The 64,819-nt window shown below is 33.1% G+C and overlaps 3 protein-coding genes and 1 long non-coding RNA gene across 5 annotated transcripts; 1 reads left to right on the forward strand and 3 right to left on the reverse strand.

Moving 5' to 3' along the window:
- Positions 1–12,314: 12,314 nt before the first annotated feature.
- On the reverse strand, positions 12,315–14,300 carry LOC145954696 (uncharacterized). Its single transcript, XM_083069381.1, has one exon. It carries the CDS (start codon positions 14,298–14,300, stop codon positions 12,315–12,317), a length of 1,986 nt encoding a protein of 661 aa, XP_082925507.1.
- A 14,344-nt stretch (positions 14,301–28,644) lies between these two features.
- Positions 28,645–36,965, reverse strand: LOC109815427 (anthocyanin 5-aromatic acyltransferase). The gene is made up of 3 exons (XM_083069382.1): positions 36,566–36,965; positions 36,086–36,128; positions 28,645–29,516 (listed from the first exon to the last, which is right to left on the reverse strand). Exons 1-3 carry the CDS (start codon positions 36,841–36,843, stop codon positions 28,917–28,919), a joined length of 921 nt encoding a protein of 306 aa, XP_082925508.1. The 5' UTR covers positions 36,844–36,965; the 3' UTR covers positions 28,645–28,916.
- On the reverse strand, positions 31,539–35,229 carry LOC145954146 (uncharacterized). 2 transcript variants are annotated; one of them, XR_014431306.1, is made up of 4 exons: positions 35,152–35,229; positions 34,914–34,995; positions 34,041–34,112; positions 31,539–31,778 (listed from the first exon to the last, which is right to left on the reverse strand). It is a non-coding gene; the product is annotated as an uncharacterized LOC145954146 (long non-coding RNA). The 2 variants fall into 2 exon arrangements; XR_014431305.1 differs by lacking the exon at positions 35,152–35,229 and having other exon boundaries at positions 34,914–35,145.
- Positions 36,966–48,488: 11,523 nt separating the features above from the next.
- LOC109815422 (uncharacterized) lies at positions 48,489–50,699 on the forward strand. Its single transcript, XM_020380147.3, has 7 exons — positions 48,489–48,639; positions 48,714–48,835; positions 48,931–48,983; positions 49,274–49,337; positions 49,495–49,537; positions 49,634–49,681; positions 50,145–50,699. Exons 1-7 carry the CDS (start codon positions 48,553–48,555, stop codon positions 50,460–50,462), a joined length of 735 nt encoding a protein of 244 aa, XP_020235736.2. The 5' UTR covers positions 48,489–48,552; the 3' UTR covers positions 50,463–50,699.
- Positions 50,700–64,819: the final 14,120 nt, after the last annotated feature.

Here is a 64,819-nt window from a genome sequence, read left to right on the forward strand (position 1 = left end):
TCATTGGATGAACCTAACTAAACCAAATCAAACATTTTTGAAATTAATTCAAGGAGCCAAAATAGACCAAATCCGCCCACCTTGCCTAGTCTCCTTTCTTTGACCGAATTGCTTCTCTAACCTTCAAGGAGATGAGAAGCTTGTGCTACAAGCTTCTCCTTAGCTTGCTTCCCAAGCAAGCTAAGTGAGAAGCTTTCTCCACAAGTTTCTAAACTTATCTAGAAGGTCAACTAACCTTACCATGGTTCCTAGTGAACCATGGTTAAGGTTAGCTTGCTCCTTAAGCTACCTATCTCTATATATTTGTAATTTCTACTCTTGTAATCACTTTTGACATTTATGAGACTTAGAATTCAGAAATTCTCTCTCATTTCAAGAGTCCAATTTCGTGGAGTCCTTCTCCTAGAAGCTTCACAAAGGAACTTCTCCTTTGTGCTTGGTTCCTCAAGTTTCTCTCCTTCAAGAGAAACCGAACCACCTTGGGAAGCATCTTCAAGCTTTTGAAGCTTGAACTCATCCAAATCTTCCATTGAAGTGAAGAACCTCAAGAGAAGAAGGGACTTAGCATGGTTCAACTTGAAGAACATCAATCTTCTCCAAGTAGTTCCATCAGGTACATAAAAAATATCACCAGAAGCAAGATAGCTAATAAGGTAGATTTAATAGGGATGCAAAATTTATAACTGCATTTAACATAGTGGATACAAAATTTAATTAAAATGAAGTATACATCTATCCACCCTCCCTACGATGTAATAGAAATATGCGGTCACTTTACAGTTTACTCTGAAATCTTGCCGACTTTGATGGTTTTATTGATGTATTTCCAATCAAAACGTAACCCATTTCCATTAATTCAGCTGTTTGTGGGCCAAATTGAGTGGAACTGTGGAAGGTAGTGACATGCATGAGACGAGAAACAAAATCCAAGGGAAAGCAACGGGCCAACAACGTATATCATTTGAAAATTTGCATTTTTTTGGCCATGCTACAAAATCATACACATTTTCAAACCATTTAAAAAAGTATGACATGTTAACCTGTACTAACAATATTGATGTTTTTTTATCATTCTTTTATTTCTTTTGCACAAAACACTCAAGTCACCATGAAAACCACAAGCTGAGGGTTACACGAGCAGTCTAGCCCATGACAAGCATTGTATTTGCATAAACCTTCCCTAGAAAGTCTATAATGGACACAAGTCTCAGCAGCACAAAGACCTCATGTGCAAACTTATCATACTCCTTTCCCAGAAACAAGTTCACAGCCTTATTAAAACCACTGCTCAAACCATCCTCAAAGGGAAACTCCTTTCCAAACACTTCCCCAATGCTGGATTTCAATACATCACCACCAATACTCTCCAAATTACTCTTCACACGCGCGAAACTACCCTCACCGAGTTCACGCAACGCCGCCGCCAACGACAGTAGCACAGTGCCCACAGCCTCCTCACTCCCAACAACACTCTTAACCCCTGAATTCAGCTCAACACGCATCCTCGAGTGCACGGGTTTAGCATACTCCCTCACACTCCCGTGAACCTTGGGAACCCTCGCAATAGAGGGAATCTTGTTCTTGCCAACCAACTTGGATCCATTGAGGAGAACCCTCAGGTCGGCGGCGACGGAGGGAACCTTGTTCTTGCCAACCAACTTGGAGGCATGTCTGTCGCCGGAATCCATCAAATTGAAAGGCGTCACGTCGGCCTTGAGCGCCTCGCACGAGAACGCGATGGCGACGTCAGCGAAGGCGGAGAGCACGGCGGAGTGGTGGTCGAGAATGGCGGAGACGGCGAGCAGCGTGGAACGCCGGCGAGTTCGTGCTAGATGACGTCTGCATCGTCGAATTGGAATGCGTGAGGGTTTGAATTTAGGGTTTGGGAAATGAGGTGGGGAATGCGGGATGGGGAATTGGAGAGCAGGAGGTTGTTGAGGAGGACGAGGAGGAAGGCGCGAGATTCATGTAGGGTTAGGAAATCGGGGACGGTGATGCGGTGGTTGAAGGAAGTGGTTGGAGTTGTGTTGGACGAGGAGAGTCTATCGAGCACGGTGGAGTCAATACGCACTTGAGCGCGGGACGTGGCGACGGCAAAGACAGAGGAGGAAGAGAGCGAAGAGGCCTTGGCCCCGAGTATGCTTTAACCTAGCGTGTTCGCGGGGCACATATGAGGGGCTCACTTCTACATCAGTCATGAGAAAAACCAATGTAGAATAACTTCCTGATTCCATTTCTACATCGGTCGATCATAAAACTGATGTAGAATTGCTCATATTTACATCGTTTCTCATCCCAACCGATGTAAATATGTTTGCATTTTTTATTGATTTACAAGTTTGTCATCGTGTTTATGATTTACATCGGTTCTACTAAAACCGATGTAAATATAGCGATATTAAACAGTGTTTTTGTAGTAGTGACTTATTGCTGAGGCGATAAATCAACAACTTGGAATCTTAGACAGGTTCCTTAGGAGAACAAATTCTAGTTCTAGACAACTCAAAGAAATAGTAGATATATAGTCTAAGATAGACATAGTACAAATGCTAGGATAGATTCCCTTAATCCTAGACACCTGGATGATTTTCATCTTCTAGAAGCTTTCCTTGTCCTTTTTGACCAAAGGTTCAGGGATAATAATTCTCAAGCAATAATAGGGATAATAGAAGTTGACCTAAACCAACCTATTTCTCTGATATACATTGCTCCTAATTTTATAATGAATTTATTTGATTTTATACAAAACATATAAATTTGGAAATACAAACAAGAGGTTTTTGAGAAAACTTTGATAGGAGCAATATCCATTTAGACATCACCTTTATAGGAAGAATAAGTGATCAGATATCACCCAGATATAGGATTAATACAAATCCATTGGTAACCTCATTAGGATCAAATGGGACACAGTTTCTTCCACCTCAAATATTTGAGTCTAGAAGAAACCAAGGTACTGAATGACAAATACACCTTAATTATGGTTCTTCTAGAATAGTTGTAATAACACCACAGTCATAATGACAAACAGGAGAAACAGTCTTTCAGTTAGGTTCACTGACTATGAAAACATACAAACTCCTTATCTAAGGGAAGAAGAAAAGGAAACAAGAACTCGCTAGAAAATCCTTAATGAACTTATGGCATTGTTCATATTTTGAATCATATATTCCAAATCATGAACAAGAAAAAGAAGAAGACAAAAGTCACTTAGACAAGTGTCAACTTTCACCTAAACTTCTCTTAGTTGTAGAAAAATGGGGAAAACAAAAATAACTTGAAAGACAACAAATTGAAACTGTTTCTCAATGCTATAAAAATGAAAATGAAAACTCTTAAGATGAAGAAGATGATTTCAATTTTAGAGAAAAATTGTTTTCACAAATGAATATCGAAAGAGATGAAGTCTCTAATGATAAAAAACAAGATATAGAATAAATCTTAGAAATAAATTATGCCTTGATAAATTAGAAACACAATCTGAAATTTCATAACCACCATCTGAGTTATCAGAAATACAATTATCCATTCAATCTTACAAAGGTTTTATGGGAGATAGCTATGATAGTATACCTAACCAAATCCAGCACTTTGACTATAGTCCAGAAACATATGATCTAGGATTCATGCCTAAAGATAAAGTTGTTACTCTTGTAGATTTTTCAATAGAAGAAGACATAAAATCCAAAGGGAAAAGACTAACAATTGAACCAAGTTTCAATATGCCTTCTCTTTTGCTAAATATAGGAAGTGTTAATCCTCAACTCATGCCTAATAACATAGAATAGTGGACTTTTGTTGTTATACGTGACTATAGAATGCACCATGAAAACCATGTTTCTAATAGTCAAGAAATGATAGCTAGAGCCGAAACTTATCTTGGAGATATAACTAAAGCCTGTTGAGAGTCATTCAAACAAAATTTTCCTGACCATGTCAAGATAAATTTAGTTGATTCCGAACCAAATATCTACAATTTTTGTAGTATTATACGACAGATCTTTACAACCCAATTTGTAAATGATGGAAATACAATAAGACAAAAGATTTATCTTGATAACTTAGAAAGGCTTTCAATAAGTTACTTTGGTAAAACCAAATAATTTACACAAGATTATCTTATGTATGCTTCCATAACTGGAGGATTTATAAATAGATCTTTAAGAGAAAAATCGTTACTTAAACTTCCTGGTAAGTTAGGAAAAAAATAAGAGATACCTGGAAAGATGACTAGATTGACCTAGTTATGAATAATTTACTTGTCAGGATACAACACATTATGAAAGTGATGGAAAACACCTAAACTAATATAACCATAAACAAACAGATTAAAATGGCTGACACAAATATATGTAAACAAATATACACCCCCACAATAGTATCATAAAGAAGTTCTAAAGAAAAAAAAATCTCAAGATTGTATACCAATAATGTGCAATAAAAAAACCAACTTTAGCTTACATGTTTTGGTAATAATTACTTTTCCCAAAGTCAACAAACAAGAAAAAATCAAAATTATCATTCAATCTTTAGTTGATACTGGAGCCACTTTTACTTACTTATGTGAAAGCTTATTTCCTGAACAAAATCAGTTTAAAAGTGAAAAGGCAACAAAAACCAAAACTATGTCTAGAGACGTTATAATAAACAACACAGAAACCAAAAAATTTACCATACAATTGTCAACAAATTGTAATTTTTTTGGAAAAAAAGATTTTTATGCCTCGAGCAGATATTATTAACCTAGTACCTGCTAGAGAAAAAATGATTTTAGGCTTAGACTTCATAATAGCGAAAGATAAGTCTATTACTATAACAAAAGATTATTTGATAATATCCCACAATGCACAAATGTCACCAATCTTAGACGAATTAGCATCAGAGTTACGAGCTAAGCGTGGTGATACCCCTATAAAATATGTTACTGAATGCCCTTATGAAATCACTGGTAGTTGTAAGATAAAAGAAGCAAAAGTTCAAACTTATAAAAATTCTGAATCTACTATCACAAATATCTATAAAGATGATAAAGATAACCATAATGATGTTGATAGTTATTATGAATTATCTTTAATACAAACAGATATTGATTGTTATAATTGTGTAAAGATTAACAAAGTTATAACATTTAATACTATCCAACAAATCATTGACAGACTTAATAAAACTAGCATTATAGGAGAAGATCCTACAAAATATTGGGAAAAGGATCCTGTTATGTGTAAACTAGATATAATAAATCCATATTTGATTATAAAGATAAAATACATTCCATATGGAAATTTTGAACAAGAGGAATGTAAATCACACATAAAAGCATTCTTAAAATTAAAGGTAATAGAACCTAGCACTAGCCCACATAGGAGTCTAAATTTTATAGTGAACAAACATTCAAAACATAAACGAGGAAAAACTAGAATGGTATACAATTACAAACATTTAAATGACAATACTCATATAGACGGATACACTATACCTTCTAAAAATGTTTTAATAAATAGAATTTAGAGAGCAAAATGATTTTCTAAATTTGACTTAAAATCAGGATTTCATCAAGTAAAGATGCGCCCTGAGTCAATAAAATGGACTATTTTTTCTTGTTCTAAAGGGCTTTTCAAATGGACAGTTATGCCTTTCGGTTTAAAAAATGCTCCATAAATTTTCCAGAGAAAAATGGACAATATTTTTGGAGAATACAAAGATTTTACATGTACATACATCGATGATGTACTAGTATTTTCAAAAACAAAGGAAGAACATTTCTTACATTTAAAATAGGTTCTTTATCTATTTGAAAAATATGGATTTATAATTTTGAAATCAAAAATGAAAATTTGTAAAACTCATATATCCTTTTTAGGAACCAAAATAGGGAATGGAAAAATCAAACTCCAACCCCATATTTCACAAAAAATTCTTTCCTTTCCTGATAAAATGGAAGATATAAAAATCCTAAGAGCTTTCTTAGGACTTTTAAATTATGCAAGAAATTTTATAAAGGACATTGGAAAATATATAGCACCTTTGTATAATAAAACTAGCTTGACCGGACAAAGGAAGTTTAATACGGAGGATATAAAACTGGTCAAACAAATAAAAGAAATGGTCAAAAATTTACCCTATTTATCTTTACCATTAGATACAGACTATCTAGTCATAGAATGTGATGGATGTGATTTAGGATGAGGAGTTATCCTAAAGAAAAAGAAGAATAAATATGATAATATTTCTAAAGAACAAATTTGTAGATATGCTTCAAGAAAATATCATACAAAATTAAACCTCAAGTCTATTCTACATCAACAGATTATGAGTTAAACGCCATTATAAATAGTTTAAAAACTTTTGAATTATTTTTGATAAATAAATGTGAGATTACAATAAGAATCGATTGTGAAGCAATAGTTGCTTATGGTAACTCTTAGATAAATTCCGATAAAAAAAAAATCCCATAAAAGGTGGCTATTATTTCAAGAACATGTTTATCACAATGGGTTAAAAATAAATTTTGAACATATAAAAGGAAATAAAAATATTACTGCTGATATTTTATCTCGTTTTGTAGGAATGATAAACAATGAAGTCATCCAAGTTTCTTACCCAAATGTCAAGCAAGAGATGAAATTCGGTAATCAAGAATTATTGATTTTGACAAATGATGAGTTCCACTATCTTGATATATATATTTACTCAAATCTTATTAAAAATATGACATTAGTATTTAAAAAAGTTAAAAACACATAGTTAAAATTATTTAAATATAGTATTCAACAAAATAAATAAACAAAGGAAAATGTTACATAATTAAGAAGGATAAAAATATATTTTCATTTCATTCACATAAATAAATAAGTGTTAACAAATACCATTAAATTATAAAAACAAAAAATTTTAATAATATTATTAAAATTGACTAGGTTAAGAAATAATGAAATACAAGAAATAGAAAAAGAAATAGAGATATGAGAGGGAGGGAGGGAGAGGGGAAAGAGAAAGGGAAAGGGAGAGGAGAGGGAGAGGGAGAGAGTCATAGAGAGAGGGAGAAAGAGAAATAGAAGGGAGAGAGAGAGGGGCAAAAGGAGAGAGGAAGAGAGGGGGAGCGAAAATGAGAAAGAGAGAGTGATAGAGAGACAGAGAGAGAAAAAAAAAGAAAGAGAAAGAAAAATAAAAGAAAAGAAAATGAGAGAAACTTTATATTTTTTAAAAAAAGAATATTTTGATATTTTAATATGTATAATGAAACTTTACTTTCAATTTAGAAAAGTTGAGTTCTCGGTTTTCCCATAAGAATATTTAATTATTAGCATCAACCTAATTGACTTTATTACGTTAATAAATTTATTTTTCAAAAAATTATATTTAGTGATGATTAAGCCAATACAGACAATTCTCTCTCTCTTTTTATTTTAATATTAGTAGTGTCAAAAAATATGTTAAAGTTGATAAAAAAAAGAATAATAATTTTTGGTAATTGATACAAAATATTTTAGTGACAGTATAGCGTAAAGTGATTGACACTATATCTAGTATTAATTTGTGTTTGATACGAATTTAAGTGCATGTGGTTGATACTAATTCAAAAATTTTCTAGATGGTAAGAATTGTTTTTGTTGAATAATTTGTTGACAATATTGTGAAAACACAGATTTAACTTGGAGAAGAGTGCGACCTACACCATTCAAAGAATGTTTTCTTTAGCATTTCTCTTTTGTTAAATGTCCTTGAAACTAATAGGTTTAGTTATCACTATGGATGGCAATAAAGCAATTCAGCATGCTTATCTAAAACATGTCTCCATTGATGTAGGGAAGCAATATTTTAAGGCAAGACCTTGCTAGTTCTATCCACAACCACCCGTTTTGGAGTTATTGTTTTTTGAAATATTGAGCAACAAACCAAACTTGGTGGGCTTCGTGGTCTAGAGGTGGACCATTTTTCATGTGGTACATCAGAGACATGAAAAAAGAAAATGCTTTCAGAAGGTGCAAATGTGGATGACAGTTATCACCCACTTCTCCATGACCCAATTTTAAAAATCTGGGCAAGTGGTTTGATAAAACATTTTCTCTTGTTTCTTCCCAAAATAGTAATAAAATTAAATTCTTTTAATTTAATGATAGATGACAGCAATAAGTTTTAAACTTAATATAATACCCATATTGGTCTAATTGTTGTAAAATCAACCTATGCCAAGGTAAGAGATAAGTTTTTTTAAATATTATTTACAGATTAAAATCATCTATAATACTACTTTAATGAATTAAATAATATTTATTTTAAAATTTAAAATAATCATAATTATATTAATAATATTTTAAGCATAATATTAAATTTGTTAGAATTTAAAATAAAAATGGGATTTCATTAGAATTTGAAAATAATAATGTACTATAGTATTCGTAATACTGTAGAAAAATACTAGTAATATATGAATCGTTAATAAAATTTATTTTAATTCTAAAAATAATAATTCTTATAATTTAAAATAAAATAATTTCAATTATTATAAATATTATATTATTCATGAAATTATTATCGAGAGATAAAACTGTTGAGTGTCTTTTATGCATGATTTACACTCAACTTTTGGTACTCTTTTTGGTACTTGTAGATATTTATATATGTTATTTTACCCCCTAAATTGGAAAAATCAAAGTATATTAAAAGGATAGAAGAGTAGTAGCAAAATCTTAATGTTTTCCCTCCATTTTTGTAGAAAAATTGAGAAGACAAAGTTCCACAGTCATAGCTGTGGTTCTGGAGCTATAGCTGTGAAAATCTGGGGAAAAATTTTGAAGGCCAGCTATAGCTGTGGTTCTGCAGCTATAGCTGTGGAAATCTGCTCATTTTTTGTTCCAGAGACTTGAAGCTATAACTGTGGATCTGGAGCTCGAGCTGTGGAAATCTGAAATACAATTTGAAGCTCCAGAGAGTTGAAGCTAAAGTTGTGAACTCAAAGCTAAAGTTTTGAATTTGAAAATAATAATGTACTATAGTATTCGTACTACTGTAGAAAAATACTAGTAATATATGAATCGTTAATAAAATTTATTTTAATTCTAAAAAATAATAATTCTTCTAATATAAAATAAAATAATTTAAATTATTATAAATATTATATTATTCATGAAATTATTATCGATAAATAAAATTTCATAGAAAAATTCATAAAAATCACGTTCACGATAAAAAGAAAATCTTTGAACATGCTGCTGCAATCTTAGAGGTGCATTTGTGACCATTCAAGTGCAATCTTAGAGGTGCAATTGTAGCCATTCAAGTGCAAATAGCCAACGAAATATCTTTGGACAAATTTAGGTATGGTTAGGGCTGTTTTTAATTAAGTTCAAAGTTTTATCTTATATTATTATGTATATATATTTGTATTTGATGTAAATTTAATTAATATATATTTACACATAATATTAAAATAAAATTTTAATTTTGATTAAATAATAACATCAACTGTATTTAAAAAGTTGTATGTAAATATATATATATATATATATATATATATATATATATATATAAGATTTCGATGAATAAAATTAACAAAACAAAAATTGATTAACTACTCAAGAAGAAAAAGATTTGATTGGCCAGATTATGAAAAGAGAACAGAATTTATGAAACATATAATTCCAACAAAGAGATGTACAAAAATTGCTGCAAGAGTGTAGGCGTTTGGTAAAAGGTCACATTGTTGTCCATGAAAATCCGACAAATTTATTGTCATGCATCAGTTTCCAAAGCCATAATCATCTTGACTTTCTACCAAATATTGTGAACATACTCCAAGACTTTCTGCTGGATTCATTTGCAGCAAATTTCTCATACTGCATAATTTTTAATCAGTATTTCCCAGTTTTCTGGAGTTTAAGTGGCAAGAAAGTGACATGTTAGATAGAGTTAGACATAGTTGATGAATATCATACAAGTAATAATGATTTATCAACTTGATGTTATAAGTCTTTAAATTAAAGTCTGGTGTTCAGTTTATTTATGTAGTTTAAGTCCATTGATGAAGTATTCTTTAGTGCTTGACTTTCCAACACTCAATAGTATATCAAAAGTATTAGCGAGGCTGGAATAGTATCTTTTGTTTCAACTTTTTTTTTTTTTATTACATAAGAGTCAAAGCAGAAAGAAGTAAAAGCTAGAAAAAATAGAAAGCAAAAACATAATTCTCCTGGCTAGCTATGTCTAGTCAAACTATCTACGAAGCACACATGTTCCTGTAGTATCCTTCCTGAGAAGCTCTTCCATCTCCACAGGAGCTTCTTCCAAGATCACCAAACCTTCAGATGATACCGCACCTTTTTTAGCCAAAAAATCTGCACAGAAATTTCCCTCTCGTAGGATATGTATCACTTGACAGGTCCAATGTCTTGATATTAGCTCTTTAATCTTGTCCAGCAATACAGCATACCTATGGTAATGTGAGCTCTCTTGTTGAAGCAATTGAACCACATATAGGCAATCGGACTGACAACACACATGGGAATATCCCCGTTCCCAACATAGTGTGAGACCTCTCCACATGGCCACAAGTTCCGCATGGATGTTATTACTAATACCAATACTGCCATAGAATCCAACCATGAACAGACCCGTATTATCACGCACTAGGCCTCCCACACCTGTTGCCCCTGGGTTTGTTAAGGCACTCCCATCAACATTTATTGTAACCCAATCTCCTTCCTTTGTTGTCCATCTCACCAGACGGGTACTTCTCTGCTGCCATATACTCCCTGTCGCAGGTTCCCCACCATACGCTCTTATAATAGCTGAGCACCAAGTGCTAACCCACTCCTTTAAATCAGCCACCTTATCCAATTTTCCCTTAAAGATCATATTATTTCTTGATCGCCAGATAACCCAGAGCAACACCGGAATGATGCTACCTTGTTCCTCCACCCAACACTTCAGCCATTCTTTAATCTTTTCTGAATCTGTAGGTAGGTGAGGTTGACACAAACCAAGTGAATTCCAAAGTGCACCAATTCGCGGGCATTCCAACAAACAATGCAAAAGAGTTTCTTGTTGAGCATTACACACTGGACAATTACTATTATCAATGATACCCCGATGGACCAGTGTCTCCCTAGTTGGCAACGCTTCATGGCAAATTTGCCATAAGAAGAATTGAATTGATGCTGGCAAGCAGGTTCGCCAAATCCAAGCCCAATTTGTTTCCTCAAGCTGATCAGATTGCTGTCGACATAGCCATGTATATGCACTCTTTACTGAATATAATCCTGTCAGTTCTGTCTTCCAAGTCCAAACATCCCTGACGTTCTCAGATGACATCCAGTACACCGCCATGACTTCCAAACAAATATCATCTGGTATTTGGGTCGCAAGCCTTCCAAGTTGCCAAACTCCATCCACACACACCTCTGCTACCGTTAGTTCCGCATCGCTAATATGAATCCATGGGACACGCGTCCCTAAGGGCATCTTTGAAAGGCAAAGGTCCGACCAAAAACTGCATTTACCATTTTCGAGTTTCAAACTAAATCCCTCCTGCAACCAAGAGATGGCTTTCCTAATTGCATTCCACACATTCGAACCGGGCTTCGTACTTGCCATAAACAAATTAGTATTGCCAACATATTTCCTTGTAAGCAGTCTTACCCACAGCTTTTGACTACCTTGAAGGAGTTCCCAAATTAACTTGCCTAACATGGCAATATTTTGAAAGCGAGCTATTCGCACCCCGAGACCCCCGTGCTTCCTTTCCTGGGTTACATGATTCCATCCGACCATATGCAAACCCCGATCACCCCCTCCCTTCCAAATAAAACCCCGACTAACTTTATCCAAATAATCACACACATACGACGGTAACCACTGAACTTGCATGTGATAAGTTGGAAGAGAAGTCAAAACAGAATTAACCAGCGTCACCCTTCCTGGTTTATTAAGTAGTCTCCCTTTCCATGATGCTAGTCTTGATGTCACACGGTCAACAATTCCAGCATAGTCCGCCCTTGAACCTCTCCCAGTGGTCAACCTAAAACCCAAGTATTTATCCAACTTGTGCGTGAAGATAATATTCAAGCTTTCTGACAGTGCTGCCACCATGGATCTAGGAACCGCCCTTCCTGCCAAACCTCTAGATTTCTCAATGTTCACCCTTAAACCTGAAAATTTACAGAACTCCTGCAGCACCCTCTTTATTACCCGGGCCTGCGATTGCTTTGCCTTGGCAAAAATAAGTACATCATCAGCAAAAAACAAATGTGAGATATGAGGGCCCTTTTTAGATATACAGATAGGTTCCCAATGACCCTGTTGTACCTCTTCAGAAATCATGCTCCTAATCTCTCCATACACAACACAAACAAATATGGTGATAAAGGATCTCCCTGTCGGAGCCCGCGTTGAGGCTTGAAAGCATCCGTCTTGCTTCCATTCCATAGCACCGAGATGGTTGTTGAAGAAATCCCATGCATAATAAGAGAAATTATCACCTCCGGAAACCCAAAGAGTTGTAGGGTCTCTCTAAGGAAGTCCCAGTTCACCCGATCATACGCCTTCTCCAAGTCTAGTTTAAGTACCATAGACCCTTTCTTTTTCTTTGATTTTGCCATGTAGTGCAACACTTCCTTTAGAACAATCGCATTATCTGCTGTCCCTCGCCCAGGAACAAAACTACTTTGAAGAGGGCTCACCATATCTGCTATATAAGGTCGTAATCTAGCTACTATGACTTTAGAGATCAGCTTGTATACAACATTACATAAGGATATTGGCCGAAATTCAGTAATTCTTACTGGGTGGTCAATCTTTGGTATAAGGACTAATAAAGCTTCTGCTATCCTCTCATCAAAATGACCAGTTCTAAAGGCATCTTCTACTAGCCTCCACACATCCTCTCCAACCACATTCCAGTACATTTTATAAAATATCGCTTGAAAACCATCCGGCCCTGGGGCTTTATATGATTTTATGCTCATCAAAGCCTGAAACACTTCCTCCTTAGAAACTGGTCTTATCATAGCATTGTATCCATCTAATCTTAGCCTAGCAACTTCCAACGGGACATGCCCACCTTGCGACCCTTCGATAGAACAAAACAAGTTCCGATAATACTTAACCGCCTCGGTTTTCAATAATACAGGCTCCGTACACCAATCTCCAGATTGTAGGAATAAGCCATGTACTTGGTTTCTCTTTCTTCTCACAACAGTTTGCATATGGAAAAAAGTAGTATTCCTACTTCCCAATTTGATCCACTTTTCTCTTGACTTCTGATACCAAAGTGTTTCCTCTTCGAACAATATCTCCTCATACTCCTGCAGTAACTGACGTTGCAAATTCAGTAACCTTACAGAATCAATTCTCTCTAGAGACCTCTGAATTCCTCTTAGACGTGCTTGAATTTCTTGTTTCCTTCCAAAAATATTGTCGAAAACCTCCTTATTGAAATGTTCTGATTTCTCTTGCACTAGTTTGAGGGCTTTGAACACATCTCCCCTTTCTTGTTGCCACGCTCCCTGCACCACCTTCTCATAGTCTTTATGCACGCACCATGCCGCCTGGAACCGGAAGGGACGATCCACCTTACTTGTGACACAATGACAGCATCTTAAAATCAACGGATTATGATCTGAGTGCCGCCGAATTAGATGTTCCACTGAAGCCTCTGGAAACGCCCTTCTCCAATCTTCATCACACAATCCTCTATCTAATCGTCGGGACACCATGCGGCCTCCCGTACAACGACGTTGCCAGGTGAAACTTGAACCAAAGAACGATAAATCCAACAATCGACATTTATCTATCCCCTCCAAAAACATATTTGCCTTAGCTTGAGAAAACATACCGCCAGATTGTTCAGAGGGGAATGCAATATCATTGAAGTCCCCCATCAGTGCCCAAGGGACTTGGATACCATATCTCTGGTGGGCCAAGAACTCCCAGAGAGCCTTACGCCTTGCGAACACAGGACTCCCATACACACCAGAAAGCATCCAGCTAACACCTCCCATCTCAATAGATAGCGTAATGCATTGGTACATTGATGCGTGAACCATAATATTCCAAGGATCTTCTATCCTTCTAAGAGCCCAAATACCTTCTGCATGGCCTTGTGCTTCCTCCACTGCCACATACTCATACCCTAAAGTCCCCCAAAACTGCTTAGCACCCTCCGACTGCACATGCAACTCAAACAGGAACACAATCGTTGGTCGATATTGCCTAACAAGCTCACGTACATGAACACGACTTCGCTTGTTACCAAAACCCCGCACATTCCAAGCCAACACCGTTAAATCTTTAAATTGACTCATCATTATCTCAACCAAAAGGGGTCGACCTGATCCAAGTCCTGTCAAGACCCATCAACCTGGTGTCTCAAGCACCATGTCCTCCCCCTCGCTTGCACTATCTTCGTCTTCATTCATATGCTCTCCTTCCGGAATCAAGTTAATCCTCCCTTCCGCAGATGCCTCCGATGAACGAGGTTCTTCCAAAAATCGAAGATGGTTTTCGGTTATCGCTTCCACTAGCATCGCCGACTGCATACCCATTCCAACATCATACAAATTTTTATGATTTTGGAACCCACCTAGTTTCTTCCTACCGGCTATTGTTGGTGTCATTGAGGTTGAAGCATAACCTTGTTTTGCCTCATTACAAAGCCTTCCCTTCTCATTCGATATGCCCACCTCTTTCACTTTTGTACTTACTCCATTCCCTTTTGTCATAAGGTCTTCTGTCAAATCCGCCTCGTGCATGTGCTTTTTCCCATGCAGATAAGCTACTGTCTCTTCATCCTGTACCTCGCCCACCTCCACAACACGTGGTCGTTTGTTCAGTTTAGTCCCTTGAGGACTACTTGCATTCTGGGCCCCCATATGTATTTTATTCCTTTTGAACGTCTTTTGCGAATCTATTTCTGCCTCATTTGGTTGTTGCAAAATTTGAAACTTATTTGATCCATATCCTTTGTCTTGATTCCCCGCTGCCCCTTTACGAGAGTCACCCGAATTTCCACCAAACCATAAAGTCCCTTTAGATCCTCCCCGCTTTCCCCGTTTGACCACCAACCAATCTCCGTAAAGATTGGAACCTTCCTAATTTGAGGGAATTTCGAGATTCTCGTTAACAACCGCATTCCCTAATACTGTATCTCCCGCACCTCCTGACGCCCCCTGTGCAGCCACCGGCGACTCATTCCCCTTTGACGGACATGAAGCTACCGTATGCCCATAAAGGCCACATCCTTTGCAGATCAAATGTAATCCTTCATACTCCACATGAAACCATCGCTCTCGAAACCAGAACTTCCCCACCACAGGTTTGTCAAGTTCAAGTTCCACACAAACCCTCGCGAATTTACCTCGTGAGGCATCCAATGTTGTCAGGTCTACCTTGATTGGTTTTCCCACTGTTGTTGCCAAGGCAAGTAAAACACTCTCATCATAGAACTCCATCCCTAGGCCAGGAAAACGAATCCATGCTAGAGTACGATCCAGTCTTTGCTCTGAGGCAACAAAGTCTGGCGTCCAAGCCCGCACAGTCAAATAATGATCAAAAATCATCCATGGCCCTCCCGCAATAATTTTCTCTCGATCCATCGCTGTGTCAAATTTCACCACGTAGAAACCGTATCCTAAATCCACCATATCAAACCCACCGGTGGGTTTCCACATACCGTGTAGCCGATCTCGCATTACCGGATAGCTCACCGTCTTCCCAAGGAGTTTAATAATTACTGCCTCTTGCCAAGGTTTCCTTAATTCTGCTAACAACGTCTTATCAATGAAACACTTCGGTCGTAACCTATCGCCTTCCTCCAACTGGATAGTCAGCAGTTTTTCCTTCAGTAAATCCTTCCTCTCCCTCCTAACTTTACTCTGAGACTCACCTAGCATTTTATCGCGAAAAGAGACCTTTGGAACTTCCCCTCCCCCTGCATCTGGTGGTTCCGGCACTCGGTGCATTTTGTTTCAACTTTACTATCGCAACATATTAAAAAAAAAATTATGTCACCCTTAAATACAATTAGATGTCAAATATATATATTCTTCATCAACCACAAACACCAACAAATACCGTGTCAAATCAAGTATAACGGACCTTTCGAGACTTCCTGCTTCTTAGACAGTGATTATGTTAAGTTTTTTTATTTTTATTTTTGCATGCAAATCTACAACCGTTTCATTTGGGATAGAACTTCATAAGAGTATGAAAAAATAGGGATATGACAACTAACTTTAATTAGCAAATAAAACCAATTTTTCTTATTTATTATATTTAAAATAGGAAGTTTCTCTTTAGTTAAAAAATTAAATATATTTTACTTATTAATTAATCTTTATATATTAAACACAAATTTTATCTTAGAGTATTTTTAGAAATTTTTTTATTTGACTTTTATTTATCAGTATTATTTATAAATTAAATAATAATATTCTTAAGTAAATTATAAGATTTTTTTGTTACAATAATGATTATTTATCATAAATCTAAAATATTATTCATATATTAAAAATATTTATGTATACTTATTTTAAATATAATTTATATATTCAAGCATAGTTATATATATATATATATATATATATATATATATATATATATAATTTATTATAAATTTTAATCAACTTATATATATTAAATGAGTATCTATCTAGCATAAAAGTATTTTTATGAATTTTTTTTAATGAGAGAATTTTTAAGAATTTTTTTATCTTTTTATTTAATTCAATTTGTATTCATCTTAATTATTTATGAACTAAATTTTAATATTTTTGAAATATATTATCGATAAATAAAATAATATTGAGATATAATATAATTTTTTTAACATAAATTTAAAATATAATTTATATGTTTTAAAATATCTATTTATACAAGTTTTAAATATAATTTATATATTCAAATATAATATTGATTTGTATATTTTATTATTATAAATTTTAGTGTTTATAATAAATATTTAGCATGTATATTGCATAGACTTTAGTTATATTTAAAAAGAATTTGAGTTCAACTAAAAAAAATATTTATTTTATTTATATGTCCTTTTACATTTGCTAACTATAGTTAGTTCACTATTATAATTTTTCTTATTATATGTGACTTTTTCTATGAATTTTTCATAAAAATTCGCAAGAAAAGTTGTTTTTACAAATTTTTCTGCGAAATTTTATCTCTAAGTAATACCTTTGTGGATAATATGATTCTGGGAATTTTAAAATTCACAAGAAATTTTTCTGCGAAAAAAATTCACAGGAAAGTTTTCTGCAAAACAAATTCATAGGAAATTTTCATACGAAAAAAATTCACAGGAAAGTTTCCTATAAAATTCATTGCGAATTTTTTTGCACGAAACAAAATCAAAGAAATTACTATTTGGAGGTAATTTTTGTACAATTTCTATAACGACCTGTCTAGCCGTCACATAGCAAACAACACCAGCACCACGCAAAATAGAACATACATATATCCAAATAAAGTATATACAATATGTCTAGCCTGGGGCTTAAAAAAAATTAAAGTACAAAATACAGCCCAATTGCTACACTAAGTAGCTAAAACAGCAAAATATCAAAATACATCCACTGCATCTGTCAGCTACAAACCTGCCTCAAGACACCAACCTATCCCTGCTCTGCTCCCATGCACAGTATGATCATTGCAGTCCAAACCACATGGAAACAACAAAGGGTAAGCTAGTGAAAAGAATCAGCATACATAAGTATAATTACATAAATTATACACAACTACAGCTTATCAGCATATCATCTAGTTCAACAACATCAGCATACAACTCATCACATATACAACTCACATCATTCAGCAAAAATAGCATTAAACAAACAATGCGTCATCACGCATATCAGCTCGGAGATCTCCTACAACAACTTTACGGCCTACAACAGCTCAGTCTTACGGCCTACAACAGCTCAGCCTTATGGCCTGTACAACAGCTTATATCAGCATACAGCACATCACAACAAAACAAAATTAACAACATACGGCATAACTCAACTTTATACAGTACAACTTAAACATCATAATTCAGCATAAACATCTCACAGCATAACAATATTATTAATCAGCTTAACAACGTTCATTAATAACAGCTCAGCTCAGCAATCAGTAACAATTTTAGCTAAAATCAGCATATATCAGCATATTGAGGAAACACACATCCGCGCCTGGCGCACTCATGGTCGCACTCGGCATGGCCCAACCAGAGAGCACCAAGGCTCAAATGCGCCCGGTGCAATTCCAATTGTGCCCGGCATGTTAGGAGGCAGAGACTCCAAAGAGCCTCACACGCCCGACGTGCCAAGCCTGCACTCGGTGCAGGGAAGGCAGAGACCTCCCCAAGGTCTCATGCCCGGCGCAATACCAATTGCGCCCGATGCCACCCCTGGCAGAGACTCCCAAGGAGTCTCCACGCCCGGCGAGACGTAGTCACGCCCGGCGCAACACCAGCAACCCAAAAGCTAAGTTACCTACTGATATCGCGCCCAACGCGATCAAACCACGCTCGGCGTGGGCCATCCAGAGGCTCCTATTCTCAAGCTCGCCCGGAGCACACAACCTTGCGCCCGGCAGGCTTACCCAATAAAGTCCTCTGATGGTCACGCGCCCGGCACCAAGAACTGCGCCCGGCGTGATACCAAGCAGCAACTCACCAAGTTCAAAAATTTCCTTCAAAACCTGCAAAACCAAGCCATCCATACACATGCAACCCAACCAAAATACTACATTTTCATCACACAGCACGAAAACCAGCTCATTTTCAGCATGCAACCATCAAACAAGAAAAACCCCAAATTTCACCCAAAACCCTGAAAACCCCGAAAACCAAATTTCTTCAATCTCAGCCAAAATCATCCAACATCAGACTACAAATGAGTTTGTAAACTCATTTTCCACACAATCCAGCCAAGACCTACCTTCCCTTACCTTGGTGAAGAATTCTGAGCTTCCGGGAAGAAAAGAAAAGCTTGAACGGAGAAGAAGCTTGAGTAAACGAAGGAGGAGAAGAAGAGAGAAAGCTCTGAACACTCAGCTAGCAATCCAAACACCTACTCAGCACCACCACCTAATGGTTCCTCTTCAAGTGAGAGTAAGGATGAAACAAGACTTCAAGTGTTTAAGGTGGAGTCAATTTATCCTTATGGAGGAGAACTCCTAATGCTTAGGAGAATCCTTAATAGTCAACCTAGTGGTACTTTATCTCAAAGAGAGAACATTTTTCATACTAGATGTAATGTTTTAAATAAAGCATGTTCTCTCATTGTAGATAGTGGTACATGGTGCAACTATTGTAGCACTAGGTTAGTTAATAAGTTGAGTTTAATTACTATGCCACATCCTCAACCTTATCATTTACAATGGATTAATAAGGATGGAGACATAGTAGTTAGCCAACAAGAGAAGGTCAAGTTTTCCATTGGGAAGTATGAAGACCAAGTCTTATGTGATATAGTACCAATGGAAGCTTGTCATATTTTGTTAGGAATACCATGGCAATTTGAGAAGAAAACTATACACAATGGTCTTACTAATGAAATCACCTTCACTCATAAGGCAAATAAATTTGTGCTTTATCCTCTCTCACCTCAACAAGTGGTTGCGGATCAAACACAAATGAAAACCAAAAGAAAAAAAGAAAAAGAAAAAAAGAAATCAATTTGTTTAGGGAAGAGTAAAGAGGAAGTTGTATCCTCTAAGGGAGTTATGATTAAAGAAAATTTCTTTATCACTAGAAATCCTACGAAAAATATTCTCTTTATTCATAAAGATCTTAACTTTTACCCTCATGCTGCAACTAGTCTTGAAAAGGAGATTCACAAATCCATTATCTTTAAAGAAAAAAAAATCTCAACTTCAAGATTTAGTGAAGAAGAAGTGGACTTCACTTAGTCCTACTTCTTTTGCTACTTCCTTGGTGGTGCCCAAGGTAGATAACCCTCCTTTGTGTAAGACTCTTCCTACCTTAGTTGTTTTAATAAAACACCAAATTCTTGGAATATATTATTTGTTGGATACAACATATGAGCCCTCAAGGCTCCTTGTGACAAATCCTTTTCATAACTATCCAACAAATAATATAATCCAAAATTGCTTAGGAAATTTTCTAGTAGTATTTTCATTATTTTCTAGAGAATGCCTAGGTTACCACATAGGGTATTTTAGGCAAGATTTTCTAGTTGTTAGGATTAAGTCTTTAGAATGTTATAGTCTTAGTTTTAGCACTTTCTTAGGGTTTAGTAATATACCTAGACTATGTTTAGGAGAGGATCCTATTCATTATTTTAAAAGGTCTAGTATCATTAATTTCTTTATTAGGTTCTATGAAAGGATTCCTCTTAGGATATACCTTTCACATTCATTGATTGACAATGTCACCTCTAATGAATGTTATTATATATTTGTAGGTGTGGATGACCATCATGAAGACTCTCGAGATTTGAGGTCAAATCTTTTTCAAGAGGGAGGGGATGATGGAAATATGCCAAGACCAAGGAATCTAAGAGGTTATACATTAAAGGAACCAAGAGGAATGAGATGATTTTGAAGACCTTTTCATATGTTTGTAAATATAGTAGTTACTTGTATAGGTTTATTTTGCCTTTGTATTTGTGAGGCACTTTGTTTCCTTTTTATAGATCATTGTATAGGGAATTTAGAGTAGGTTCTTTGGAGACTTTTACTCCATTTGACCTTATATTGAAGGTCGCTCTTTTTCTATTTTTAGTAGTAGAAGTGGGGGTGGCAAATAGCAAGGCTTAAGAGTGTGATTATGAATTGGGCCAGAATTGGGCTTAGAAAAATTTTTACATATTGGACGTGTTTTGCTCCATATTTTTCAAGAATTTGATTTAGCTAGGTCTCATAATTTTTTGATGAACCTAACTAAACCAAATCAACAATTTTGTAATAATTAAAGTGAGCAAAACTAGTCAAGGCCGCCTAGCTCCTTGTTTGGCTGGAATTTCTTCTCTTCACTTGAAGCCTTAGGAAGCTTGTGCTACAAGTTTCTAACTTAGCTTGCTTCCCAAGCAAGCTAAGATAGAAGCTTGCTCCACAAGCCTCCTAAACTAAGGTGGATGGTCAAGCCAAGCCAACCATGGTTCACTTGAACCATGGTTAAGCTTAACTTCCTCCACAAGCTACCTACTATATATTTCTAAAACTTTCATTTGTAGACACTTTTGGATGTTAATGAACAGAATTTTCACTCAAAATTCTCTATTCCAAGAGCCAAAACCGTGGAGAAACTCTCTCCCTTAGGAACCTTCAAAAAGGACTTTCTCCTTTGTGCCTTGGTTTCCTCTTTCTTCTTTTCCTTCAAGAAGAACCGAGCCATCAAGTGTGGCTTATAACAAGCTTTGAAGATTGCTTTGCTTCTGCCATTATCAACCTTGAAGAACTTCCAAGAGCTAGATTGGACATTAGATGGAGCTTGAGGATGAACACCAATCACTTCTCCAAGTCGCTTCCATCACGTTCATTCATAAATACAGCACTGGTGACCCAAAGCACACCTGGAATAGCTCAATACATCTCTAGCATACGGCCTAAGTGGCATACTTGGAATAACTCAATACATCACTAGTGACCCAAGGTACACCTAGAATAACTCAATACATCTTTGGCATGCGACCTAAGTGGCACACCTGGAATAACTCATTTCATCACTGGCATGCAACCTAAGTGGTACACCTGGAATAGCTCAATACCACCATAACAAAAACACAAATTTTTTACAGACATAATCCGTCGGTAAAAAGGAATATTCGTTGGAAATAGAGAATTTTCGACAAATACAAATCTATCGAAAAAAGAAACGTCGAAAAAAAAATTCGTTAGAAATTTTCCATAGATATATCCATAGGTAATTATTCGTCATAAATTTTTGACGGATATATCCGTCAGAAATTGTTTGAAATCTTTATGTGATTCCGACGGATAAATCCATCAAAAAATTTCTGTTTAATTTTAATAAATTTATTAATGTAACACCCTTCATATTTGGTCTCTCAAGAGTTCTATTTCACGACACTTCACTTTTCAGCGTGTTTTGTCCTTACTTACAAAATTTTTTGGAAAACTTTCCAAAAGGTTACCCATCTCTATATTACTCCAAGTCAAGCACACTTAACTATAGAGTTCTGAGAAGATAAGTTATTGAAAAGTAGATGCATGTTATCAGTATACGTAGTAAAAATTAGTTTATTTAAGTTATCTTTAACTGTACAATCTCATACTTGTACTATCTTTGGATCCCTCTCATTCCGGTGTGTCTGGACTATTATAAAAATATAATAATATATAATAATTATATTACCAATAATAATAATTACATTATATATAATTAATCTTTATATATATATATATATACTTACTTTTATAATTACAATCTACTTATTTATATTTAAAATTAATATTATGATACAATTTAAATTATTTATTATAAATTTTAAAAGTTTAAATAATAATTTATATATTTTAAAATATTAATTTATAATTTATAATGATAATATAATTTATAAAATTATAAATATTTATTTATTACATACTTATAAATTAAATTTTAACATTTTAAATAAATTATTAATAATTAACAATATATTTATTTATCTTAAATATAAGATATAAAATTCAAAAAATGTGTTAATCCTTGTTTTATTTTCTAATTATCAACCATTAATAAAATACTAATTTAAAAGCTTATCTAATTATATCATAATATTCTTATATCAAATTTAAAACCAGATATTAGTTATACAAATATATAAAGATCATATAGTAAATTGTCAACAAGATTCTAGTTAAATAATTTAAAATATTTAATTTTTCAACTATATTGTTAGCCAATAATTTATTCCAAAGCTAATCAATTTTTTCTATATTAATTATTAGTAAAATTTAATAACTTTTAATTTAACAATTGGATCGATGAAATTAAGTGGAGTAACTTTACCAATAATTACTTTGTAAGTCATTTGATTCATTCTCCTCTCTCTCTCTCTCTCTCTCTATATATATATATATATATATATATATATATAGATATTTAAAATTTTATTAATTTTTTTAATATATGATTTTCAATTTTCATAAAAAATTCTTACATTTTCAACAAATAAAAATTTGTCAAAACTATTCAATAAGTGATATAACTTTTCCTACGAAATTTTTTCATCATAAATATAAACTTTTTGACAGATTTATATATGTTGAAAATTACCAATAGATAAATCCGTCAGAAATTATTGACGGATATATCTGTTAGAAATATAATTTTTTTGACAAATTTGTATCCATCAGAAATTATCCGTCAATAATATAACTTTTCCTACGAATTTTTTTTCCATCAATAAAATCCGTCGAAAATATAAATTTTCTGACGGATTTGTATCCGTCAGAAATTATCCGTCGGTAATTTACATTTTTCTTGTAGTGTACATCACTAGCATGCGGTCTAAGCGGCACACCTAGAGTCATATATGCACATGATGCATGTCACACAACTGCCCTTAAATCTGGTTTATACAGTTGCCCCTATTTACTTGTCCTTTGGATAACAAGATATTGCTTTATCTAGAGGCAAGTAAAGATGTAGACTTTTCATTCAGATCTTCGGCTTCTTATCTTCATAAGGGTGAACGAGGCGTGAGTGCTCCAAGCTATTTCCTCTGGCCAAGTGAGTTTGTTTGCATCTATGTTCGTCCTTTGGATAGTAATGCGTTGAGACTGCATTTTCCAAAGGTGGTTAAAGATGTAGATGTTTCGTCTGGACCTTCGACTTCCTATCTTCATATAGGATGAATGAGGTGTGAGAGCTCCGTGTTGCTTCTTCTAGTCGGGTGAGTTCGGTTTCATCTTTGCTTATCCTCTGGATAGTAAGACATTGAGACTACATTTTCCAAAAGTAGGTAAAGACGTGAACGTTTCGTTCTGACCCTCAGTTTCTTGTCTTGTGATTAGAGATTCTTCAAGTTTGTTGTGAAGTGAGTATCTTTTGAGCTTAGTCTCTCCAGGCTGGACTGGCATTGAGGATTCAGCCATCCATGGGGTGAGTATTTTTAGGGAGCTTCTTCAGGCCAGGGTTGAATATTCTTAGGTAGCCTCTCCAGGCTTGTGAGGGGTGAGTTTTATTGGTTTTAGCTTATTTCAAGTTATTGTTCCAATGGCATCCATATTTCGAATATGCTTGCTCATTGTGGGTTTGTTAGTAGGGCCTAGATTTGACGTTTTAGAGAGAGAAAAGAAATGAAATAGAAAGATGTATGGCATTAAAATAATATCTCAATTTACGTGTCCATTTAACGTAGCTCGAGGGCCTGGGCATGCCCCGAGTTCGTTATTCATGCACATAGGAGAAAAAGGAAGATGCCCCTTATAGGGGTTCGGTACATTCAGAGTTGAACCTTTGGCTATCTGAATACCAACTCTTCTAAAAGTTTTGATGCTAAGGGAGATTTCTCGACTTTTTCTCCCTTGAAGATGGTAACTGGTTCATATCCTATACCCCTGTCGCCTTGGATTGTTATGGAAGTTAGGTGGCCTAGTTACCCTTTGGGTGTCTTCACCTAGCCCTTGTCCTGGCTAGTAACCCTTCTTGGACAACATCTGTGCTACTTAAGCTTTTGTTGCTTGAGACTCTTTTAATATGGAAAATCTTTAGTGCTTGAAAAGCATTTTATAGGGCTTCCTTCGTCATATCTATGTATAAAATGGTGAGTAGTTTACTGATGAGTAAATTCTCTTCAACCTGGACCATTATCAGCTTGCCATCCCCCATTAACTCGACTTTCTGGTGGAACATGGAGGGTAGTAAAAGCTAGATGTTTTCATGGCCTTTCCTAGGAGGTAATTGTAGGCAGGAGTGGTAATAGAGCTTGAAGTAAAACTTTCATAAAGTTTTCTTCTTAGAAGGAATACTCGAGTTGCCTTTTGGTTTTCAGTTCGAGCAAACATCTTTTTTTTTTCTTTTATTATTCTTTTACCCGTAACTTTTGCATAGGACATATCCTATCGAGATCTTTAGCCTTTTTTTTTGCCTAAGACCTTTGTCATGTCAGACTTTTTTCTTACCTTAATTTTTGCCTAGAATGCCTTTTGCGAGTTTTCATCCTAGCGGGCTCTTAACAAGCAATGCCTTCAAGCATAATGTTTTTTCTTCGTTTTGGAATTATCTTGGTAAGAAAGCTCTATTCACTCCACCTTATGTGTTTGAGAAACTCATCCTCCTCCTCAGGTTCCTTTCCTTTCTTCTTTGAACTTCTCCTTCTCTTTGGAGATTTTATCTTACAGCTTATTAGGTGTGGATCTGTCCACTCCTAGTCATTCCTCCCATCCCGATGATGTTGGATGAGTCTTTAGTTGATGACGTTTGGATATTGTAGACTCACGACATAACTTTAATCTTTGTCGTATGGGAGAGGACTTGGCGTCTCGATCATTAACTATTTCTATGTTCCTTACCCTTTACCTATTTGGATTTTAACTAGTTTTAACCTTTTTAAGCATGCCCCGCTTTAATGTGTGGGCTTGATTACTAGCAGCTTACTTTCCATGATTAACATATATATGTCAATTTCTCTTTTTATTCCTATTTATTCATTTACAAGGAAGGATATGCTCTAAATGAATGCAATGCAGAATGTAGAGAAAGTTAAGAATTGATAAATATCAATTCTATTGATCTGTTTATCGGTGAATGCTTAATTTTTTTTAATAGATGTTGACAATATTACAAAAATTTAAAGAAGCCACTAGGTGGCTGGTGTTTGAGCAAAACATGCCTTATTAGTGCCTAAGTTTGCACCGTTCATTTTGTTTAAGACTTTTGTCTCAGTGAGCTCATAGTTTTTCCCTGCTTTTGCTTAGAATGTTTCTTTCTTTTACATTTTCATTCTAATGAGCTTTTGCAAGCTGTGTAGATTAGATTCCAAGAAGGTTTGTTTCAATAGATGTTTTTTAATCAAAACGGAGGCCCGACCATAGTATTTTTTCAAAATTGATTTGGGCCTTTCTTTGGAGCTAGGGATGGAAAACATACTCGTACCCGCGGGTAATACCTGAACCCATCCCGACTTTGACGGGAAATACCCGGTTTGACCGGGTATGGGTACGGGTAAAATTCGATATATTAAATCGGGTACGGGTACGGGTATGTACTTACCCGCCACGTACCCGTACCCGTTCTCATTTTTAATTTAATACTCACTTTCAATTTAATTATATTAAAAAAATTTAATATTTTTTTATGTGTGATTATTTATTATAATATAAGATAAAAAAATAACCTAATTATAATAATAATATAATAAAAAAAAATAATTTAAAAATATCATATTTTTTACAAATAAAAATTTGACGGGTACGGGTATACCCTATACCCGACGGGGACGGGGATGGAGATGAAAATCTATACCCGACGTGTATGGGGACGGGGACGGGGATGGATTTAACTCGCGGGGATGAGGACGGGTATCATGAAACCCGTAGCCGACCCGCCCCGTTGCCATCCCTATTTGGAGCGCATATATTGTCTATCATAGGCATGAAATATTTTAAGACATTCACCTTTCTTAACTGTCTATGCATAATGCTACCTAATCCTTCTATAATCTAAGGAAAATAAATGCATAACGGAGTAATGAGCTAGCCTAAAAATGTATGACATTTTTTTTTGCCTACACTTTATCATGTTTTTGTTATCTAAGGAAAGATGATGCATGGTAAAGATATGGCTCTTTTTTATTCGTTTTAAAAAAAAATCTACTTATATGATGTTAATGAAATGATAGCCTAAGAATGTACAAGAGTTTATTAATTTTTTATTTATTATCTACTTGTTTGCTTAACATTCCAATCTACTCCTATTGAAAACAACAATGTAAACAAACAAATATACACACACATGCTCAATCAACGTACACCCATGAACAGTCATGTTCAAATCCATGGGTTAAGGTCCCTGTAAAGAAAGGAGCATATAAGGTGGTTCTAACTGTTCTCACTGGTCTTAGAGGTCCCCAAGGTGCCCTTATTATAGGGATCCAATATCTCTATTGCTGTCAACTAGCAAACAACAGTGATCTGTCCAAAGTATCGAGTTAGAGTAACCAGTTATCACCTTGAGCGTGATTTTCAACAACGACATATGGACATCTAAGGTCTTTTCGACGGTCGGTCGTACATCAACCACTCCTTATGGTCATCTCTCTTTCCCTCGGGTATAGAGAAAACTTTTATTGTGCAAGGATTTATGTATAGTTTATTTCAAACAAGTGTATAATTAATTTAAACAAACATGCAGATATTAAAGCCATACTAAAAAAAAAATATTTACAAACAAGGTAAAAGGGGTAAAATTTTAATTATCATTTTTTATTATGTTAAATTTACCGTTAAATGGGCTTGACCCTCTTTTAGCTTCCCTAGTGGAGTCATCATCTGTCGAAACTCGAAAAATTCTAATCTTGTCCACAAATGGTTTGGACTTCATTTTGAAAATCTCATCGACTTTGGACTGTCCTAAGACCGGACTAATCCTTCACCGATGATTTTTGAAAAGGTTTGAAGGAGTCGCCACTGATATTTTACTCAAAACATCAAAAAAAGAAAAAGAATTTTCAAAAGTAGATTACGACCTTCATGGCCAGAATCAGGTACGAGGGTCGGTTACGCGTGGAGAAGGTGTTAGATGCCCCACAACACCCTAATTCAGTACTCTATGATAAATTTAGCATAATGACAAATATAATTAATTTTTTACCCCATTTTGTTTTATTAATCATACAATGGTTTACATTATATTAATTTACAACACGTATATTAACCCACTATCTACATGATAATCAATTTATTGAATGTGCATAGGATTACAAATAGAATAAATAAAGAGGAAAGGGAAGGAAGAGAGAGAATTAAAAAATTCCGAAGCAAGCTTTAATAGAAGAATTCTTCAAATAATGCGTACAAGAGCACTTTTTGGTAGCCTTTCACTAAAAGTCTTGCAAAGACTCAAATATATATATATATATATATATATATATATATATAGAGAGAGAGAGAGAGAGAGAAAGAGAGAGAGAGAGAGAGAGAGTCGAATCTAACAAGGGTTTGCTCTGTGTGTGTGAAGTGTTGAAGATTGAGCCTTGGGCACATTTATATAGGCACCCAGGGACGAGGAACAACTGTTTTCAACACTGGAACAATTGTTTCGGGCCACAAAATAACACTAGGTTGGCTGACTAGGAAGGGTTGTTCCCAACTAGGGTTCATGTACAATTTTCCAATTAGGGTCATTCCCAACTAGGGTTCATGTGTGATTTTTAAGTTGGGAACAACCGTTTTTTTGTCCCATATTAGGGTTTCGAGTCTTTTGCAGTAACATTTTTCAAAAAAATATTGTAAAATAATTTATATAACATTTTTTTACCTGATAAGAGACTTTAATTTTAAAGACAATTGAAAAGAATAATATTAAAATAAAAAATATTAGTCTATCTATAGTAACATTTTTCAACAAAATGTTGCAAATTAACCTATTTATTCAATATATAGGAATACTTTAACAAATGTAAAAAAGAAAATATTGTTAGAAAATTATAATGTAACCGTGGTACCTTAAGAAAGCGACACATCTAAAACAATACTTCAAGGAATCTTAACGAGACAAATTGTACACAACAAAAGCAAACTGTTATGAAATCATAACCAGCAAATAAAATATGAATCTCCCAAAGGTAGCTGCAAAGCATTGTCAGTAGATGCTTGCAGTTTGATGACACAAATTTTTAGGAGAGGTATAGGAAGCTAATGCTCTCAATTTCCTCTTAGATCTCACAAATGTCACACAACAATTTAAATATAGGGCGATGGAATTACAGTTGCCTCAAAATAGTGAAGTTTCAACCTTAAAGGGCTTCAAGTCCTTGTACAAAAAAGGTAGTAAAATCTTCCATCTCACGTTTATCTAACATCAATCCAATCTCAACTCCTCCACTGTCATCCCTACTCTGACTAAAAGAAAATGCTCCCGTTCTGTCTGTGGAAGTCATATCCACTTTCTTAGGCCTTCCCCACCCAAAATCAGTACTATAAACCTCAAACCGCGGCGATCCAGCACAAGGGAAAATTCTTCCGTCCACTTTTTCATGCATTTCCGAAACCCAACATTCTGCTCCACTTAGCACTCCACCATCCTTCACACTATTCAAAACCTCACGTATCCCCTCCAAAGCACTAACAAACCCATCGTTTCCCACCAACTTCTTTGTCACCGCCCTAACCCTTTTGGACGCAACGCAGTTTCCAAAATACGTTCCAGGAATTGGAGGGTCCAAGCGCGATCTACAGTCCGCAGCAAATACGAAAGACACATTATCTTCCGCTGGCTGTTTAGCTCTGAGCAAACACGTCAACACATAAGCACTCGTAACAGAAAACGTTGACAACTGAACACCCACTTTCATCTTACACTGTGCATGTTGCACTACTAGAATTTTTTCTATTACCTAAGGATTTTTCTAAGAATTTTTTATTAAAATTTGTAGGAAATAAGTTATTTGCGAATTTTTCTACAAATTTATTTTCGCAGCTAATACCTTCGTGGATAATTGTTTCTTGCCAATTTCAAAATTCGCATAAAAAAATTCTTATGATTTTTGCAATAAAAAAAATCTCTAGAAAACTTTCTTGTAAAAAAAAAATGGCAGCAAACTTTCTTGTGGATAAAAAATTCTTAAAAAATTTGCAAAAAATATTCTACAAATTTTAAAATCCACAAAATTTTTGCAAGAAATTTTCCACGAAAATTAAAATTTGCAAGTAAATTTCTTGCAAAATTAAAATTTCCCAAGTAAATTTTCTGCAAAATTAAAATTTTGTAGGTAAATTTTCTGCAAAATTTCAAATTCGCAAGTAAATTTCCTAAGAAAAATCGCAGGTAATTTTTTATAATTTTTTTTTAATATTATGATGTCATGCAAGTTCACAATTCTTATAACTTTCACTATTAACCTCATTCTTTATATTTATTTAAATAATGGTTTGTGATTTTGCGTAAGAATTGTTATTATTGTCAATATCTAATAACCACTTGTACGTGCCTTAATAATGTAAGGATGAATTTATTGAAGTTGTAAACCATTGAAGAGGAACAACAACTTAACTCATAAAATAATTGGCCCACTGTCTTAAGCTCAAGGGTTTTTATCAACTTGCTTCTATGTGGTCCATCCCAACCCTAAGGACTCTTCCGTACAGGATGTATATGCCCAATAATACGGAACTTTGTTCTATATGCCCAATAATACGGAACTTTGTTCTAAAGTTAAAAATCAAATCAGCTCGCAAACAGTATTATACTATTCTTTTTTTTTTTGGTCGAAAAAATAAATATATAAACTCATTGGATGAGTCAATCATGCTTTTATTTTGGTTTCACATCAACCACATTGGAACTAGCTACTTATCAGCTTTTTTGACAACTCATTGTCGCATTTAACCACTCACTAATCATATTTACCATTTATAATTTGACACAAACAGTTAACTATGCGGTGCAAGCTGTTATCAAAATATCCATCTCTATTTTCTAGCAATTCAAGTGTCTGAATAACTCTACATAAGTGAGGAATAACTCTAACTAATTCAATTAGTTAAAGGCAGTTACAAGTGTCACATCTATCTGAACTCAATTATTGCACTATATATACTCTGTAACAGGTCTGAGTATAGTATCTTGTAATTCATTTTTCAGTTTCACCCAGATCAATAATATCAGCTTTATCATGAGAAACAATTCTCTCCCTAACAGTGAGTAACAAGTAAGAAGATATAGAAAATCAATAATTCCCCCTATAGTTAAGTTCCTAAGAAGTGAAATTCCAGAAACCATATGATAATTCTAGAGTGTACAAACATGAGAACCAGTGAAACACTAACAAAAAAGGATAACATAAAAAAAGGGCCTTCAAAATACAACAATATCACAAACCATACCAAAAGACAATACTAGAGTACAACCATCATCAAAAGAAAGCAAAAGAAAAATAAATAAACTTCTTGCACTAATAGCAAATTAGCAATTACTCCTGTAACAAGATAATCAAACTCTTATTCTTATCAGAACAACAATAACCAAATGAATCAACATACACATTCACAATGAGCCTTTAACATCTAACAGACTTTAAAATGAGCATCAGTATGTTCCATAATGAGTAGAGGACACAACAAATCATTTCCAAGTTTGATGAACTTGGTATTCTCTTTAGTTTTATTTTAAAATATCAGTCGAGGCTAATAAGTGTGTAGACTGGCTTGCTAAATTTGGTGCTCAGTCTACCAGTGATTGTAAGATCAGGATGTCCTGTCATACTCAGCTGAATACCTTAGTTTTAGCTGATGCTTTGGGTAATATTTCCCTACGTCTGTAATGTGTGTGCAGGAACAAGTATTGCATTTGGCATGATTGACTCATCCAGAAGTTATTTAAAAAGAAAAGGATATATAAACTCAATACCCATATCATAGAATGTAAAACATTGATGATGTACTTGATAATGTGTGTCATCACATTATTAACCAAAACCAAGTAAAGAAACTAAACAATGACAAGAACCTTCTCAAATTTGGATGACCAAAACTTTCCTGAACTCTTTAAGTTTAAACCTATTATCATCATAATCAAAACTAAGCAAAACAATGACAATAACCTTCTCAAAGCAAGATGGCTGAAACTCTTCCAGTCTAATTCCAGTCCATGTTAGTTCCTGATTTATAAACATAAAAGGTCAAGATCTCATTTAACATCATTATAACAATGTCATCATAAAAAACTACTAAATTAAATAACACTCACAGTTGGAAAAAAAATAAATACTAAAGATTTAATCTATTGCATTCAAGACACAAATCAAATATGATTGAGAGGTAAAAATTGGCGATGACAATCAAACCAAGACAATTTGTTTCCCTTATCCAGTCTAAAAGCTTTTGTTTTTTTCATGCATACTGGACATGCATATTTTCCAGTTGTACTCCACCCAGACAACATCACATAAGCAGGAAAATCATTTATTGTCCACATCAATGCAGCTTTCAATTGAAAATTTTGTTTTTTTGAAGCATCATATGTTATCACACCATCATTCCATAATTGTTGCAATTCATCTATCAACGGTTGCAAATACACATCAATTTTGCCTTTTGGATTATGTGGACCTGGAATGATCAAGGTTAGAAACATATATGGAGTCATCATACAAAGTTCTGGAGGTAGGTTATATGGTGTTACAATTATTGGCCAACAAGAATATTGTGTTCCTAGTTGGTTAAAAGGAGTGAATCCATCAGCACATAAGCCAAGTCTAAAATTTCGAGGTTCATTGGCAAATTCAGGATACAAATGGTCAAAGTGTTTTCAAGCTTTCCCGTCTGAAGGATGACACAACACACCTTCTTCCCTACGATTTTCATAATGCCATCTCATGTGCTCAGCAGTTTTCACAGAAGCATATAACCTTTGTAGTCTAGGGATGAGCGGCAAATAATGCAATCTTTTTTGGGGAACATCTTTTGAATTTTTCTTGTGTGCATTGCGTGCTTTATATCGAGGCTCTTCACAAAATTTGCATTCCTTCAAAGTACTATCATCTTTGTAATACAACATGCACCCATTAATGCAACAATCTATTTTTTTACTCGATAAACCGAGCCTTACTACAAGTTTCTTTGTTTCCCTAAAATTGAAAGGAATGAAATTCTTAGGGTGGCTTGACTCTTTCATAAACTTCATCACATCATTAAAACAAGCTTGTGACATGTTGTGCTTAGATTTTAAACTCAACATTGTAATAGCTGCAGACAACTCAGATGTATTTTCACATCCTGGCCATAATGGTTGTTGAGCTGAATTCAACATTTCGTAAAATTTGGCAGCTTCCATATTTGGATGTTCCTCTTCATTTTGTTGCTCATGATTAAGACCAGTAGCATCAAATACCATGTCTTGATGTCTATTAACATCTCCATAACCCCATTGTTGACTACTGCTAGAAACTGAATGCATATCAACATCAACGTTTGTACGAGGGATTCTCTCTCCATGGGATGTCCAATACCAATATCTAGGTGTAAATCCTCTTTAAAGAATATGAACATTCACTTCATCTAGGGTTAAATAAGCCTCATTTTTACATGACTTACAAGGACACCTTATTTTTCCTTCACTCAAATAAACTGGTTTTTTCCGAGCAATAGCCATAAACTCTTCAAGGCCATTTAAAAACTCAGTTGTATATCCCCTTCGACCAGGAAGAAGTCTATTATACATCCATGCTCGATAAGTGGCCATTTCCATTTTCAGCTTGACTCCAAAATGACTAAGAAACATGAATCAAACAATAAAATTAGACATACAACTTATAAGGAATATAATTGAATATTCCTTATATCTAATAATAATAGTAATTAAAAGCAACTAATAATGGAACTAGCTAATAGTAATCCACCTACATCTTAAAATGCCTAATTCAAGTGCTTATAAACTAAAATAAAATATATTAATTATAAAATTTATTGAAGAATTAAGAATCTTATCATAAACTAAAGTCATCTAGATCCCAAAACTTCTTCTTATTGATAAGATGGGAACAAATTTAGTTAGCTTGACAGCTTAAGATTTAGGTATAATTATATCAACATATTGTAATATAATTAAATCTTCTTCTTGATAAGATGGGAACAGATTTAGTTTATGATATAATTATTAAGAATTAAGATTTAACTTGTACATAAAAATTTCATTTATGATTCATTTGTTACATTACAGTAAGCTGTTACTGTAATATCAAAGATCTAGTAGTCACACTTGCTACGACACCAACCTATCATTTATGATTCATTTGTTACATTACAACTTGTACATAAAAATTTCATTAACACGTTCATTATTAGAAAACATATATACAACAGTCATGGGAACATACAAATACACAAGTGATGGCCACAAGTTAGGCGTGAATTATTCTTACTTTGAATTCAACTGAGCTGTCGTGCACCCAGCAGTGAGTAGAACAAAAGCAGCCCACTGAATCTCACTTAATCTGAAATGTAACAAGAACACAATCCAAAACAGCCTCAAGAACCATGAATTTTGGTGATGTAGCGGACAAACTGTTGAATAAATTGATTATCCAAATTATTAAGGACACCATTGTGTTTTTACACATCACCTAAAAGCTATATATTCACTCTCAAACTTATTTTAACTAGACTTCTATGTTTTGGTTTGTGTGGATGGATTGAATCACCAAGTTATCAAACCTCTCTCAGTTGGGAATATATTTCAACACAAATGCATATCTGCCCTAGAAGTTACTCAGGCAAAAAGAAATCTGTGTTACTAAAGTTCAACAGGTCCTCTATTTTCAACTAAATAATCAAGACTCTGTTAATGCAAATTATGCAGTATAGTTGGAGCAAAGAATCCTAAATTGAAGCCTGTATATTCCAACCTTTTCGGAATCTGAAAGTGTCTAAACATAACTAGTGATAAACATGTTAAATCACCAACTTTAAATATTGGAGGAGACAAACAATTCTATGACAATATAGATGAGATTATTTGGGGCAGCACATGCGGGGAAATGACAATTCAAAAATGGTATGGAAAAAGCTTCGCCAATTGCAAGTAATATCTACTGAAACATTATTTTGAAACAAGCTCAAAAATAATTGCATCTATTATTCAGCTATAGGAAACTAGTAATCAAACATTATGTGTCACTGTTTACAGATTGGAAAGCTTAAATTGATGTCTAGAAGTGAATAAACATGCAAAATCTACAGAAGAGGAGAAAAATCTTCCATTAACAATGCCAAAACACAATCACACCAGTGCTTACTTTTAGAGACAAAATCATGCCAAGAGTACTTTATTCTAGTCTCTTTTATAATATCCTTCGTTGGTTCCACCAGAGGCTTAATCTACAAACCACAAATAAGACAATCGAACATACATGCACATAAGCAAACTACAGTACATGTACCTTTATAGAGGGCACACAATTTTTCAACTATAGAATGATTTCGAAAAAAGAAAAAGAAAAAAGAGAATGAGAAACTGCATGAGAGAAATACTACTCATTAACTGTAGAATCAATCTCCTTTGTATTATCAGTTGCATGCTCATTCAAAACATTCCTTGACCTGAAAATTAGTAAAGTAAAAAACCAATTACACTACACAGAGTAGAACAACCAAAATCTTGGTAAAAGGAAACATATAAACCCTAGTAGAGAGAAGAATTAGGAAAATGAGAGACAAAACAAAAGGAGAGTTTGTCTTCTTCTTTAACCTACGAAGATACATAGAATTCGAAATAAGATAAATTACAAATTACAACGAAGAAGCACGAAAAGAGTAAATAAATCACCGCAAAATCAAAAGAAAATCATTATATTTACTTGAGCAAGTCACTGGTGTGATGCGATCTAAAAGGTGACGGAGGAACGATCTTAAGAGGTGACGGAGGAATGAGTTTCTCTACGTGGTGGATTTGTATGCAGTGCGGTGCGGTGGGTTTCTCGTGTTTCTCTAAGCAGTGGGTACGATGAGTTTCATAGGCGGTGAGTACGGTGCAGTGGATTTGTAACGAGCATAAGGCTAAGGAGGGAACCATCCCTCAAAAGCCGGCCTAAGAGGTTGGAGAACCTCCCGCCTTCCCCTCCCTCAAAAGCCGGCCCAAGAGGTTGGAGAACCTCCCGCCTTATAAGGCCTCCCTGGTAAGGAGACCTCCCCGATGTGGGACTTGTTACATTACCACCCCCTTCGAAAGCCAGCGTCTTCGATGGCTGCACTCCACGGTACTTTACTCACCGGTACTTCACTCGGCCCTTGCCGGTCAGAACCCTCCGGTGGTCAGAACCCTCCGTGGGTAGCCCTTCTCGATTTGGCTGGCTCTCAATGAAAGCACCATTGTAACGAGCATAAGGCCAAGGAGGGGAACCATCCCTCAAAAGCCGGCCCAAGAGGTTGGAGAACCTCCCGCCTTATAAGGCCTCCCTGGTAAGGAGACCTCCCCGATGTGGGACTTGTTACAGGATTTCTCGTGTTTCATACTGTACACAACATGCTGTGTGTGGGTTTCTTGTGGGTGCGATAGATAATTAGTTGAATTTTAATTTTTTTTTAGTTTTTAAATTAATAAAAAAAACTATAAATAAATAAATTAAATTAAATATATTTTCCTGCTAATTTAATTTATAAGAAAAATTACAGAAAACATATTTTGACATTACTTAAAAATTTAACATTTCTTGCAAATTTATATTCTAAATAAAATTTGAAGGAGATTCCTGCGATTTTTTCTAGAAATTTTTATTGGCAAAAAAAATCATAAAATTAATAATTTTGGTAGAAAATTTTGTAAGAATTTTCTGCGAAGTCAAAGTCACAAAAATACTCATAACAATTTCTTGAAAATTCTTTTTTGGTAGAAATTTTCGTAGCAATTTCATGGGAATATTTTTTTGCATAAAATTTTGTAGAAAAATACTATATTTCTAGTAGTGGGAGGAAGTGTTGGAGAGTGAGAGAAAGAGAGTGTTTGAGAGAGGGGAGAAGGGAGTTGAGGAATGAAGAGGTTGGGTGTGGGAAGGAGTAGAAGAAGAGACATTGGGCGGGTGGGAAGCGGAGCCATAAGAGGTCGAAGAAGGTAAGCGTGAGAGAGGTTGGAGCCACGGTGGTGGAAGGGGTTGTTTTTGGTGCCTCAAGCGGTGCAACTGAACAAACTTGGATTACTTTGAACGGTGCTGCTGATGGTTGCGTCATCATGGTTCCAAAGGAATGGAGGAGAAGCAATCATGCAGGATCATCCAACTACTTTTTATAGGGTGGAGCCGCCAAGGAGACCTCTGAAGTTAAATTTGTAGCTGCTTACTGCATCACTTTTCATTAATGTTTAAAACTTTTCTATTTTAAGTTTACATTTTTAAGTTATTACTGATATTTAATTTTTTTTAAAATATATTTTTAATTATTTTAAAATTAGTAAATTTTGATTTAATCATTATAAAATTATTTTTATTTTATAAAATTACAATTATTATTTTTATTCTCTAGATTTTATAAAAAAATTAAGTGATCATTTTAAATGTTATCTACAACTGTTAATGCTATAATGTAGATGTTTTGCATCTCTAATTTTTTATTATAAATTTTTAAAATAAATGTTATTATTTATCTTAAAATAATCATTAAAGATTAATTAAAAATAGTGTATTTAGATTTTAAAGAGATGAAAATTTGAAAAAAAAATTATAAGGACTAAAAAAAAATTTAATAATTTCATATTGATTAAAAATAATTATAAATTTGGGAGGATGAAAGATAAATATTTTTTTTTTATCAAAACTAAAATCAAAACTTGATCACTCGTTTTAAAAAGATTAAAAATATATTTAAATAATAATTTTTTTTCTACTTATATATGGATGGATCATCATTAATGTTTTTATTAATGTTCTTAAATTATTGTGTACAAATGTAAGTGATACATTTTTGGTATGTAAATCTTCTAGAAAAGATTATAGATTTTTAAAGTAAACTTTACTTCCAAACCTTAAAATATTTGTTTGAGTATTTTAAAAGAATAAATTTATTTATTTTCATGATTAAAAATAATATTTATAAATTTTAAAAATATGAAAATAAAGAAATATTGCGATGATAAAAATAAAAATTCGTTATTTTAATTTACTAAATGATCACCTCATTTTTCAAGTGCGCGTCATCCTAATTCATTTTTATCTCATATGTTAATTAAAATTTTATTATAAATATAAAAAAAATTAAGGCCGCACAATTTTTGAAAAATCTATGATAAAAAATCTACTTTCATGGTAATGGTTGGATATGAAATAAGTAGAGCATTTTGACCACAATAAATAAAAATAAGTAAGATAAGAAAAAAACAACAAAACGTACTGTACACATGTGAAAGAAAGAATGAAAAAATGTCAATGTCATTGAAGTTTGTCCTAAGAGATTATAATAGTAAAAACGTCTAGGACTTGAACGATTTGTATACATTATTAAATAAAAATAAAATAAGGTATAGTAGCAGTGTGTTAGTGGCACAATAATAGCTTATGGTTGTCAGTGGCACAATAATAGAATAATAGCGATACGCGGTGGTGGACTTCAAACCCACCTTTAAAGCAATCAAATATAATAATAATTGGTTCTTATATCAAGGACATCTTTCTAAAACTTTACAACAAAACTTATCTAAATTTATCAAATTAACTTATATTTTTATATCAATAAATATTAGGATTTAAATTACAACATAAATTTTTTTTTACTGGAAATAAATTGAAATGTTTTTTACTGGAATTTTTTAATAACTTGAAATGTTTTAAAAATTATATTTTAAAGTTTTTAAAAATTAAAAAGAAATTTAATATTTAAATAAATTTAGTTTATTATTATTTAAATAAAATAAGTTAATTTATAAATTTAATAAGTTATAATGTTAATAAATAATAATTTTATAAAGTTATGTTAATAATAAATTAGTAATTTAATAAATCATTAATTAAAAAAATTATAAATTTAACAAGTTTACATGTATTATAAATACACGTGTTTAAAAATATTAATAATATTTAAAATTAAAAAACGACTATAATAACTAATTTGAATAAATATTATTTGTATAAGTTAAATATTAAAAGATGATAAATATATTTGAACCTGCATAATAAATAATTCTAGTTGTGTAAATATATTTGACGGGCATTCATTTTTATAAATATATTTTAAAAAAATAATATTCCAGAAAAAAATTCCAACATAAAAACACACATGTTAACTTTTGGGATATAAATTTTACCATAAATTTTATTTACGAGTAAAATTTAATGAATGTGCAAGGAGCTCTACATTATCAATGAGTATATTATTTATTTTAAGAAAATTAGACAATCATTTTTAAATAAAAAAAATACACGCATGAAACGATAATATAAAAGTATTTTATAATAAATTGTCGTATATAATATTTATTTTATAATAATGTTTTGAAATCATACTAAAATAGTTTTTATTTTTTTGCCTGATTGGTAATGATTGGTGTCCTTTGCGAGTTAATAAAATGACACAAATTTAAAGGTTTTTTTATTTATTTAAATAATCGAATATTAATTTTTTTTGGCACAAATTTTGTTGGACCGTAAATTTACCTACACGACTTTGGTATACTCTATTAAGTATTTTTAATTGGAAATATTGATTTGGAAACGTCTAGGCCTTTGACATTTTTATTTACATTGCTAAATAAAAATAAAATACACTATGACTAGAAAACGTCATGATATATGATGTGTTTTGGTACACACAAAAAATATCATTCTTTGTGACATTTTGTAATAGTTTTGACGTTTTGTAATGGTTTGGTAATGGCCATTAAGACTTTGCTTTAGTCAGAAAATCAAGTCTTGTTTTACGTTCTAAATTTTCTTCGACTTATGTTATACATTATACTCGTCATTATTTTTTAACGTTTTCTTTTTATTTATCTCTCTTCTATTTATGAAAAATAATTTATTTTGGTTAATAATTTTTTTAATTTATTTCAATAATTTTTATTTTTTATTTATTTATTATGGCTAAAAAATCGGGAAAAAAAATAGGTAGAAAAGAAATGGTCGTTGTGGGTGCACCAAACAAATTCACGTTCACCTACAACAAAAATATTATTTTATATTCTAATTTCATATAATTATTTATTTATAATATATAAAAGTGGAGTAATATAATCATACATGGTGACATGGAAATTTCATTTTTCTACTACATAAGTGTAAAATGGCATATAAACTAAACCAATAAAAAAAATATTTTATGATTTCAATTTGAAATCAATTTGTAGATAGCAGAAAAAATCAATAATGAAGAATCATAAATTTTATAACACATGTTCTGATATCACATATTAAAATTTATGATTGTATGTTAAATTTCACATATTGTAGTTTTCATAACATCCATTAATAGAGAAAACTACTACATATCATATATCATAATGATCTTAAAATGTATAATTCTCACATACATCTTAATAGTAAGAGAGACTTACTTTAATCAATAAAAGTTATAATAAGAATAAGTTCTTCAATCTTCTTTTTCCAATCTATATTTTTTCATTCTCCTTCATTTCATGTTGCTCTTTTGATGGTTAATAGTGATTATCTTTCATATGGAAGAGACAAAATCCTTGTTTTGTTATTTAACCAACTTCCATTAAGTTGATTACCCTCGGTTGTAAAATTTCTTTCTCTTAAAAAAAAAAGAATAACTTCTCATATTAATCAATAAATCCCTTTATTTTATTAAATTACATTTAAGCCCATAATTATATTTCACATAAGTCAATTAATTTTATTTAATTCTTTATTTTTCTAATATTATAAAGCTCTACAGTTCCATGTTCCATGTTCCATGTTCGAGTAAGAGATATCTTATCAATTTATTGTTGAACCATGGAAATATAAATTCAAATATATATTATTTATTAATGAAATTATATCAATATTAACAAATGATAAAATTAAATAACAATGATTGAAATAATATAATAAGAAGATTTAGAGAATATTGGATTGAAACACGTTAGACGTTATCTGTAACACCCCAATTTTCATATTTTTTATGGAGGGTAATTTAGTAATTAAGAGTGATTTAGTAGCCCAGAATCGGTCATTCCCGAACTGAAACTGGCCATTCCAAACCACTAAAAAGGCCTATAACCCTAGTTGGGAATGGGTCGTTCTGGTGTAAGAACGAGTCGTTCTGAACATGGCCGTTATGGGTTAAAATGCAACCCCAGAATGGGTGAGTTCTGAACGGGACATTTCATATTTGAAACAAGTCATTCTGGCCACTCCTGATGCCTATAAGTAGAATGCTCTAGCACTCCCAAAAGCACACTTTTCACTTCTGACTTTTTTTCCTTCTACACTCTCTAAAGATCGAAGGGAACCCAGAGGAGGAGACCAACCAGTTCCTGCTTTAGTTTTAGCTACTGCTTATCGAGGTACGATGGAAAAGGAATTATTTGTATGCAAAGTTACATGAGAAAATTGGGTAGAGGAGGAATCCCGTAAGATTATGGGTAATTTTATAATTATTTATGTTTGAGGAATTGATGATCCCATTAGATTTTGCATGTATTGAGAATTAGGAATATGCAATTAATTTGTAAAAATGATGATTTGGGAGAGAGAACGAAATTGTAGAAAAGTGTCTGTGAGTTAAGTTTCGAAAAATTGGGGATTTTACTATTTGAGTTAAGATTATATTAAATTGGTGATTCAATCAGGTTTTATATTAATTTATATATGTTATTATTATATTATTTGGTAAAAATTGATGATCTAGATGTGGAATTGACTTATGGAATGTGGTGTGATGTCTTCACACAATTGTATACGTTATATCTACTGTTTTAGTATTGAATTGATAACATGATGTGGCGAATGGTATATTATGACTTAATTGTTCAATTAATTATGATGCGAGTATGTTGACATGAAATGAGATGTTGTGTTGAATGTGACATCGAGGTAGAGAATTTCTAAGATATGGACTTTTATATATATTTGGAGTTGTACTCATTATTTTGAAAATATTTTGTAACCTCTTAGGTTTTATTTTTCAAGTTTCATTTTCTACTATTTTGGATATTGAATAACTTTTATGCAGGATTTTATGTGAACCTTTTTACCAATGTTGAAAATTTTATTTCCTTAGTTTATTTACATTATTACAATATATGTGTTGGGGTAGTAAGGGTGTCACATTTAGTGGTATCAGAGCAGGTAGATCCAATCGGCCGTGAGTTATGAGTCTACTATGCTTGTTTGGTAGATGAATGATGAAATGAATTGATTGTGGAACTTATTGATATGCTAGTGTGATGATTGATTATGTTTGTTGTTTATTTAATTATGTGTATTGTTTTCTTAGAATTTGGCTGATAGACATGATACAGCTTAGATGATGCTATTTATGATTGCTTTTCTTCATTCTCGTGATTGCTTATTTGTTTTGATACTTCTTACTTACGTACACCACAAAAAAAACACTTATTACTGACAGACTTTTTTCCACGAATAAATATTTGTCTGAAAAATAACATTACCGACGGATTTTTCTGACGGATATGCGTCCGTCTGAAACATAATTAATTTCGACAGATATTACCCACGAATTTTTTCCATATGAAATTTCATATGGATATTACCCACGAATTTTTTCGTGGAAAAATTATAATGTTTCAAACAGATATTTCCCACGAATTATTTGTCTAAAACATTGTTCATAAAAAATTAAAAAAAAAATCGTCGGTAACTTTAATAAATTTAATGATAAAAGATTAACAAATTAAATTCTTAAATACTTAACTAATTTTCTCATGCTAATTAATTTACCATACCAACTATTATATATATATATATATATATATATAATTTATAATTAAATGATAGCATAAAATAATAATTTACTATCAATATATTTTAATATTATATAGTTAATTTTATTTAAATTGAGAAATATATAATTAGTGAAATGATATTGATGCATGATAGTCTAAAATTAAAAGATAATTTCTTAACATTATAATAATTTTACCAATTTTGAACTATATTGTTTTTAATAAAACAAGAATATTATGTAATATAATTTTAAAATGATTTTTTTAAATATTATCAACAATACTCACGAAATTACTAACGGATGTATCCGTGGGTAATTATTTTTTATTAATAATTTATTTTAAAAATAATAAAATTAATTCATAAGTATTTATGATAAATAAAAATCAAATTAGATAATTACTCATAGATTTATATATAGAAGTTAATTATTCTTTGATTAGTTACTAATTTTCATTTAATATATATTTATACAAATTTTAAATATTATTTATTGATTTAACTATAATATTTATTTTTATATATAATTTATTATAAATTTTAATTATAATAAATAAAAATGTAACTTGTGAAATATACAGACTAAAATATTAATATTTTTAATTTAGATAAAAATTATAGTATTATATTATATTGTAATTTGTGAAATATACTGGAATGAGAGGGATCGAAAGATTGTACAAGTATGAGATTGTATAGTTGAAGATGACTTAAAAGAATTAATTTGTACTATTTATTGATTTAACTATAATATTTATTTTTATATATAATTTATTATAAAATTTAATTATAATAAATAAAAATGTAACTTGGAAATACACAGACTAAAATATTAATATTTTTTAACTTAGATAAAAATTATAGTATTATATTATATTGTAATTTGTGAAATATACTAGAATGAGAGGGATCCAAAGATTGTACAAGTTTGAGATTGTATAGTTGAAGATGACTTAAAAGAATTAATTTGTACTATTTATACCAATGAAATGCATTTACTCTTTGGTAGCTTATTCCTTAAGAATATCACAGTTAAGCGTGCTTGACATGGGATAATTTAGGGTTGGATGACCTTCTGAGAAGTTTTCCAGAAAAATGTGCAAGTGACGACAAGGCACACTGAAAAGTCTTGAGTTAATTTGTGGGGTTTGTGGGGTCAATTTTTTGACAGATTATTATCCATCTGTAATCCATCGAAAATGAAGTGTTACCCATGAATTTTTTGGATTACCCACGAATTTTGGTCGTCTGTAATTTCAAAGTTTCTTGTAGTGTGTTGAGCATAGTCTTTAGTTCTAAGATAGTTTTTGAAGCTTCAGAGACTTCTACAAATGAAGATGGCAACACTTGCGCTTCTTGATCAAGTAGAGGAGGGGTACCAAAAGCAGGTGCAAGGGCACTATATGTGTACTTAAAACAAATATTTACAGGTAAATTAACTATAAAATGAAAACATAATAAGGGTGATGGATAAACATATAACGGTGGAGTGGTTGTTAGGGAACGTTGCAAGCATATGGCTTGGTGGCTAAAGGAATGGGAGATTGTAGAACACTATGACCCATAATGAGTATAGGATAATTTTTGTTGATGCCAGATGCTTCAAACTAATGAGTTTTGGCATAATCTAGATACATGATGTACTTGTCGTATCAGACAGGGTGTTTCTTCCCTTTGCAAATGGAATGTTGCATAACCTTAAGTCTTGACTCAACTTAGAAGAATTGAATCCATGGTTGAATTTGACATGGTCTTCTAGGTGTGCGAATCATAAAAGGAAGGTTGTGAGATATTCCTTCATAGCCCAGTTGCATATCGACTTGAGTGTGGCAAGCATCTTTATGTTCAAACCTTAGTCGTTTGATGAGCTTCATGGCTTGATTATCCCGACGACATTGACCATACAAATCAAAAGGATTCAGCTCAAGAACTTATTTAGTCCAAGGAAAAAACACAATCTTCCACCTTTCTTTGTGGTAGAGATGATGGTATTCCTCCATATTCAAGTAAGACGATCTTTGTGGAGCATCACCTACGAGGATAAAATTAAGGCTATCCTCTCCATCTATAAGCTCTTTGATCAATTGCTTTAGATCCTTAGAAGAAAAATTGGTTACTTCAATGGCTTCACTTGGTGGGACAATCCAGGCTTAGTTCTCTAAATGTCTTGAGTTTGGCTCCACTAGTGAGAAGCTACATTCAATGGTTTAGCCTCAATTACACTATAGTCAATAGAAGATTGTGCAATGTTACTAGTTGTTCCAATAAATGTTCCAATAGTCTCTTTGACTGGTTGCAAGACTTCTCTAGTACTTGCACATGCAATGGATGGTTCCTCGGACGAGACAACAAGTTCAACAAACAGTGCAGAAGGTGTTGGTGGAACACATTGGACTTGTGGGGCTGTTGAAGGCTCTTTAGCAGTCTTGTCTACAACATTAGATGCTCTTGTTTGTGTTCGATGAATATTTTGGGGAAAAGGTGAGATGAGATACTTGGCTATAAAATCCTTTCTAGTGAGGGATGTTGATCTTCTCTCATTGTTTTAGGGTGTTGCAAGTTATACATCACCTTGGAGAATGCCTTGGATATAAAAGCAGTTTTGTATCCCTCCTCTAGAAAATCTCCCAATGTCTACTCTAGCTCTTGCTCATGACATTGTTTTTCTACAACTTGAATAGAAGATGCTTGAAGTGCTTCTGAAAACATCATTTCTTCCTCAACGGCCAACTCAACCTCTTTTTGCTTTTTTTTTTTTTTTCTTTTCATCCTATAGAGAGAAGTTTGGAAATCTTTAGTTCTTACTCCTCTTAAAACTTTATCTTAGGCTCTGACATCCCATGAACAAGACATCATTTCTTGGGCTTTAGATGTTGGGGAGTCTCTATTGTGATTTTTGGTGGGTGAGATGACATGGATTGAGGGCAAGAGAGACAATAAGAAATGGCTTTATCATTAGAGTCTAATGATGAATCATAGAGGTTGGTGTTTGGTGAAAGAAAGTGGCTTTTGTTTTCTATGATGATGGAGAGGTAAGTGTCTAGGCTTATGTGTTTGGACTTGTTGGTTTGCTGAAGGGCCACATGATAAGTGTTGGCCTATTCTGAGTCTTTTGGGTTGAGGTCCAAGACTTTCTTCAACCTTCACTTCACCCATCTTCTTCTTTGTTCCAAGAAAAAGGTGAACAATCCCCTTGCGTCGTAAGGTGGTGAGGTTAATTTCTGTAACCCATTTTTCCTTTCTCGTAGTTGGTAGTGTCGATGTTGGTAGCCTCAATAGCTTTTTTTGAAAAGCATCCCATAAGGAATGAGTGTTCTCCTTCTCCTATCATGGTCTCACTGGTTGAGATATGACTTCTAGTGGTTGAACACCAATCTTGGCAAGTTTAGTGCAACCTTGAGATAAAGATGATAGATACAAAATCTATCCACATAAGAAACATTATCCTTAGAGCTAGATTGAGGGATGAATGTGTTGAACAACAAGTTATGCATCAACCTGCCCATTGGCTTCATGTTTGCAGCATCGAGAACTTCTTATACTCCATATTTTTAGATGGACACTTGGAGGAGGAATAGAGCATATCATTCACAGTCTCCTTGGAGATGACCTTCTCCCATCCTTTTGAGTAGGTTAGGCTAGCTTTCTTGCAGCTAGAAAGAGGCCCTATCAAGGTTGGAGTAATCCTTATCTCCTTGCCATCAACAATACCTACAATGGCATTGCCATCAACCATTGCAGACGCCCAAAACTAAGCATAAGATGCATGGAACCAATTGTAGCTTAACTCAACAAAGTTGGACCATCCTATCTTGTCCAAGAAGTGCTTAACATGAAAGTCATCCTCGACAAGCTGAGTGAGATAAACGTACTTTCTAGGGAGGAAGAAGGATTTAGGGAACTCTTCCGTGGGAATCTTGCTTCTGTGGGGTTTTGTTTGGGTGCCGATGTATAATAGAGGTTTTTGAGAATAAGTATTAGGGTTCTTTGAGAAAGTAGGTTTTAGAGATAAATTACAAAAATGGTTAAGTGTTTTGAATAAGGGAGGAAAACGGTTTTGTGTTTACGTGGTTGGTAAGGTGAAAGGATGTGGTAAGAGAAAAGATAGGTCATTAAATTTTGATTCGATAACATCTCTAATTGTCCCACCATTCCATGGATACTTTATCCAAAACCCTATTTTGTAATCATTAATAAACATTAAATGCGAGAGATAACTTTTTAGATGGAAGATGATACATTAGTGTGAATATAATAATAAAATAATATGTATGATAGATTAATGAAATGGCAAACAATACATGTACACATCAGCGTAAGATGATGCATGATAGATGAATCATATACAACGAAACGAATCTTAAGATGATGTAAAAATGATGCTTAGTCTGAGATGCATTTCAAGTTGAGATAACTTTTAATGAATCTAAAGCATTCTTCAACTAGAACTTTAGTAAAGATTTCATCTCATTGATGATCAATGTCAATAAATTTTATGTCAAAAACTTATTTTTGTATATAATCCCGAAATGATAACTTATCTCAATGTGCTTAGCTTTAAAATGTTGTATGAAATTTTTTAATAAATTGATAAAACTAGTGTTATCATAGTATACAAGTATATTATGCTTAAGACTAGAATAGTCTTTTAATTGATACTTCACCCATAGTAGTTGTGAACAACAGCTAGTAGTAAAGATGTATTCAACTTCAATAGTAGATAATGCAATGGAGTTTTGCTTCATTATTGCCCTAGAAATGAGATAAAGAGCCAAAAAATGACATCCTCCACTTGTACCTTTTCTTTCCACTTTAGCACGCTATGAACACAAATTCAACAAACTATTGTCTCACCTCAACATCAATCTGAGCTTTGACAAGGAGGATAACTAGGACTAGCTTTTGCTGGTGCCGAAAAAGGGAGACTAATTAAAGTTTTTTTGATTATTTTGCTCTAATAATTTTTCTTTAATTTTATGAATGCTCAGATTAAATTCTTCAAAATTATTAACAAAATGCTCTAATTATTAAATATATTATGCATATTTGCTCTGATGTCATGATTTATGCAAGTTATATTCGTCAGATCAGGCATGTTTTTAAAGGCAATCCCTTATGCATATAATATATATATATATATATATATATATATATATATATATATATATTATATGTTTTGATCTACAAGACAAGAAAGACATAAAACCAAGTATGTTATGCCTTATATAAAATATTTTTATATGCTTTGCTATGATAGAATAAGACTAAAACTCATTATTTGTTACATAATTAGTTTTTTTTTGTTAAAAATAGGAAATATTAGAAAGATGGTCGCAATGAGGATTGAACTTAGGTCCTCATGCTTCTAACTACCCCAACCCCTCCCCACCCATGTATACACAATTAGTTTGATATGCTCTAAAAAATAAAATTAAATATCATTTTAACTATTTTATTATTGCTTACTTTGTCTCAAATGCTATATCAAATGATGACAAGACTATGTAAATGGGAGAGAATACATGTCTTTAAATAATATACTTGTAAAAATCAATCCACTTAAATAATCTTTCATCTTAGATGTGTGCCTTACATCAGTATCATAAAAGCGATTCCAAATCGTTTTTGCGTCCTCAAGCAAAATTTTCTAAGTAAAAGTGAAAAAGGTTTTCAAAATTTAAAAAGCCAAAACGCATTTATAGTACGAGTTAATCATCCATACACTGTTAGTATTAAAGTTTTTTAAACTGACAATCAATCATATCATTTAAATTATTTTATTTTATTTTTATTTTATTAAATGAGCAACTAGTATGACACTATTAAAAGATATGATTGGTTATCGATGTAAAAAAATTTTACACGGATAAATATAAATAATTAGCTCATATATATATATATATATATATATATATATAAAGAATATATATCAGTGGCACTTGCCCTAGTAAACATGTAATTACCTCAGTGAAGGAAGAATAATAGTACTTCTAATTAGAATTGAGATGCCCTTGCAAAGAGAACTGAAGAAGGCATAGTAAGGATGAGTAGCGGCAACAGGAACGGACCTCCAAAGCATCAGAACAAGTACGCTTGGAAACCCAACGCTGGCCGCAAGATCAACGAAACTGTATGTAACTATAACTATCAACATATTCATAATAGAAAACGTTTGAATATTAATATTATTATTCACATACACAGGAACCTGGAGGAAGGTTCAGACCTCTCTCTGAGATCACTGGGGTGTGTCCCCGTTGCAAGGAGCAAATCGATTGGAAACGCCGTTACGGCAAGTACAAACAGTCAGTTCAACCTGCCAAATGGTATTGTTTTGTCTATTCTTTTTTTGTTTTTCATGAATTCAATTAGTTTATTATCTTTTAGGTTTTTGTTGATTAATTGGTTAATTGGGTTGCAGTCAGAAATGTTCCAAGCGTAATGTTCGCCAAGCATACCACAACTTGTGTTCTGGTGAGTATCAAACTTGATTTTTTTTTAAAAAAAAATTTTAATTTTGGGTTTTTGTAAGTGGGTAATTCTGAAATCAGTGCAATGAGGAAAAAAGAATGGTTTTTTGGAGTCTGGACGTGGAAAGGGGAAAAGGGTATGGGTTGAATTGGTTGGGGCTTGTAAGTGGACACATGGTATTTGTGAAAAGTGTTATGAGGATATATGAAATATAATATCTGATGAAATTAGTTGAAAATTGAGAATGGTGTTTTGTTTTGTGTGTTTGCTTATTGGCTTTGTTGTTGGTGTAGGTTGTGCCAAGGAGCATGGTGTGTGCGCAAAGTGTTGTTGCGGTCGAGACCGAATTGTTGGAAGGTTGTCTTTCTCACATTTGATGGAGAATTTGGTTTTTGTTTGCATTTGTAACAACATAAGTTTTGTGCAAAATGGATATCAGATAACATTTGCTGAGGCCAACACTCCTCAAAGGAAAAGATGAATCTGTATTGATGTGTTATTTTGTTTCTCGTAGGGATATTTCAGAAGTTGAGGCCGAGCAAAAGATGCTTGAGGAGGTTTCTTTTTCTATTACCTTCCCTCCTTTCTGAATGTTAGACTTATTCTTCTGTGGAAAGCAGAATCACGAAATAATACTGGTATTTTTGTTGCAGGCCATTAAGAACTCCCGGGAGAGAGAAAGGAGATCCCTATTGCGTGCTGTAAGATACTAAAACTAAGGCTATTCATTTTCTTAACTGCCGATTCTGCTTCTCTATTATGCCTAGCACACTCTGTCTAATCAATTTACCCGACAGCATTTAAAACCAAACATAACTATAGATTTGTATGTTGTTATAGAACATTTCATTTAATTTGAAAATCAGATCACCAAGTTGAGTTTGTTAAACAATGTCTGTTTAAGAAGTTTCTTGTAGTACCTGCTGTTGATGCATATGTACGTGTCTTATGTTGTTGCATATACATGTAGTTACATATTTTCTTCGAGCTTATATTGGTATTCTAATGTTAATCCAAAATATACATAAATGATGGTGTAAGCCATAATTCATTCTCATTTATGACAAAGGCAGTACCTGTACTGTTTTTGTAATGTTTTTCTTACTGTCCTGTTCCGCAAACATGCATCTTGCTGATAATTCTTCTCTTCACTTTTGCTATCAGATGAACAAAGGAAAATCTAAGAGTTCAGATAGTGCCCCAACAGATACTAAAGGTAATAAAGTTGGACAATTATTTCCAAATGCGTCACTTGAAGACTATGCCAAACTGAACAGAGTTAACATGGAGCACAATGATGGTGAAATTTGTGGTAAAAATGAGGATAGTGAGAGCGAAGTTTGTGAAGATGAAGATAATAACAGTGACAATGAAGATTGTGATGATGACGATGATAACAATGACAATGAAGATTGTGATGAGGATGACGACATCAATGATGAAAAAAATGTTCCTGATCATACCAGTTCCAAAAATGAATGATTCAGACATGAGTATGTCAGTTTCCAATAGAAATTCAAATTACAATACTTGTTTTGTGGCAGTCTGTTTTGGGTATACCTGGTGAGTTTTAGGTTAGAGATATTTGGTGTTGAATACAAATTTTGGATAAGTTATGTCTTTATTTTGTCAATCACTAAGTAAACCAAAACAAGATATCATGTGTCTAGTGTCATGTACTCTTTTAGAGTTTAGATGAAATATGCTCTTGTTCACCTATAGGTGGGTGCCTCTTGTTTCATCGTATTTAACTTTTGGAGTATAGTCTTTATTATTGTTTTGGATCCGCTCAAATTTCACCTGATTCCTGATCTGTTCTGAGAATGACCATCAGGTATCAGTTTATTATTCAACTTAATAGCTACATTTTGAGTCACATGGGTTTACTTACCCAACCAAAAAACATCTGTTATGTAAATAGTTGAGATTTGTTTTGAGCTAAGTTAGATAAAATTTCAAGCATTTGAAAGGGCTTATTTATGTTTATAAAATTGTGCTATGTTCTTTCTATAAGTTTTTATTACTTGGACGTTCATCAAATTTTTGACTAACTTCAACAAGTTTTTCTATCATGCTCAAACAAATTTTCATTTGATAAGGACTTGTTAAATATTCAATTAAATTGTTCATCCAAATAAGCCCTTAATCCAATAAAATAGTTGATTGAGCGTTTAATATTTTTGAAATTTGGAAACTCTGTAGGAGTGAGGTTGCAGATGCCTTTCATCAGACTAAATTATGACTGTTATATTGAAGAAGATTTAGGATGAATTGCCTTTTGTGATTTGTGACATAGGATTTGTCAATGTTTTTAATATTAAATCATAATCAATAACGTTTATTCGTTTGGTTGGGAAGTGAGGTGCATGAAAATGTCGCGTATTCTTAGCAAGAGCAATGTTTGTAATATACACACTTTATATAACATTTTTTATTAGTTATAATTTATTAAAAAGTACAACTGTACATTATCTGTGATTGGATCGAGGGTTTTGCAAAATTTATAGCCCCGATCCGTTTCCTGTTCGTTCTTTCTTAATTTTTGGTACGTCCTCAGTTTCTTTTAAAACTATAAATTCCCCCCATAACCTCCCAAGCACAGGAAAACTTCGTATTAAATGACCTGCTACCGATAGATTTAGAACTTATTTGAAGTTAAAAGTGTTTTTAATAATTTTTTAGTGAAAAATATTTTTTTTTTAAAAAACCTAATAATATTTTTAAATTTGTATTCAAATAGGTTTACATGGTTTCATTTTGAAATTTTCATAGACGAATTTCATAAGAAATCTTGTATAAAAAAACATACAATTTAACTTCCAAAGAGAAGGGATGTAAATTGGATGATAAATTATTAAAGAGTCAAATATCAAATGTAAGTCTAAAAATTAATAATAAATCTTATATTTTTGATAATATTTTGTATAATGTATATTTAATCGATCTAATTATTGAATTATATGATATTATATTCAAGACAATGTATATTAAATTTTACATTATTTCAAAATTATTTAGTAGTTCATCACATTATTTTATTTTAACATATAATATGATATTTAAAATGTGTAAATATTCATTTTGGGATAACATATTTAGTAAAGTTCACATCGTGTAAAATTTTATATACATTATCTTGAATGGTTGGATTGGTTAAGTTTGCATTATTCAAAAAATTATTGAAGGTATAAGATTTAATATAAGATTTTAAACTTACACCTAGTGTCAAGGGATCTTGACTCATTAGTAAATTGTAATTATATATATGTGTGTGTGTGTGTCCATATGTCATGTAAATTCACACACACAAACACACACACAAAGATATATACCTGCACCCCCTGCTCTATAGATTGTTTCATTCATAATAGGTCTTGGCATCTTCCTTCATTTCTTCAAAGTAGGATTGGTGATTAGATCACTAGCATTGTCATTCCCATTGTTGAGCGGGAAGACTCTCTTGAGTGGTCTTTTTCCTCTAATGGAGATCTTTCTTTTAAAAAGGTTTTCTCTTTTATTAAACAATCAAAGCCGAAGCTCAACTAGGCTAAAAAGATTTGGAATTGTCATATCCCCTCCAAATCTTTAATTTGTTCTATGAAGGCTTATGCATGATAAGCTCCCTTATGAGGATCTTCTTAGAAAAAAATGAGTTATTATCACCTATATGTTCACATTGTTATAATGCCTATGAAACTGCTCGTGTATTTTTTGAATGTCCTTTTACTCTAGATCTTTGGGACTGGTTATCTAGATTAGTTGATAATAGTTTGAATATTGCAAATATGATGGATATTCTTAATAAACCTTGGAGTAAATTAGCTAACTTTGTGTTGTTAGCTATTGTTACTTTCATTTAGATGAAATATCGCATAGTCGAAATCAAAATTTAAAAATTCTTGTGAAAATAGATTTTCTGAAAAATAAGATTGTATCTTTAGTTAATACATGTGATTCTTTTACTTCTTATTCTATGAAATCTAACATTAAGTAATTTTATCTTCTAAAAGCTTTCTTGTTGCATTGTAGGTCAAGTAAAGTTGTCTCCATTGCTGAAGTTTGTTAGACCCCTCCCCCTAGATGGATCAAGTGCAATACAGATGGAGCTGTCTTTGCATACGCTTCTCCAGTTGCTTGTGCGATTATTTTCAGAGATAGCTCAATAAATATGATGGGATGTTTAGTTAAGTCAGTTGCGATCAATTTAACGTTGGAAACAGAAGTTGTGGCAATCATTCATGCAGTGCAACTTGCTTGTGATCATGGTTGGATGTCTCTATGGCTAGAGTCTGATTCTCTGCTTGTTATCAAAGCTTTCTATAGTCCTTCTTTAGTACCTTGGTGTCTTAGTGTTCAATGGTTTAACATGTTTAATTCTATTAGGAGTATGAGATTTAGGTTCTCTCATATATATAGGGAGGGAAATGGTTGTGCAAATAGTTTAGCACGATTTGGTCTTAGACATCATGGCTCTTCTTGGTAGACTTCCATTCCCTTTTGTATTCTTACTTCTTATTCTAGGGAAAAGTTTGGTCTTCCACACTTTAGGTTCTCATAGGGTGAGCAATGGATATCTTTTTGTTTTTGTCTTTAATATTTGACTAGTGTTATATAGTCTTTTGATATGCTGCAGATGATTGTTGTGAGTTGAGGTGCTAAGGATCTCTGTAACAGCCCAATTTTCAATGGGCCGTAGGCCTAATTCATTGCCCAGAACGGGCCGTTTCAAAAGTGAAACGGGCTGTTCTGGAATAAGTTAATGGCCCAAAATTTGAGAAGCAGAACGGGCCGTTCTGGAGGGAGAACAGGCCATTCTGGTTTGGAGAACGGGTCGTTCCAGAGGGAGAACGGGTCGTTCCGGTTTGGAGAACGGGCCGTTCCGGAAGGAGAACGGGCCGTTTTGCTGGGATTGGGAACAGACCGTTCTGGTTTTGGAACGGGCCGTTCCAGTTCAAAAATTTGCGTAGATTTGAAGGGTCCAGAATGGGCGTTCCACTTTTGGAACGGGCTGTTCCGGTAGGTGAGCCTGAAATCTTATAAATAGCGCCCCTCACCTCTCATTTTCACACATCTCTGATTCTCTCTTCCTATTCTCTTCTGCTCTTTCTTCTTCCCCTCTTCTTCTCTCTGAAGACCATGGGGCACTTAGAGGAGGAGACCAAGAGATCCCTGTTGTAGTTTCAACTGCTGCTTATCCAGGTACGGGGGAAAAAGGGAATTATATATATGTAGAGTTACATGAGAGAATTAGGTAGAGGAAGAATCCTTTAGGATTATGAGCAATTTTATAATTATTTCTGTTTGGAGAATTATTGGTCTTATTTGATTCTGTATGAATTTAGGATTATGAATATATGATTTATTTGTAAAAATGATGCTCTGGGAGAGAGAACGAAATTATAGAAAAGTGCCTGTAGGCTAGGTTTTGGAAAAATTGAAATATTTCTGTTTGAGGAATTAATGATACCATTAGATTCTGTATGTGTTGAGGATTAGAAATATATATTTAATTTATAAGAATGATGATCTGAGAGGGAGAACGAAACTGTAGAAAAGTGCCTGTGAGTTAGGTTTTGAAAGAATTGGGAGTTTTATTGTTTATGTTAAAGTTATATTAAATTGATAATTCCATTGTTTATAATATTAATTTATTGGTATATTATTTGATAAGAATTGATGATCTAGATGTGAATTGCTCAAAAAGTGTGTAAACCCTTATTTTGTTGGACTTGCCTGTTGTGTGTGTGGTATGGAATTGAACTATGAGATGTTGTGTGGAATGTGAATGAAATGTGATTGTGGTTCTTCACACCTATGACCAGGGGTGAGCATGGCCCGGGACTGTTACATGGGTATCGTGACCTTGGTTAACATGTCAGGGGTGAGCACGACCCTGAGTTAGGGGTAATGTGACCTTGGCACAGTGTTATATCAGGGGTGAGCACGACCCGAGATTGTTACATGAGTATCGTGACCTTGGTTAACATGTCAGGGGTGAGCACGACCCTAGGTTAGGGGTAACGTGACCTTGGCACAGTGTTATATCAGGGGTGAGCACGACTCTGGATTGTTACATGGGTATCGTGACCTTGGTTAACATGTCAGGGGTGAGCACGGCCCTGGGATAGGGATAACGTGACCTTGGCACAGTGTTATATCAAGGGTGAGCACGGTCTGAGATTGTTAAATGGGTAGCGTGACCTTGGCATAGTGTGAAGTGTAAGATTGTGTTGATTGTGATGGATTGATGAAATTGTGGATTGAGATGTGAAGATGATAAAGGATTGTTAATTATGATATATATATAAATGCTTGTGAATATTTCATTAAGTAATGAATAATGATGAGATTATGTTATGTTTTCCTTATGTGTTTTACATATAGATCTTTTCTTTTCTCACCGTACAATTTGTGGATATTTTAAGTGAGGAAGATCCGACTATAAGTGGCATCTAGAATGTCAACAGTTGATTTATGGGTATGCTCTGACATTGTGACATTGGGGCATAGAATTTCTAGGACATGAATTGTATTTGTATACGGAGTTGAACCTATTATTTTGAAAATATTTTGTAACCTCTTATGTTTTATTTCCAAGTTTCACTTTCAGAATATTTTGGATATTGAAGAATGTTTCTAAAAGTTTCATGTGAACCCTTTTACCTATTTTGAAAATTTGATTTTCTTAGTTTATTTATATCATTACAATATATGTGTTGGGGTAGTAAGGATGTCACAATCTCTTCCTCACATTGTGATGCCTTAGCATATCTATCTTTTTTCAATATATATATATATATATATATATATATATATATATATATATATTAAACAAGTTTTTAATCTTTTAACTTTTTAAGAATTCAATTTTTAACCCTTATTAAACTTTTTTGCCAACTTTTAGTCCCCATTAATTTTCATTCATATAAATTAGTCATTGAGGTCAAGTCTCATATGTTAAGTGGTGTCGTGTATTAATAAATGATTGTTGACTTGACTGTTAATGTCTGTATGACTGCTTAATAAATGTCAAATCATTTGAAATATGTAATTTTGCTATTTGTTTGTAGTCATAGATGTGACAAGTTATTTTAATAAGATTTTTTATTTTCAAAAAAAGAATGTTTGATCATGTGCAAATAGAAAAAATTATATGTCATGTGAATTGTTAACTACTAAGTAGCCACTTGAACATCAATAATTAAATTAATCCTAATTTATTAACATACATAATCACTTAATAAAGGAGGTTTAACTATAAAAATTAATTTATAAGATAAAATATTAATGAAGAACTGAAAATTGATAAATAAAAAATTAAATGGACTAAATCAAATTTTTAAAAATTCAAAGGACTAAAAAATTATTGAACCCTATATTTTATCATCTAAGTTTTACAAAATAAAAAACAGTCAATCCCAAATATTCATTTCCACTCTTGATAGGATGTCATGCTAAGGTCCGATTTAGATTAAGATTTATAGGGAAATAAAATAAAATAATAAAATGAATTGAATTGAATTTTTTTTATTAAGTTAAAATTAACTTACATATATTAATTTTGAAAATTCAAATTATTGAATTTCTATAAAAGTTAAGTACATTTATGTAACAAACTTAGTTTATTTTATCTTATGTTCTTTTTTTTATGATATTAATGAAAAAAAAATTCCAGACAAAATTAAGTCAAATTTGACTTGGATTATAATGCCTGAATAAGAATAGCACAATAACTTACAATTTTCTATGAACCCATTATATGTTGGATAAATGTAAATAATTACCCTAAAATTCAGATCACCATTGAATTATTGTTTGGAAGTTTTAAAAATGTGCAAGAAAGCTTCTTCGCTAATGCTTGTTAAAAGTTGACAGAATTCGCCACATAACTCGCGTGACTCATTTTATTCCCAAGATCAGAGGAACTATACAGTGAAAACTTTATGGATTAATTAAATTGCATGAGTCGGGATATGTTTAACAAACTAGCTAACAATTTAATTAAAACTCAAATGAGAAATTTTATTAATTTGAGTAAAAATATGGAGCGAATAACACTATTTCAAAATAGTGACAAATCCACTTAGAAATTAGAATAGAGTGAGAGCGCTTGCCCCATTAATATTTTATTATTATGTTTCGATCTAAAAATCTAGAATTTATTTTATGCAAGTCATCAAAGTTAGAGTATTCAATAATGTAATATATTTATCCTTATTTTGGGATTAAAGTATTTATAGTTGATTGTTTATAGGTTTATGGGTCTCGAGAGTTTTGAGATTTGATAATATAATTTAAGTATCATATCTTGATATATTATTTTTATTAAATATAAGATTTGTCCATATTTTCTAAATTGAAATAATATATCGGGTAACCTATCCTCGGTAAACCCATCTCGACGTGTCCATCTTGGATTATATTCGAGATGATACACTTGCCAACTAGCCCCAAACTTGAAAGGCAAAGGGGTTTGTTCATAATGTCTTGTTAAACCAATCTCAATGAATCCATATCAGATTATATTTAGGATGGTATACTTGCCTACCAGCTTCAAGCCTGAAAGTCGAAGAGATTTGTTCATAGTGTCTTAGTAAACCAATCTCAATAATTCCATCTCATATTATATCTAAGATGGTATATACGGGATGATACACTTGTCTATGAACCTCGAGCCTGAAAGGCGAAGGGGTTTTCTCATAATGTCTTGGTAAACCAATCTCAACAAGTCCATCTCAAATTATACCTGGGGTAATACACTTACCTACCAATCTCGAGCTTGAAAGGTGAAGGGATTTATTCATAGCGTCTCGAAAAATCAATCTTAGCAGGTTCATCTCAAACTATATTTGAGTTAGTACACTTTGTGTGTTCATGAGTTTTTCGCAATTTATTGTCTTTAGATTTACTTATACTTGCGTAGTCAACTTATGACTAATTTGTCACGAGTTCTTCGCAATTATGTATACTCATCTAGTTGGGTTTTAATCGATCAATCACGAGTTTATTTTCGAGTTATTTATACTCGTCCAATCAAATTTTCATTGATCAATCATGAGTTTGTCTTCAAGTTATTTATACTTGCCTCAATCGAATTTTGACTAATCAATCTCAAGTTTGTATTCAAATTATTTATACTCGTCTAGTTAGATTTTGACCAAGCAATCAAGCGTTTGTCTTCGATTTATTTATACGCATTCAGTCAGGTTTTAACTGATCAATCACGAGTTTGTCTTTGAGTTATTTATACTCGCCCAGTCTGGTTTTTACCAATCAATCATAAGTTTTTCTTCGAGTTATTTATACTTGTCCAGTCAAATTTTAACCGATCAATCACGAGTTTGTCTTTAAGTTATATATACTTGCCAGTCGGATTTTAATCAATCAATCACGAACTTTTTTTAGTTATTTATACTTGCCTAGTCAGATATTAATCGATCAACCACAAGTTTGTCTTCGAGTTATTTATACTCGGTTGGTCAGATTTTAATCGATTAATCATGAGTTTATCTTTGAGTTATTTATACTCACTCAATTGAATTTTAACCGATCAATCACGAGTTTTTCTTTGAGTTATTTATACTCGCCCAATCAAATTTTAACCGATCAATCATGAGTTTGTCTTCAAGTTATTTATACTCACCCAGTCGAATTTTGACCGATCAATCACGAGTTTGTCTTTGAGTTATTTATACTCGCCTAGTTAGATTTTGACCAATAAATCATGAGTTTGTCTTTGGTTATTTATACTTGTCAAGTCGAATTTTAACCGATCAATCACAAGTTTGTCTTCGACTTGTTTATACTCGTCTAGTCGGATATTAATCGATCAATCACAAGTTCTTCAATTTTTTTATACTTGTCTCATTAGTTTATAATCAATCAATCATGAGTTCTTCACATATTTTAGTCTTCAATTTATTTATACTTGTCGAGTTGACTTATGACCAATCAATCATGAGTTTTTCACAATTTATTGTCTTCGTATTATTTATACTCGAGTATCATGAGTTCTTCACAATTTATTGTTAAAGAGTGTCAAAACCTAACTAATAATAAATAATAGTCAATGAAAAGATAATAATTGAAATACTTGGATTATTATTAACTTAATGTAGAACAAATTTGAATTTTGATTGATAGAAAATTTAAGCAATTATAACCTATTAACAATTTTTCTTTAAATGCAAAATGTTATCTTTAATAAATCTTTGAACATGTGAGCTTAACAAAATTAACAAAATTTTGTCATATCAATTTTTTTAAGTCAATTCTAGAAGTTCACAGTGTCATCCTTTTTATTGATATTCAAAATCTGAATTATAAATTTTTATCATTTACATATCAACTATTTTTACTACCAACAATTTATTATTATTTTACCTTGTAAGAATTTTAATATAAAATAATATACATGAAACCATGTTTCACAAATAACCTTAATTAATATTGTATATACAATTTATTATCAAAATAACATTTTTTTCAAGAGAATGATCACACGGGTACATAAAAAAATTAGAGGTAAAATAAAGAAATGAAAATGCATTTAAATTTAAAAAAAAAAGTGCAAATAGATGAAAAAATGAGTAAAAGATACACATATTATCAAAAAAAAAAAAAACTTGTCAAAAAGATGCATAAATGCATTATGAAACATAAAGAGGTTTGAAAGATTGAACGGTATAGAAACCTTTTTTTTTTTTTTTTTCATTGAATGCAATCCTTATGACTTTTAAATAAGTAATAAATTTGTTGGAGGTTGAATAGGCAACCAAAATATACCGTAATGCTCTTATTTTTAAACAAGAAAATATTTTTTAGGTAACCAAAATGATATTTTTTTAATTTATATATATATTAAAAGAAAACAAAATTCTTCAGATTAAATTTTTTAAATTATTTTATATGTATAATATCACTTATAAAATCTTTTTTTTATTATTACTTTATCATAACTGCTACCCCATACCAACTTTATACTTTAGAGCTTTTATACACTACAATAAAATAGATTTTTAGTGGTATATAATATGGTTTTTAGTGACGATAAGAATTGTTGTAAATTCTGCATATTGATAAAGACTCTTATAATAGTCGGGAAAAGTGTATAAGTTTTTGTGACATTTTTTACTGGCATTTAATATTTTTTTACTATTGTCACTAAAAGTTTAAGAAATGATTTATAATATTCTTTAAGTTTTTTATTTTTTTAATTGTCTTATCTCTTAATTAATTATTTTATTTGTAGTCGATGTGAGATTTAGGTTTTTCTCAATACACTCCCTCAACTTAGAAAAGTAAGTTTTAGGTCTAACTCAACCCTACAAAACAAACTTGTAAAATAAAAGTTATCATCGACTTATATACTCTTTAATTATCTTATCTCTCTAGTTGACGTAAGACTTAAGTTTTTTCTAATAAATAATTGTAGTCAATAATAAATTTTGGTGCGATGCAAATTCATTTTTAGTGACTATTATATATTAGTCATTAATATTTTTAATAAATAAAAAAATAAAAAAAAATTAATTTATTACCGTTAAATAATTATTGATAATAATAGATTTTGTTATAGTGTATATCTCTTAGTGGTTGTAATCTATGGGAAGGAAAATATTCTATCTTACTAAGTTTTCTAATTTAACTTTTTGCTGGTATGATTTTATGATTTATGCTAGGGTAATGTTATTGGATGAAAATAGTTTTATATATATATATATATATAAAGGATATCCATTTTAGTAATTATCTTGATTTTCGTATTTTGTTGACTATTATATTCTTTTATTTTTAAAAATTAAAAAAAAATATTTTTTTTATCAAATTCAAAATCTTGAAATTAAAAAATTAATCATAATATCAATTAAATCATTAAATTTTTATTATTTAATTTTTATTTTTTTATTTTTAATTAAGTCACGAAGTGTCTCGACCCACTAGTATATATAACTACAAGTCTCGTGGCCTTAGTGCATGTGCATGTTTTTTCAAATATACAATTAATTAAATTAGATATAAGTATAATATAGTTAATTTTTTTTTGAGGGGAATAAACTTAACTGATATCATTCAAAATAAGAGGTGCAATACATGTTGGGATAAAATCATAAACATGGGAGCTAGCATAATATCTTGATGCCCTAGCTAAGGAGTGAGCGACATGATTTGCTTGTCTCCGGATGAACCTGACCAATAGGTTTGGATTAGAGTTGAGTAGAGAACGACATCTATGTAGAGTGTGACCATATTCTGAATAATAGATGTTGGAGTTTTGGATGTCCTCCACAACTTGTTTGGAATCTGATTCTAGTATGACGTGGGTATAACCTTGATCACACACCCACCGGATGGATTCTAGGAGAGCCATGGCTTCTGCTTCGTGGGACGGGGCTACTCCGAAGAACCAGCCTGACTTGGCCTTGATGAGGGACCCAGTTGCATCACGTAAACAAATTCCAAAGCCCACTTTGTTGTCTTCCTTAAATATGGCTGCATCAACATTTCCTTTGATGAAGCCTACTTGTGGGCACGTCCAGCTAACAGGAGATGATGATTGTGTGGGAGGAGGGTGTTCCTTTGATCGTGCATGCTGCCATTCTGCAAACTTCTGCATGGCCTGGGAGATAGCAAGATGAGGAGGAGTGGTGGTGTTTGACCAGATCTTGTCATTGCGGCGCCGCCAGATACACCATAGGCTGATTACCATTTTGATTGTGCTTTCGTGGCTGAGGCTATTTAACAGATGGTTGAGCGTCTCCTTGAAACCATTGCCATTGTTTACAACATGAGATATGAGAGTCCAAATGCCAGAAGCATTCCAGATGGCTTGGGCTTCAGCGCAGTCAAAGAATAAGTGCCATTCATTTTCCAGACCCATGTGACAGTGGGCACAGAGGGTAGTGCATGGCACACCTCGTTGTTGTAGCCGGGAGCGAGAGGGTAAACAATCTCTTAGTATTCTCCAGAGGAAGATCTTCATTGTTTGCGGGAGCTTAAGTTTCCATAGATGCAGCCAGTTACCCGGTTCCCTGAGGTGTGAGTTGGAGATAAGTGACTCCATGATATAGTAGTATGCTGATTTGACGGTATAATAACCCTTTCTAGAGAGGTTCCAAGTGATGGAGTCCCTTTCGTGGAGGTGGGTGAGAGGTATGGCAGTTATGGCAGAGACATCTGACTGGGAAAACAACAAAGAAAGGAGCTCATGGTTCCATGTACCTGAGTCTGTGTTAATGAGATGGGATACCCGTAGGTTCTCATGACCCAGTGGGCTAGGCGTGGTCACGTATGGTGTTGCAGTGATTCGCAACCAAGGGTCCCTCCATACATGAATGTCTTGACCGTTACCTGTACACCATCTCAAGCCGCCCTTAACCACCACCTGTGAAGCGTGGATGCTACGCCAAACATAACTTGGGTTGTGGCCCAGCTGAGCCCCCAAATAGTCCCCTCTTGGGAAGTATTTTGCTTTGAAAACGCGAGTTAAGATAGCATCTTGGTTGGTTAGAAACTTCCAACCTTGCTTCCCTAGCATGGCTAAGTTGAAACTATGGAGATGACGGAATCCCATTCCACCATGTTCTTTTCGCATAGATACTTTTTCCCAATTTAACCAATGTATTCCATGACCAGCATTTCTGTTTGAACCCCACCAAAAGGAGTTCATCATCCTTTGTATTTCATCACTGAGCGTGGTTGGGAGGAGAAAAGTGCTCATGCAATACGAAGGGATTGCTTGAGCGACAGATTTCAAGAGTATTTCCCGCCCTGCTTTGGATAAGTGCTTGCCTGACCAGTGATTGATTTTCCTCCAAATTCTGTCCTTAATGTTGTTAAACATAGCTTTCTTCTTGCGACCAATCATGGATGGTAAGCCTAGGTATTTGCCTGTACCCATACATTCAGTGACACCCATAATGTTATTGATAGCCTCACGTATGCTCAAAGGTGTATTGCGGCTGTAATAGGCTTCTGATTTTTGGAGGTTAATAGCTTGTCCCGAAGCCCTCTCATATTGGTTCAGGATCTCCTTAAGTTTTGTGCTTTCTAATATTGAGGCTCGGCAGAAGAGGAAGCAATCATCGGCAAACAGCAAATGCGTTAGTTGAGGTGCGCCCCTGCAAATTTTGGTTCCGTGTAGATCCCCACGAGATTCTGCTTTTTTCAGAAGTGTAGATAAGCCTTCTGCACAGAGGATGAAAAGGTAAGGGGACAATGGGTCACCTTGCCTCAATCCGCGGGCTGGAGCGATTGGTTTGGATGCTTCACCATTCATGAGAATGCTAAAGTTGACCGAGGTCATACACATGCACATCCAATGGACCCATCTATTATGAAATCCCAGCTTTGTCATCACGGCTTGGAGATAGGCCCAGTTCACACGGTCAAACGCTTTGCTGATATCGATCTTAAGGGCAAGCTCACCTATTTTACCCTTTGTTTTGCATTTCATGTGATGCAGTAGCTCTATGGCAACTAGCACGTTGTCTAGTATGGAGCAAGACTCGACAAAGGCTGACTGTTCAGCAGAGATACATTTGGGCAGCAGTGGTTTTAACCGGTTTGCAAGCACTTTTGAGATGATTTTGTATAAGACGTTGCACAGAGAGATCGGACGTAGGTCTTTCATCGTTGTGGGGTTGTCCACTTTTGGTATCAGAACAATGTTTGTGTTGTTGAGTTGCAATGGAAAAGAGCCTTGTTCAAGCCATTGGACTCCTGCATGGTAGATTTCCGGGCCAAGTAAGTCCCAAAAACACTTGTAGAAACCCGGGTTTAAGCCATCAGGGCCTGGGGATTTATCAGAGTGCATTGAGAACAATGCCTTTCGAAACTCATCAATAGAGAAAGGGCTCAGCAGGGTATCATTATCTTTGTTTGTGATTCTAGGTGTGATATGGTCTACGACTTCTGCTATGTCAGTATCTTGTTGCTTGAATAGATCCTCAAAATAATGATGAGCCACAGAGCATAGACCCTGTTGGTCGATGACGAGAATGCCTTCTGCATTGAAAAGGTTGGTAACTTGGTTGCGTTTTTTCCTTGCACTGGCCGCAGCATGGAAGAATTTTGAATTACAATAACAAAATCAAGTATGTTATTATGGGATCAAAATCTTTTGTCTCCAACCCCTGTCCCCAAATTCTATCCCTCCAATCACAAAATGTCATCTAGATTATCACATCATTATTTTTAATTTTAATTTTGATTTTTAAAAGATATAACCGATTCTGTTACGGCTTTTTCTATCATGCCCGTTTCTCACCTCAATGTTCTTCGTAAAAAATACTTTATTTTTATCAAAATTACTGGCATGCCATTGTGGATGAAAATATAGCTTGATTTTATGGGTAGCATAGCGCGTTTGAGTTCTACCCAGCCAAAAAGTTCCAAAAAAAAAGAGAAAAAATAAAATAAAATAAAATAATTCAGGGAAAAGAAATAAATTTTGCCACGTACACTACATGATGAAGATCTGATTATGTTATATTAACAAAATTATTATTTTGTTAAATAGTTATATATATATTTTTCAAATATATTTTATAACAAAATATCTACTTTTATTTTATAATTTCACGAATACGATTCACATAAATATTATAAATAGGAAAATTATTTTTAGATATATTTTTTTATAAATAGGAAAATTTTCAGGAAGGCGATCACAGACACGTGGCATAAGGTTGAATATAAATGGTGCAAGGATATTCCTCCATGGAAACCAGGTATGCCTATGCCTTGGGATGCCCCTACCGAAGATGCACGATCTAAATCACCACTGTCCGAGCCTATCCCTACTGAACCAATCTCTACGTCTGGTCCTCTGGTGGTAC

Source organism: Cajanus cajan, chromosome 2 (assembly GCF_000230855.2).
Source record: "Cajanus cajan strain Asha chromosome 2, NIPB_CcT2T_4, whole genome shotgun sequence".
Taxonomy (NCBI): domain Eukaryota; kingdom Viridiplantae; phylum Streptophyta; class Magnoliopsida; order Fabales; family Fabaceae; genus Cajanus; species Cajanus cajan.

Excerpts from the sequence above, each read along its gene's own strand:
- LOC145954696 (XM_083069381.1), bottom strand. The coding sequence starts at position 14,300 with ATGAGTCAATTTAAAGATTTAACGGTGTTGGCTTGGAATGTGCGGGGT.
- LOC109815427 (XM_083069382.1), bottom strand. The coding sequence starts at position 36,843 with ATGATGACGCAACCATCAGCAGCACCGTTCAAAGTAATCCAAGTTTGT. Across the intron at positions 36,129-36,565 it reads CTCCCACTACTAGAAATATA|TATGAAACACGAGAAATCCT; the intron begins GTATTTTTCTAC and ends TGTTGTGTACAG. Across the intron at positions 29,517-36,085 it reads ACAAGTCCCACATCGGGGAG|GTAATAGAAAAAATTCTAGT; the intron begins GTCTCCTTACCA and ends AAAAATCCTTAG.
- LOC109815422 (XM_020380147.3), top strand. The coding sequence starts at position 48,553 with ATGAGTAGCGGCAACAGGAACGGACCTCCAAAGCATCAGAACAAGTAC. Across the intron at positions 48,984-49,273 it reads ATACCACAACTTGTGTTCTG|GTTGTGCCAAGGAGCATGGT; the intron begins GTGAGTATCAAA and ends TTGTTGGTGTAG. Across the intron at positions 49,538-49,633 it reads AGCAAAAGATGCTTGAGGAG|GCCATTAAGAACTCCCGGGA; the intron begins GTTTCTTTTTCT and ends TTTTTGTTGCAG.